Source organism: Epargyreus clarus, unplaced genomic scaffold (assembly GCF_041222505.1).
Source record: "Epargyreus clarus isolate Ecla_fem2 unplaced genomic scaffold, WU_Ecla_fem_2.2 ptg000022l, whole genome shotgun sequence".
NCBI classification, from domain to species: domain Eukaryota; kingdom Metazoa; phylum Arthropoda; class Insecta; order Lepidoptera; family Hesperiidae; genus Epargyreus; species Epargyreus clarus.
Window position 1 is genome coordinate 675,694 of NW_027332229.1, and position 58,589 is coordinate 734,282.

The following is a 58,589-nucleotide window of genomic DNA, read 5'->3' on the forward strand; positions in this document are numbered from 1 at the left end:
GTTTTTCCATGTTTAGAATTTTGGGTATTTCAGGAAATTGTATAAATAGGATTTTATTAATATTTCGACCATTGCGTCGACTGTTTGGTGGATTTTTTTACCTTTCTCTCTACCTTCATAGAAGTACGGCCGTTAATCAGGTGATAATAAATTTTAAATTAATGTGCTCACGGAACAATAAAATATGTGAAGTGAGCGTGAATATGCTTTTCTATTGATCAGAAGCTTTATTAGTAGTATATCGATGATCAGAAGACAATGTCTAACAGCTAAGCCAAGATAATGTCTGGAAATCAATATTATTATGTAGTGCGGTCGACCTTAACAACCACGCTAAAGTTAGTAAGTGTTTTTTAAATTTTTATGATTAATAGAAATTTATTAATTAAAAAAATATATATTTTATAGAATATTTTACATTTATTAATTTTATTAAATTATTTTTCAATTTTTTATAGTTTACTGATTACAAAAATAAAAGTACATGCCAACTTATATTCTAAATGCCATAAAAGAATACAGAAAAGAAGATAGCGAAATTCAAATTTAGATAATCTTCACCAGCTTTTGTTCTGACAAGACATAATATTCATCTGCCATGGCCCAAAATTTCAAGTGACCGGAAAAATATATTCTAAATTTTTAAGTGTTTTATCAGGAAAAATAAGGGAAAATTAAACGAATTTGTTGCAAAATATGGCTCTAGTTCTGAGGAAAGCGGTTTTACCCAAAAACGCTACTTTCTTAAAATGTCTGAAGGGTCGTCCATTAGCTACTGCTACGAATAAGAAGAATGCGGCTCCGATATGTAAGTAATTTATGCACTTTCAGATTAGTTTTAGATTAGTGCTTGTGTAGTAATTTGAAATTCATCCAATTTTCTGTTAGATATATTGGCAGTATAGGTATATTTCTTTTGCTTTTGGTAGTGATTTGATTAGGAATCGGTAATTTTTCGTTGTGTACGATTTTTGTATAATTATGGAAATAATTGTATTACGTAGATTCTTGAAGAGTATTGCAAAAAATCGAAGATTCGTATTTAGTGTAGCGCATACATTATATAGAATTTTCTTATTATACAGTACACACTAAAAAGTAGTGCATCGCATAAATTGTATTAAGAATTTCCGTACCTCTTAGGGCTCGAACACAAAACTGCGATGCGACGCGATGCGAATTCGCAACGCAGAAAATTGCGATGCGAATTGCTGCGATGCGATATCGTGCGGCGTAGCGTCTCTCAGGGTGACCAACAACAACAAACACTGTGCGATGCGAATCAATTCGCAAGTTCTTGCGATGCGTCGAGGGAGCTCGCAGATTTTTGCGATGCGACGTCGCATCGCAGTTTTGTGTACGAACCCTTAATCGCTAGTGTCATGCATTGTCATTTTTCTAAATGACATTTCAATTGTCGTAGTAATCTGTACCTTTAAAAATGTTTCTTTTCAAAATTTACAATCTTTGCGGCCGTCTTCACTTGTTTCGCGAGCGTGTAGTTAATTTCGCTTACGCTGGTAATTTTGTGTTATTTCGGAGAACGGCGGCCACTGCTAGAGGATGTCCCCGTTATAATACTCGACCAAGCCGTTCGTTCCTCTGAATAGCACCAGCTACCAGCCGGCGGCCATGTAGCTGAGTATTATAACAGTGGATGTCCTTTGTTCGCAGTGGGTGTCCGTGACGCGTGTACCTTCAGACATTGGTTTGAGGGACGCTATACGCCAATGTGCTGCGGCGATCAGTTTTACAATTGGCGTCATTTCTCCGATAAGAAAGATGAAGGAAAGGTAGAAAATTGTCCCACCTGCACTTGTGCAGCGACATGCGGCTGCCCATGTGGACCGTGTGGACCTTGTGGCCCATGTGGACCTTGTGGACCTTGTGGCCCATGTGGACCTTGTGGCCCATGTGGGCCATGTGGGCCATGTCCCTGTGGGCCTTGCGGTCCTTGCGGCCCTTGCGGTCCTTGTGGGCCCTGCGGGCCCTGTGGTCCTTGTAGATGCCCTGGACCCTGTGGACCTTGTGGACCTTGCGGACCTTGCGGTCCTTGTGGGCCGTGTGGACCGTGCGGGCCTTGTGGACCGTGTGGCCCTTGTGGTCCTTGCGGCCCTTGTGGTCCCTGCAGATGTCCTGGTCCCTGCGGCCCTTGCGGCCCCTGCGGCCCCTGCGGACCTTGTTGCCCTTGCCCCTGCCCTTGCCCAGCGAAAGCACCGCCAAAGAAATGTGTATGCGGCTCGTGTCCTGGATGCGAGGCACCCGCCGTAGGAGCAGGAGAAGCAGCGAATGCAGCTGCGGCAGTGGCAGGGACCGTAGCAGCTCAGCCTATATCACAGCCAGGAGTTCCGATGCCACCTGGAATACCTCATCCGCCTCCGAAGCACGAAGACAGTAAAGACAGGAAAATGTCATCTCGTGCCTCTGTTGCTGTAAAAATGAACAACCCATGAATGAAACACAATTTAACTCTTCTTAGCCAATGAAATTTGATATGAAATAAGTTTTTAATTACTTTATGTTTATTCTATGTTTTTGAAGTCGATATTTGTTCAATAAACATTGTACACAAACTCTCTCTCTCTATTTCATTTTCTCATTTCGTTCTTTCATAAATATTAATAGAAAGCTAGGTTATTTACTTGACGTTTAGGATAGAAATACAAACGATACACTTTACAGCTTCAGCCGTGCCAAGCCGCAGTTTGAAGACCAGACCTCTGCCTCTGGGACACTTGAACATCGGGAAGGCGAAGCAACTGTACTCCTTCGGGAAAAGGAGGGCCACCAGCAAGATCACCCCTGTCCGATTCTGCATGTCATGTCCAAACCTCGTTCCAGAGTCGCGAGCCCGCCTGCGTTTGAGACCTAGACACTTCAGCCCACCTAGATCTAGACCAATTTTCAATGATTTCGTCCATCTACAAGTTAGACACATTGCTACACACAACGCAATCTCACGCTTAACAACCGACCGGTTACAATCCAAACCTAGTCAGGCTACCCCCAAGCGAGCATTTTCTAAGCCTTGCGCCTGTGGCTGCCCATGTCCAGCGCCTTGTGGCCCCTACGGCTGTCCAGGTGGCTGTGGTTGCCTACCTCCTCCTTGTAATCAACCCCCTCGTTGTATTCAATACATCACCGGCTACTACTACTATCCGTATGGAACTTGGTTTTGCGGACCGTATCACGTAACAGGAACCTGTTATCCAGTCGGTGCATCAGGACCGTGCCCTTGTGGTCCTTGTGGACCGTGTGCACCTTGTGGACCCTGTGGACCTTGTGGGCCTTGCGGACCTTGTGCGAAATGCTGTCTAGCCCCATGCGTCTGTCCTGCAGCATCAGCTGTACTATCCTCCACTGCGACCCCCCCACCTGGAATGAATCAAATGCCCAAGCCTGGTCCAATCATGCCCGGTCCAATCATGCCCAATCCAATGGCTAATCCAATCAATTCTCCTATCAATAACCCTTTCAACACCCCCAAAGATCCAAATAAACAATCTAGAGTTGGTATTTCGAAGTTTTTCCCATTTAACACTACCTCCGCTGCCGTGAACCCAAATGACTCCAAACCAAAACCCCAAACATTTAGAACGATGTCATTTTGGCCGTACAGTAATCAGGCAACATGTACGCAAAGTAGTTCCAAGAAATGTAGTAGTACTCAATCGCGACCTTATTCGAAATTATCTCACCGCCCAAAGTGTGATAGCAATGATAAATGCACTATGTCTGATTTATCTGCAAAAACGGAATATGACGTAAAACAAAAGGGCAACAGGAGTCCAATTCGTCACAAACGACACCGCTATTTTTGTCAAATGTGCTCGCAATCTGAGAAACCGCAGTCTCTTCTAGCTTCTGAATTGTGGAATGGGCCAAATATCAGTTCGGGGGCTTATACTAAATTCTCCACTTCTAACGCTAGAAGTTCAGAGCCCCGACCTTATGTAGACATTGGATTCAAAGCTTACGATTTATAAATACTTGATCAAATCCCATTATCGTAGTAACTCACCCTCCCCCGTCCACCTATATTAATTCCCCAATAGTTCTATTAACTTGTAATTAAAAATAGGTCAACAAGTGTAACAATCATATCAATTTATCTAAACACTGCTCAAGACGAAATAAACTTTATTAAACGAATACCTTGTGTTATTTCTTAAATCCACTAGTATAACTCTCTTTAGTTTGTAAGTAATATAATATACACATGACATCTAAACATAAACACAAATAATTATTACTAATATTACAGTAAAAAATAATATTTCAGCGAAGGCTGCCACGTTGAGGCCCATGAGAGAGCAACCACAGAAAGTGGTCACAAATATCCAGCTAATCGGTTTGAAGACTATGACGCAGCAAGCAGAAGATCCAAGGAGGAAGCGAAATTTGGCGCGCAAGAGCTTCTCCTGTCCATGCTTTTCACAAAGGAATGATTTCGAACTATGTGTATTATCAAAAATGCGATCATCAACTTCTATCAATGAGAAAAGTATAACAAAAAATAAATTTCACATTCTTCGTCAGTTCTGCCCGCAAAGAGCGTCTAGCACTATTGCTACCCGTCCATCTCTTGAAAGTCTAAATTTATCTAATCAAATAAAAGAAGCATGTGCTGTGTGTGCATGTCCTCCACCAGGCGGCTGCTGCTTACCTCCACCTTGTAATGCACCTGCTAAGTGCCTTCAGCATATTACTGGCTATTACTACTATCCCTATGGTACATGGTTTTGTGGACCTTACCACATAAGAACTGGACCTTGTGGTCCCTGTGCCGGACCTGTCCAGCCTGGCGGACCCTGTGGCCCAGCTCCTCCGAATCCTGGAGGCCCATGTGGTCCTTCTGGTGTTGTGTTATGTGGTCCTGGTGCTAGTTGCGCTCAATGTAGATATTGCCCTTGCGCTCCTTGTGGACCATGTGGTCCAGGCTGCTGTGGATTCTGTGGTCCATGCAGTTGTGGACCTTGCACCCCATGTTGTGGACCTTGGTACGACCCATGCTCACCCTGCGGCCTTCCAGGAGCATGTGCTCCTTGTGGTGCATGCGGCACCTACAGTATCTGTAATGGACCCAGCGGCCCCTGCTTTAACGTCCCTTGTGTGCCTATTGAAGTATCTGGACCTGTTAGACCTGGTGGTCCCTGTGGTCCAACATTGTCAAGTCCTTTTGACCTTTGTGCTAGATGTTGTTTATTTGCTACTGATCCTGAAATAGACACCTATCCGTTTAAATCTTTGACATCTGTTAGTTCTTACGGCATTCCCTGTGATATTTGCTCTACTCTAGAAGAAAATAATTCCCCAATCTCTGAAGACAATCAACCAATGCTAGTGTCACCTTCCCGAATGAATATATATCCGAGTTTAAATTTGGATGTAGTGGATGAACCCTTGTCGAAGCTTCAGGTTCGTTATTTTAGTACAATGAAACTAAGGAGTGGATTGGTAAACGATCTATTAAAGCCGAAGAGTAACCAGATGGACATTTTGAAAGCGAAAATGAGTACCTACAGTAAATGCTGTCATGGATTATGTTGCAACTGCCATTTACTTTGCAACAACAAGGCTCCGGGTTGTTTTTGCCCACCGTTATGTAAACCGAGATACATACCATCTAAGGAAGAAAGAGATCAGCCCTACATCCCACCGAACTGCTTCTGCTATTCAAACACGCCAAATTACAGAAATCCAGCACCCTATCCTAACCCAGGCACGGGAATACATGATGGATATTTATATAAACGACCATGGCACCCATGTTAAAAAAAAAGAAAAATTCATAAATTCTAGTTATGGTATCTAATGTTATTGACATCTGAAAAGAACCATTGTTTGATGAGAAAATAAAAAATATGAATTACGTCTATAGTTCGTTTTACACTATAATATAATATAGGACACAATACACTTACACATCTACACATGTATACAAACTTATACGAGGCGTGGGAACTTAGGTAGCAACTCTGTGGCTGACTTCTTCAATTCCAACTGAAGTTTTACAGATGCCCTTTGCGCGATAATGGTCAATTCCTATCAGGTGGACTACATGATCGTTTTCTACTTGAATTAGGACAATTGCATGCGTCTATACGTTTATGTGGCTACTTTCAGGTAACAATAAACTATTTAAAATTCTAAGTACTTAAGTAGGGACTGACATTAAACTAGATTGCAATGAAGCAGTGGTGACGAGCGTTGACATAGTAAAGATGATGCGGGAGGAGGAGAGAAGGTTGACATTCTTCGCAGCCATCGTCTGTTTTGAAATATGGAGAAGTAATTATTGTTTGAAATATATTGTACTAGCTGTCCCGGCAAACGTTGTGTTGTCATATAAATAAAAAAAATGTCAAGGGTAAACAACCCTTATGACTTGGGGGTATGAAAAATAGATAGTAGCCCATTCTCAGACCTACTGAATATGCATATAAAATTTGGTGAAAATCGGTAAACCCGTTTCGGAGGAGTAAGGTAACTAACATTGTGACACAAGAATTTTATATGTAAGAGAGACAACTTACTCTGTTTTTTTCACTGTGATACATTCAAGTATAATATCGTTATAAAATATTATTACTACATACGGAAAAATGATAAATGTGGACCTAGCTTAACATTGTGGCAAAGTACGTTTCAATTTATTATGGGATTTTGAATTTTGCCGGTTTTTTATATTCGTAATAATAACGAAATTATGCCAGGCAAAAGTTCATTATAAAATCGAATAAATTTAATTTTTAATCCATGTTATAATCATGGAATCTAGTCGGTTAATTTATTTTTAATAGTCATTCGCGAAGAAAAAAACACAATCACAATAGTATGACCTAGTTATACGCAAAAGTCTAAAGAATAACCACATTATAATTTTGTGAATAATACCCGCCTGCGACCTGATTGAAAATCGGTAACTATTCAATATTACCGATTTTACAATTTCCATCCCTACAGCAAGCCACCATCGGCCGCCATTTTGGTTTGATCAATGTTGTTCCGCCATTGTGCCAAGGGTGTCGGTTTGTGATATAAATATTCAGGCATGAGGACATAGGTTTAGTGAATAATAAGTGACTAATAACGACATGGAAGAAGAATTTATGGACACACAAGACGTTGGTTTGAGTGACGCGAATCGTACTGAGAGTACAGAAAATGTTGATATCGTTAAGGAACTGGGCGATCCTGTAAATCTTGAAGATAATCAGGAAGACGAAGAGAGTTTGGGTAGTTTTAGGGGCAGAGGCCGAGGAGGCAACTTCAGGTGAGTATTTGCTATACTCCGCGCTGGTTAACGTGTTACTTGCATTATTGTCAAGTACTTTAGCACTTAGCGCTAACCGAACTATTCACGGAATTTTTTGTGTTATTTCACAAAAAACACGACGCAATTTCGTGTGTATTTGACCAGAAAATCTAAATACGCATGGTAGAAAGTTTGATTATAGCAAGAATATATTTAGTGTGATGATGTTTCTCAATGTATCGCTTCGTAGCTTGAAATTGAACATTTTCGAAAAGTGTATGTTATCAAAGTTTGCAATAGCTACTAGAGGAAGGGAAATTTTGTGAACGTAATAAATACTTATGTACAAAATGGAATAATGAATATTTTAAGTGCTGTAGCATTATATCACTATAATATCTATCAACCCACTAGTGTCCCACTACTGGGCACAAATATTCTTTCACCATAAACATGAGCATGCAGTCCACCTGATGGTAAGTGGCTACTGCCGCCCATAAACATATGTAATCAGCCGATAAGATTAGACTTCTACCTGAGGTCGAACCCAGTTGTGTAGCTACCACTGAGGACTATGTTGGAATGCTTTGGATCAGTATGCCTTGTACCACACCCTTCAAACCAGACTACAGGAGCGCTTAACACTGTTCTTATAACAGAAATAGGTGTGGATGTGGTCCCGCTGGACTCAAACCATAGGATTCTTATTACCATAGACTTCTTAATTTAGAAGAAAACTTTTTAGAGGTGTCGCAAGCATGCTATTTTTTGACAATGTTTTTCTTCTCTGTTTAAAATGTTATTTTTATGTTTGCATGGACTGTAAATAATTGTATTGTGATTATTGAATATGAAATGTTTTAAGTCTGCTGTGCTGCTGTGTTTTAATGGGTTTGGTAGGCAGATATGCTTTAATTATGGAATGCATTACTTATTTGATTTTGTTAAGTAGAATTATTTGATTGCGATGTATGAAAAAACAAAAAGATTTGAAAAGATTTAATAAGAATTGTATAGTCCGCGCCAAAATGGTAGTCCGCTATGAATATAGAAACGAATCGCGTCAAATAGCAAATTGTACATATTAGCGGAACAAAGACCGCAGGACCCCTCCCGGCAACAGTCCGCTGCCTGCTCTCGCCCATGGGTAATAGGTGTATTAGTATGCCCTTACGTTACTACGGAATATATGTTTGTAGTTGTACACAACAACTTCAGAGCGGACTAGCAGTTTTGCATGGACTATACTAGCTATAGTAACTATTTAAAAACAGTAAAAATGATAGAATCCTTCTTAGTTTGACTCCAGACACACAAGTACCACATCTATTTCTACCTTACATTAGCAGTGTTAAGCGCTGCTGTGTTCTGCTTTGTAGGGTGTGGTAAGGGAGAGATACTTTTCTGAGACATTCCAGCGTAGTACGCAAGGGTTGCGGCACATTTGTGGCCAAACTCAGATATAAATCCAATCTTATATGTGGGACATATAACCTAATTATACAAAAAAAAAAAATAATGCAGCCAGATTTCTTATCAGTTTTGGCACTTAAAAACATTTTCAAACCAGTAACAAATTTCAATTGTTTGCTAAATCACGTTATTATTTCACTAATGTGAGTGGGTGTTGTGCGATAAGTATATGAATGGGTAGATAGATATGTTGTGTAAACCTATTTACTGCTATATTAAAAATATTTATTGTTTAAATTAATAGTTTTAGTAACAATTTGTAATTATTATTGTTTTTAATAACACAGAATAAATTTAATTCAATGTGTCTATTACTAAGCTTTTGCTATCTGTCCATCTGTCTCAGTGCTATATCTCTGGAACCATAATAGAAAGACACTTGAAAATTTTACAGAGTTTGTACAATGGTGGTTGCTAAAACGACAAATACAAAAAAACAATATATTGCTTCAATGTTTTTGTTTTGTACGTTTTTTTATGTATGCATGTACTTTTTGTGGCTGTGTTTTATTGTTTAAAATAACCTTGTTATGAAAATGTTTACTTCAAAGAATTTTTAACATTAATTAATATTTTTACACCTTTGTGGGAGGCAATTTTTTTCATTGAATGTCTAAATTGTGAGAGAAATATGGGTTATATTTTTACACAGTCCTGTTTTTGTAACTCTAGTTAAGAAATAATTTTGTTTTTGTAGCATGGAAGCATGTAGCATGTATGATCAACTTCAATTAGAAATTAAATGCATTGTAGTTATCATTGACATCCCATTAGCCTTTTAATTTTTCATAGGTCTTATACAACCTGTGCATCTGTATAAATCTAGCCACTTGTCTCCTTAGTGAGCCGAAGAAAGTCTTATAAAAGAAATGTAACATATTTTTACCATGCTTTTATTAGCTTGACCTGTATGTATGTATGTAGGTATGTAAAGGATTTTAATAATATTATCCCATTCACCTTATCAGGATCATCAGGATTAACGATTTTCTTTGTGCAATTTTAGCGTGGTTCTTAGTTTTTAAACTATATTTGAATAATCTTTAGTACATTATGCCTGTAATTACTATGACAAAAGAATAATCTTAAAATAACATTATTAACATGTTTTTATACAGGGGTAGAGGTCGGGGCCCGCCGCCACCCGGGTGGATGAACGGCCCACCGCCTATGCGGTTTCGTGGCCGGGGGTACGGACCAGGGGGACCTCCGATGCGCGGCAGAGGGTTTTTCAGGGGGCGAGGCGGCCCCCGCTTCAACAACGGGCCAAACTTTGACAACAACTGGGGGCCCATGGGCCCGCCCCCGCCGGGGATGATGGGGGGCCCGCCGCCCTTCGGCCCCCCGCCGGGTATGATGCCCCCCGGGGGACCGATGGGCCCGCCCCCGAATATGATGGGGCAGCCGCCACCGTTCGGCGGGCCTCCGGGCATGCCGCCACCAAATATGGTAAATTTAGCTGATATTTTTTGAATAATATCATATGATTATATAAGTCAGTTTCTTAAAGGTTTCAGACCAACTAAATGTGAACAATTTGCCTTAATAAATGTGGTTTGTTTGTTTCACTACTTCGTATTCTTGTTTAATTGCATTTTTAATAAGATAACTTATTAGATTTAGACATAAGTCTGCAATGGTAACGTTACCGTAAACTTATTTGGGTCTTACAACTGCGAACAGGTAGTTAAGTACACCACATTTTGATAGACATTTAATTTTCCACAAAAAGTGTACCTTTACAATTACAGCATGTGTTGAACATTGGAAGGATTAGTAGTACCACAAAAATAGTAGATAGCCATTATATGTATAACCATGGCATTTAGAGCATTGGTATTGATGGGGCCAAAAGCAATTTACTTAAATAAAATACCATTCCAGCCAGCGCCAGAGCTATGGGTGGAGACGAAATCCGAGGAGGGCAAGTCGTACTACTACCACTCGAGGACGCGCGAGACCACGTGGACGCGGCCGCAGGAGGGGCCCACGTGCAAGGTCATCACGCAGGCCGAGATGGAGGCTATAGCTACTAGCGGTGAGTGAGGATTTGTGTGTTGTATTTATAATTGTAATGAGGCTGTGTTGTTGAAGATATTTGTTGATGTTCCATAATATCAATTATGTGGTGTAGAATTAATGTTGGTTTGTCTGATTTTTCTGCTATAATTCACTCCGGTCTGGAGTGAAGTGATACGATTTAACCTATGATCTGACATGATAAGATGAGATAGAACATGAGCATGATGTAGGGTTAAACCAACGGAATTCAATTAATTTTATCTTAAATTATGTAATTAACAATTGTTTTTTTCACTCAGTATGTTTATACTTTTCTCCTGTTGTTTTAAATCCATCTGAATCAAGATGCGGGCAAATCTAGTAAATATACTTTGCAGACTCAATCAAATATCTCTCTAGTGTATAGTTATCGCCAAACTGCTAGATCGCTCTGAAGTTGTTGCGAGCAGGTGTATTCATACAAATTTGCTATGGCGACGTGATTCATTTCTATATTCAGAGCGGACTAGCAGTATTACGCTGACTATACATAATATCTATCTTTTTTCATCCTATAGGACCGTACCCGCCATCGCAGGCGATGCCGATGGCTGGGGGACCCATGGGCGGGCCCCCGATGGGAGGGCCCCCCATGGGCATGATGCCCAACGGCATGATGGGCGCCATGATGCCGCCCGGAGTGGGGCCCCAGCCCTCGGGGCCCGCGGCGGGTGCTGTGCCCCCTTATATGTCGCAGCCGCCGCCGTGGGTTAATAAGGATGGTGAGTTTTTGAATTGCTTTTTTGTATGATTGAAGTAGGAAATGAACTCTCATCTCTCGCAGGCCACCTGATGGTAAGTGGTCATTGCTATAAACAGGTGTCACTGGCTCCATATAGAACAGGCCATTTTTCCTGACACCGATCATAGATGCGTTGCCAGTTGCCCTTCCTGAAGACAGCAAAGGCCACTTTATATTATTATGTATGTCGGTTAACATCTGTAGAAATTCCAGCAGTGTTAAGCGCTGCCGTGTTCTGGTTTGAAGGTTGTGGTAAGGGAGACATACTTTTCCGAGGCGTTGCAGCTTAGTCCTTAGGGGTAGTGGGACATTTGTAACTGAACTCGGGTAGGAATATGTTATCCTATCTGGTGCTGATTACAGATGTCCATGGGCGACAATAGCCACTTGCCATCAGATGGACTGAATGCTTGTCTGCTACTCCTATATTCTACCGCCGCTTAACTGTTTCGTTATAAAGAAGAACTCTACAATCGAAATGCTTCATGTTAGAACAATGTGTGGCAGTAGTACCTACTCGGTGTAACAGTATTGGTTTTTGCAATTTCCGTTTTGGCTGTTTATGTACTCATTTTAGTGTGTCTAATATCTGTAGTACTGACATTACGGAGAATCCTGGTGGGGGCTAATAGGCATGATATATCAAGAAGAATATAGAAGAAGAATGATTTTAATATTTCTAAAAAACAAAAAAAATTACAGCAAAATTTGAGTCACATACGATTCTACTACCTTAAACCTCATACACTCATACAATATGTATCAGAATAAATTTATAACTGAAATAATATTTTGACAATACAAATTCGTCTCATGCAAATTTTTTGCCTTGAAACACAATACTGAATGTATAAATAATAAGTGTAGAGAACAACAATATTATGATAATTTTGAAGGCTGGTTGATAATAAATCTTTTTGAAACGAAGTTTTTGCAGTTTGATGCAGTGGTTTTAGCTAAATTTTTAAGAATATTTTGCCTAGCAACATTTGACAATTTGTTGATACTAAATATTGTCAAATTTCTATCTATTGAAGGTAGAAATTGGATAGATTGAATATGAATGACCGGCATTAATCATCCTAAAACCATTCCTATATGTGTGTGTTGATCACAGGCCTCTTTTAAAAGTAAAAGTTTCTGTTTGGATTAATACATTTTATATATCGTTAATTTTCTTCATTGTTAAAGCGAGCAATAGTATTTTGAATTTTATTATGTATCTTGAGGTTTTAGTGAGCATGCAGTTCACCTGATCTGTCATTAACCCCAGATACTACCTCTAAGGACTAAGTTTGAACACTTTGGATAAGTATATATATCTCCATATCTCCCTTATCACTTTGGAAATGGGAGATCACTCTGGGGTTAGTTAATTATGAACAGGAAGGGGTGCGTGTTCCAACAATCTCAGTTTGGAACTTGTTTATATACAAGATGTTTATAAAACTCTGATAGCATGATTCAGAAACGCCATCACTTGACGAGTTACAAGAAGCTGCCATGGGATGTTTGTAAGGCCCCCGCTAGACATAGCACGAACATTTGAACACATATTTGAACATATGTCTGATCACAGTGAAGCATGGTTATTTGAATATTTGTTCAAAGCTTGCTTCAAATATTTGCACTTTGCCATTTGGTGTTGGTGTTTCGAGCACACATCGAAGCGTTCAAACTTCAAATATGTCCGGAGCCTGCTACACATGCGCAAAGTCCAGTTGCTAGGAGACCATGACATACGTGACAGTTTAAAGAATTTAAACAAGTAACTGTTCAAATGTGTGAGCAAAGTCTTTGTTCAAATATTTGTTTATGTCTAGCGCCGGGATTACGTATATGTGTTTACAGTGATCTCTAACGTAGTGTGTGTGTTTCAGGCGGGAACAAGGACGCGAAGGGCAAGAAGGACGACGAGCAGCCCGAGCGCGACACGCAGGCGGCCCGCGCCCAGCGCCTCGCCAAGAGTTAGTACAGCACCCTTGTACACTCCGCGACAAACTTCTAGTCCGCTCTGAAGTTGTTGCGCGTAGAGCCAATGCGGATGGAACACAACTACAAGCATATACTCCGTCGCACCGTAACGGCATACTAATGTACCCGCGGGTGCGAGCGGGCAGCGGAGGGTGCCGGAGGGGGGGTTTCTATATTCAGAGAGGACTGGAAGTTTGGCGTGGACTATAACCGTTTATCGCCAGTGGTTCTCAAACCTGCGCACATTGGGTTCGCTTGTCACAGCGCTTCTCAAAGTATAGCAAAAATGCAACATGCAAACATATTGCAGTCCACTGTACTTTTCATCTTATAGTTTACCCATGCCTTGCAGTGCATGTTGGCCTTTTCTATTACAAAAAAAGAACAAAAAATGTTTTAATTACGATGAGAAATAGAGGACATTTGACATTTATATTTTTACTTAGTTTACCCAACTAGCTAGTATTTGTTTTTTTCGTTTTCTAACTAATTACCCTTATTCCAGTATCAAAAGTGACCGGCATGGCCGCGGCGGCAGCAGCCGCAGCCGCTGCTCCCACTACTTTGATGGCCAATCCAGTAGTTATGGGTATGCTACTTTTTATTCATACAGATAAGACATTCAAAATAAAATATGTTTGAAACCCATTAAAGGAAAGTGGTCCAAAATAACAAAAGTTTCCCTATGACGTTCCCTCCTTGCATCCTAAATTGCAGACTGCGACTGCCTCTGGCTAGAGATTCCGGAAGTAGTTTCTTGAAAGTCAAAGTAATTGTTTGTGTTTGATTATTTATATTTTAAGATGTATAAGTGATAATTTGCTAAGAAAATCTTCCAGGTGCCCCAGTGATGACCGGCGGTCCCGCGATAGCGTCCGGGCCAACAGGCATGGGTGGCGGTCCCGGCGCGATGGGCCCCGGGCCTGGTGCGATGGGCCCCGGCCCGGGTGCGATGGGCCCCGGTGGTGGTCCGATGGGCCCCAACGGGCCGATGGGACCCGGTGGTGGTCCGATGGGGCCGGGTGGTCCGATGGGCCCTGGTGGTGGGCCGATGGGACCCGGCGGTGGTCCAATGGGGCCGGGTGCCCCGGGCATGGGTCCCTGGCCGCGGGGGCCCTGGGGCTGGGGCTGGGCGCCGCCTATAGCCGCCCAGCCGTCAGCGAGGACGGCCGCTGCTTTGCCTGATGCTGGTAAGGATTTAATATAATAAATTGTTTTATGGTGTGCTAGAATATAATACAAGGCATTTTTATTCAATACTTTAAATTGACTGAAACTTGTACTGAAAGTGACCACTAAATAGGTATATAGGTAAATTGATTAATTTAAATATATATATATTTTAAAGTAGTAGAACACTATGTGATGCAATTTGAATGCATCGGGAGGAGTTTCTACCATACCAACTTTTTCTCCCTAATAACAGTGTTGGTTCCGTTTTCTGGTTTGAAAGGTGTGGTAAAGAATAAGTACTTATAAAGAGGCATTTCAATTTAATTCTAATGTGGTAGCAACATATATGAATAACCAACTTCCAGTAAAACTCGTCCTGTCAGTAGTATTAACTCACCATCAGGTGGACTGTATGCTTTTTTCCTACTTAAAACAGAAAGGAATGTTCCCATTTGATTTGATTTCATTTTTAATTGTGATATTAAAATAATGGCTTTTTGATGCAGGTGCGGCAACACAGCAACCTGTTACGGCCAAGGAAGACCCGCGTACTGAGCAGCCGGCGTCATCCAATTCAAGCAGAGATGAAACTGTAAGTAACTATATTTATTATTCTCTAATTAAAAACATTAATTTTGATAAAAAAAAATACATTTTGTGTACAAAAAGTATTTTTTTTTTTCAAAAAGTTGTTAAATTCAAAAAAGAGAGGAGTTATAAGTTTTTTTATAAGGATGTTGCAATATTTTTGAATTAGTCAAAGCGAGATAAAATAATTCCTATGCTATTACGGATATAGTCTTCCTCTGCACAGCGACGTGTAGTGATCACGTAGTCGCATATCGTGTCAATGTAACCACTCCCCCCTCCCCCCGGTGTATTGATGGTAGTGTCGTTACGGCAGCGCGTCTCCCATCTTTCCCCTGCGTAGTGACGTGACTAACGTGTAGTGTTGTGCCACCAGCGCATCCCGCCCGAGCTGGCGATGCGAGCGGCGGAGTGGACGACACACGCGGCACCAGACGGCCGGGCGTACTACTACCACGCGGGCCGCCAGGAGAGCGTCTGGGAGAAGCCGCAGTGCGTCAGGGACCTGGAGGGTGAGTGTCGGGGCCGCTGTGACGCGGACAGGTGGAGCGTACTGCTACCACGCGGGCCGCCAGGAGAGCGTCTGGGAGAAGCCGCAGTGCGTCAGGGACCTGGAGGGTGAGTGTCGGGGCCGCTGTGATATAGAAAAATGGGCAGACAGAGGGATAGATGGAGGATAGACAGGTAGGCAGAGAGACAGATGGACAAACGAACTGAGATATAAAAGGAGGAGCTGAAAATTAGCAAACTGCTAGACATACAAGGTGAGTGTTGTGGTCACTGCCTGAGACGGGTAGGCGGACAGACGGAAATACTAGAAATAGACGGACGGATGGACAGGCAGACAGAGAGACATATGAATGTATAAAAAGCAGACAGATGGACAAACAGTCCAGAAGACATGTGAGAATACAGACAGACCGATGGAGACAAACAAGTGGATTACATATGTCCAATACCATAACGTGCTCTGGCATCATTTGCCATTACAACATTATAAATATTGTGGGTACAAATTTAATAATATAAAATTAATTGCTATTTTTTTTTTATTACAGATATAATAACAAAAATCGCAGTGAATAAAACTGACGTCAAGGAGAAAAAATTGGTGGATAAAATTAAAGTCGAAGAAAAAATTGAAGGTAATCTTCTTTTTTATAATTAGCTTAAATTACAATCTTAACTTTACCAAAGGTTTTGTAGGGTAAATGTATAAATTTGTATTCATTGGACCATTTGCAAATTAATAAAAAAATATCCCTTGGTTACATTTTAAACCTTAATTAGAGCTAGTGTCAAATAAGGTGAAAATACAAAGACAGTCATGTATTACATTACATCATCTTAAGCTAACTTAATATATATTATCTAGACTTTGAGTGAGTTTGAATATATACATATTTCATATCTCCTACCTGTACAATTTTCGATGTGAGATCAACTAAGCAATATTTCTTAGGTATTAAAGGTAATGAAAAGATCTTCCTGTTTGCCCAAACGCTATCATTTTTGACAAATTTGACAAACCATGATGACAATTGTATATTGGTCCCAAAATAACCTTAACTAAGTCGCACATAAAAATATAAATTCTTGGAGTACAAAACGTCTGCTTTCGAATTATTTTAAACATTAGGCCAAAAAAAGTTGTTAATACGCGAAATGTTTAAATTAATGAATGGCGGCAACTTAACCGCCAACTTAATATGAAAAAATATGTATTTTCTTCAAAATTTTCCTTTTCCTTTAATTTGTCACATAACATTACTTCCCAGAATTTAATCCTTATAAGCACTATCTACTATCAGATAGTGGAATAATGTAGAGGGTGTATTTTTGTTCAAAATTAACTCGTTCGATTCGTATGAAAGTATCCACTCTGTATACTATAAGCATGATCAATAAAGACATGAATTCGAGTGTATAAATCGAATATACCTCCACCCAGTGATAGATGTAGAGGCCCACGCGGAGGCCGCGGCGGCTGCGGAGGCCGCGGCGGAGGCGGCGGCGGCGGCGGCCGAGGCGGCGGCGGCGGCGGAGCGCGAGCGCGCCGAGAGGGAGAGGGCGGAGCGCGAGCGCGCCGAGAGGGAGAGGGCCGAGAAGGAGAAGGCCGAGAGGGAGAAGGAGGCGGCCGAGAAGGCGAAGGCGGACCGCTCGCGGCCGAAGACTAGTATGCCGATATCCGGGACGCCGTGGTGAGTGTGTTGTGTGTGTGGGGTAGTAGTGGAGTGTGAGGTGGCGGGGAAGGAGAGGGCGGAGCGCGAGCGCGCCGAGAAGGGGAAGGCCGAGAGGGAGAAGGAGGCGCTCGAGGAGGCGCAGGTGGACGTGGTGAGTGTGATGTTTGTGTAGTGAGTGTAAGGTAGCTGCGAAGGAGAGGGCGGACCGCTCGCGACCGAAGACGAGCATGCCGATAATTGGGACGCCGTGGTGAGTGTGATGTTGTTGTTGGTGTTTGTGTCGGGCGATGGAGTGTTAGAAAGTGGAAAAGGTAAGAAAAATATTGTATTTTTTGTCTCAATTAGCCTTTTCCTTTAGTTTTCATTTATTATTCATTTCTAGAATTTGGTCCTTATAAGTGACTATCTGATAGTCGAATAATATAGACTGCGTTTTTTTTTAAATGGTCTCGTTCTATTCGCAACTAGGGAAAAGTTTTTTTTAAGAAAGTAATATTGCAGTTTTATTTTTTATCAAAATCAGCCTCGTAACTATTTCAGCATTTTTTGCTTATCCTTATAGATTTGGATTTAGCCCTGCAAGCCCATTTGAAAATTCACCCTATATATGTACATTATTATTTAAATTTAATTCTTTTATTTGCATGTACGTCATAGGTTTATCACATCTATTTTAAATGTTTATCGTTACCAGGTGCATGGTGTGGACGGGCGACGGCCGCGTGTTCTTCTACAACCCGAAGGCGAATCTGTCCGTTTGGGAGCGTCCCGCGCAGCTGGTGGGTCGCGCGGACGTGGACAAGGCCATCTCTCAGCCGCCGGACGCGCTGCTCGAGCTGCAGGTACGCCCCGCGCCAAGCTTGTAGGCCGCTCTGAAGTTGCGCGCAGGTTTAGTTAGCGTATACTCCGTAATTACGTTACGGCACAGTAACGCAGCTATGTACCCGCGGGCGAGAGCAGCGGAGAGTGCCTTGGGTACTCTATATTCGGAGCGGACTAGCAGTTTGGCGCGTACTCTACCAACGTACGTCACCAACTTCACCGCCTGGTATGTTGCGAGGCAAGGTGGCCACCACTCAGCTGGTGGGAAAACTATGGGTGGCAGACGAAAATGCAGTCCAGCTGATGTTAAGCGGCTAGCGCCGCCCGTGGGCATCTGTAACCAACCCCAGATAAGATTAGATTCCTACCTTAGGTTGCCCACAAACGCGCCCCTACCCCGAGGACTAAGCTGGAACGCCTCGAAAAAGTTCTGTCCCTTACCACACTCTTCAAACCAGAACACAGCAGCGCGTAACACTTATAATTAGACAGAAATAGATGTGGCGGTGGTGCCGCCGGAGTCGAATCACAGAACATTCTTACCTTTACCTTTACCAACCTTACCTTTACCAACGTGTTTGACCTTACCTTACCTTTACCAACGTGTTTGATTATGAAACATGTGTTGATAAACAGACCCAGATAACATAATCCTAACATGATATTCTCACCCACAGAAGAAGGAGTCGGGTACAGCGAGCGTCGCAACAAAGAGCTCCAACGGCGAGTTGAAGCGATCCAACGACACCAACTCGGACGACTCGGACGCCGAGCCCGCCAAGAAACACAAGCCTGTCGACAGTATGTATTTTAACTACTGCTACTTAATATTAGTATTTATTTTTATTGTTTTATCGAAGCGAAAACTTTTATAGCAGCGATGTGCAGTTTTTGTGTCCTATCGAAGTTCTATCGTATCGAAAATTCGTAAGACAGCAAAGTAATCTGCAAAAGTCAAGATGTTACCATAGATTAGTAAAGATACTTCGCCGCCTTGAAATTGAATGAAGCCACAATCGGCTTATTAGTAAGTTCTTTTTTTGAATTCTTGACAAATAAAAACATTTTTAGAGAAATTTTACGAATAAATAACTAATACTGCGTAATTTGAGAAATGTTAACGGTTGTCATTTCAACCAACAGAGGACACAACAGCGGCGAGCAAGAAACCGGCGGCCGCCATCGACGCGGGCAAGGACGCGGCCATCGAGGCGGAGATCCGCGCGGCGCGGCTGCGGGCCGTGGTGCCCTTCGAGCAGCGAGTGCGGAGCTTCCTGCAGCTGCTGCACGAGAGCGACGTGTCCGCGTTCAGCCCGTGGGAGAAGGAGCTGCACAAGATCGTGTTCGACAGCTCCTACCTGCTGCTCAACACCAAGGAGCGCAAGCAGGTGAGCGGTGATTGGGAGATGGTTTGAAGGTAATGGAGTGATATGGAGGGCTGACAAGGTAACCCCGTCAGGTGTAAGCTAGCGTCGTCTGCGTTATGCTGGTGAGGTATGATGCCGGCTGACTTCAAAGGGTTCAACCACCTTTATTATATACAAATATTAGTATTACCGCGTTTTAAAAAAATGACATACATATAACTGAAAGCTTGTAACTTCATTGAGATGCCAGTGACGCCATCTGTCGAAAGTTGATTGTACCAACTCAGAAAGCTTCGTGGGCTCATGCACAACAACATTGCTAAAGATCATTGTCTACGCAAGTACCATCCTCGCGCTCCACTCCCCTCGATCCGCTTGTGCGTCAAGCAAGAAATCATCACATGATCAAATGTATAGTTTACGATTCAATGAAAAACATACAGACAAACATTGGTCTATATATTTTATAGTATGGTTATGCTTTATATTATGATAGTCTATATTTATGATCAACAAAGATGTACGCACCTGTAACTGGCATACATACCAGTCTACGTGTTTAGAATAAGTTTGTATAACATATATTTTATGTAATTCTGTTGGTGTGTCTTATAAATGAACGAGCTTTTGCCCGCGGCTCGCTCGCGTTACGAAATAATATTTTCATCCCCTATTTTATCCCCTTGGGGGTAGAATTGATCAAAATCCTTTCTTAGCGGGTGCCTACGTCATAACATCTACCTGCATGCCAAATTTCAGCCCGATCCGTCCAGTGGTTTGGGCTGTGCGTTGATAGATCACTATGTCAGTCAGTCACCTTTGAGTTATATATATTTAGATTAATAAACATTTATTTTTATATAAATAAAAGTGTTTGTGTGTCTGTCCGTCCAGGTGTTCGACCGGTACGTCCGCGAGCGCGCGGAGGAGGAGCGCAAGGAGAAGAACAACCGCCTGCAGCAGAAGAAGAACGACTTCCGAGCGCTCATGGAGGAGGCCAAGCTGCACCCCAAGTGAGTGATAATAAATAATAATAATAAATGTTTATTTGCTAAAATAAGGTATAGTCTGCGTAGAACTGCTAGTCCGCTTTAAATACAGAAATGAATCGCGTCGCCATAGCAAATTGTATGACTACACCTGCTCGCAACAACTTCAGAGCGGACTAGCAGTTTAGCGCGTACTATACTCTATTCACTATTCAAAAAAGAGCAATAAGGGCAATACATAGTCTGCGGCGTGGTGAGTCCCTGAGAGAATTTTTCACACTATTAATATATTGACGGTACATAGTCAATACATCTATGAAAATATCTATATATATAAAAATCAATTGCTGTTCGTTAATCTCGCTAAAACTCGAGAACGGCTGGACCGATTTGGCCAATTTTAATTTAGAACAATTTGTGGAAGTCCAGGGAAGGTTTAAAAGGTGAATAAATACGAAATATATTTCATAAATAGATTCTGAGGCGGTATAAAGTTTCCCGGGTCAGCTAGTTATGTATAAAAAAAAACACACTGATTTGTGCCAACAGATCGTCGTTCACGGACTTCTCGTCGAAGTACGGCCGCGACGAACGTTTCAAGGGAATAGAGAAGTTGCGCGATCGCAAGACATACTTCAACGAGTACGTGGCGGAGCTGCGCAAGCGGGAGAAGGAGGACAAGGACAGGAAGCGGGACCAGGTGAGGCGGGGGGAGGCGGCTGGCGAGCGGGGGGGGTGAAATTGCTAGATAAGGGGGAATAGGGATTATGTACGGGGAAAGATATGCTATGTGCGGGGAAACCGGGGCAAGGTGCGGGGGAAAGGGGGCTAGGTGTTGGTCTAAAAGAGGCTAGGTACGGGGGAAAAGTGGCTAGGTGCGGGGGTAAAGGAGGCTAGGTGCGGGCAAGGACGGGTTAGTTGGGGGGGGGGGGTTACTTCGGGGCACAAAAGGGGCTAGTTGCGAGGAAGAAAGGGCTAGGTGCGGACAGAAAGAGATTAGTTGGTAGCAGAAAGGGACTAGGTGGGGGCAAAACGGGGCTAGGAGCAGGAAAAAAGGGATTAGGTGGGGACCTTTGTTTTTGCCGATATTAGATGATTATGCAATCAGAGGGGTGACATTGAATATAAGTTTTCTTCGGACATTTTTATCGTGATTATAGAACAAGATTCGACGTGTTTTAGACGCATCGACGACGCACGTGTCGTGAGGTCACGTCGTCACGTGACCGTCGAATCTGAGGGTGGCTAATGTGGTTGAGGGCGCCACTTCTGCTCCCAAAATATAGTTATTTTACTACCCTCATAAAGTAATAGTTATACTACCCACAAAAATAAAGTAATGAAGTTCAGACATATTTGGAGTGGTGTTGCTTTATTGTGAAGTTTTAGGCGGTTCCCGGGTTCGATTCCACGGTGTGAACTATATTAAGAATTTAAACAATTTTTCAGAGTTCTGTGGTTATGCAGTGAAAATTGTGTGCATGTGGTATGCGCGTATCGGGTTCGATTCCCGGTCGAAATTAAATTTGGAAATCATATACTAGTGTAAAAATAATGTTATTTGAGATTTAACTTACAGGTATAAATTTAAAGTATTTATGATATTCTATTAAAATATATTGAATAAAATCTTTGTATTTTACGGTAGGGTGATAGAGTACAGTGGCGCCCTCAATACTAAGTCACGGTTTCCAAAATATTACATAACAATATAATATTATAATAAGTATGGAAGTATAAAATATTAGAAAAAAGTGAATAAATCTATGACATTGGTAGTTGATTATTAAATCCAAATATTAATAATATGTTAGGACACCGAATCGTAATGTGCAGGTTCGATTCCTGGTCACTTTTTATGTATTTGGTCGGCATTTTTGTGGTTTGTGGTTCGACTTCGGCGGCATCTCCGCCACACCTATTTCTGCCTAATAACAGCAGAGTTAGGCGCTGCTTTGTTCCGGTTTGAAGGGTGTGGTAAGGGAGACAGACTTTTCCGAGGCGTTCCAGCTTAGTCCTCAGGTAGCGGCGCATCTGTGGCCGACCTCGAGTAAGACTAATCCTATTTGGAGTTGATTACATATATCCATGGGCGGCAGTAGCCACTTACCATCAGGTGGACTGCATGCATTAATTGACATAATATTTTTAGAGGTTGGGAAGAAAATGATTTTCGTCGTATATAATGATCATAGGTCATGTCTTACTTAGGATAGGATAGGATTATTTTATGACCTTGTGGCGATTTCACGAGATGTCACATGTAACAACGATGACACTATCGATAAATGTTTAGCATTGTAATAAAACAAATCTTACAATTTACAGTTTTACAGATGTATTGCTCACATATTTCCATACTTATTATTTACCAAAGAATTAGGTATGAACGCTTGCGAAAGTCATCGTATTTACCTGGAGTTATTGTATTTGAGATCGGAGATAGATGTCCGCGGTCAGTGGTCAATGATCTTAAGATAGACCGTTATCACTTCCATACTGCGATGACTTATAGAGAGAGACCCACAAGTGATGGTTATACCATAAGTTATATGATTTAACACTTAAAATCAGTTTTGAAGTCAATTTTCAGTGACAAAATTTTACAATTTCTAATACATAAATTTTACTAGACAGTTTTGAAAATTATTGCAATTGAAAAATAATATATTGAAAAATGATTCCTTATTGGTTTAGTCAGTCTATATCTTTAACATTGTCAGGGTTCGAGTCCCGTACTACTTTCTTGGTATTTTACTGCTCACTAAATTGCTGAAAAATTTTCTAGTTCAATTATTACAATTTTACGATAATAAATAATTTTAAAATCAATAAATAATTAATGAAAACTCACATTACAGGTATCATCCTTACGCATTTTTAAGCTAATGAAATTATTAATTTTCATTACAATTACACCAGAGATCATTTTCATTGAGTAACTGATAATATAACTTTAGAATATTTACAAATAGATATTTTTTAAACAATTTTTACATAAATACCATTTTTTTCGTACTCAAATATTATTGAATTCTATGGATTTTAAGGTTGTTTTCTGAAATATATGAGATTGCTGGCAATTTTTGAAACATAGCACAGTACCCACTTACCATCGGGACTGCTAATGACATTAAAACAATTGAAATTGAAAAAGTGATGAATATTAAAATTATTTACATAAATAATTTTCAATCAACAATTTTGAAAATGTAATTGATAAGTTGAAATAGTTTGATAATTTCGTAAAATTATTTACGTAAATAATTTTCAACCAAAAATTTTAAAATGTAATTTTCTTGTGACTGCTGGTGCGAATGTTAATAATGATTAATTTTTATTGTGTTATGATAATAATAGTTATTATAGTTATGCGAATAAATTTTCATGTTTGAATTTATTGAGAATTTTTCGAATTTTTATTATCTGTAATTTGATTTTCTACAAATTTTGGATGATTTTTCTATCTCTAAACATTTTAAAATTTTCAAATAATGGTGAAATTTTTTATTAAAGTAAAGTAAAATTACATTACAGATAGATGTAATAATAATAATATTTTTTGATCTTTTTTTCGATACAATATGGTAAAATTATGTTTTGATACAATTTATTCAAATTAACATTTTAAATTTATGATTTAGATTTTACAATATATTATTTAAATGTGTATTAAAAACATTATTATACCATTTTGTTAATTAAATACGATTAATTCCAGTTTACATTTCAAGTTTTCCAATTGAATATATCAATTTCTTTTCTTATGTTTTCACGCGAGTGTGTCACATGACTGAACCGGTATTTTTAAATAAACTTTGCATTTATTTTTAATTAAGAAATTAAAGAGCATTTTCAAATGCTCTTCGTAAGTTATGTAAGGTTAGCATTTTTTTATAAAAAATATATATATTTGCGAAAAATGAAAGGAAATGATGATAAGCATATGCATATATCCACGCATATGCATGCACCGACGGTCACGTGGCACCCTCGCGCGACTAGATGCAGTATTGTTTAACCTTCCGACACTATAGCACAACGAGACATCTAGGTGTGTATCGGGCGGCTAGAGCGACGCCGTACACCGGCTAGAGCGGCCGGCTAGAGGAGCGGTGCGGCGGCGGACATCGGCCGGTGGTCACTGGATGCTCGGGATCGCGGTGACGGGTGTAACGGAATGTGACGGTCCGTAAGGGGATGTGACGGGCGTAACGGCTCGCGATAACGGAAAGCTCGATACGGGATGAAATGTTACCTTGCAATCAGTTAGGCGGATGTGAGTGTTATATCAGTTATAGTCGATTTATTGAGATTTTTTCCTAAATAGTTTTCGAACTTAAATAGTCCATATATAGTTTGTGTTCGAATTAAATATCAGAACAAGATATCGATTTCAGTAATTAATGTTATGAAGATATGTTTTGTAGTGAACATTTCAGAATGAATATTAGTAAAATTGGCATTTGGCTAATATTAGCAATTTAATTCAAGTTCATTTTGCAATTGAATACAAGTTCATAGATGGCTTACCTTTTCAAAATGATCTGTAATCATTAATATTTTTTCAGTATAATGATATAAGGAATTTTTGCTTATTACATTAAATTTTAAAATATGCAAGATAATTTTCATAAATTTTAAATATTTCGCGCTTCTTTTAAAATTTTAAAATTCAAATACAATTATAGAATTAGTTCGTGAATTAATCTTCAATGAAATAACTGATAAATATTTATATATTTATTTCAAATCATCCAGTGGCCACCGCGGTACGAGATCGATCATAAGGTTAGATATAAATTTAAGACAATAACAACATATTTACCACATAAGAGCCATGAGTGAAACCATACGGTGAGTCACCGTTGAATTATAATTACGAAATATTTATGTAATTTCCCCATTTTTTTTTTAATTGATAAGTGCATGACTTTTTACGATGTAAAAAAATTCGCTTCAAAAAAATTAATTAAATTTTTTTGGTGATGGGTTTCATTATGAATGAAAATTTAAAGATTAATGTAACGTTTGTGAATATTTTTCAAGGTTGAGTTTTGTTTAAAATTAGAATTTGCAAATTGAGATATAATTGTTTGATTAAATTTTGAATTTATGAAAGTAATTTTCAATTTAGAAATTTGTCAATTAATTAAAGCGATCAAGTAATTATGGATAAATTATATGAAGTATTTATTATAACTAATAATCATTTCTCTTTCAGGTTATTTTTATATTTTGTTTGTTCACAAATATTTTTTTTTTTATATTTCGCTCAAAATCTGCAAAATGACATGCAAAAATGTGGTTTATTAGAATATTTATTAAACAGCGCACTTTATTTATATTAAATTGCCATTATTTGGATCAATTTTTTGTTCAAATTGAAGTTATTAAAATTTGAGTGTTTTTTAAGTTTTACATATCGCCAAAAGTCGTTACAATTGCTGTTTAAAATTGGAGATTGAATAATCTACCAGGATCCATAGGGGTTTCTTTATTGTTGTTGAAAGACCCACGATTTTTGTGTGTATTGTATTATTTATAGTTATATGCTTTATATTAAAAAACACCTCAAAATGTTGTAAAAAGTTTAGGATGTCCTGAAATTTACAAAATAATACGTATTTTCCATTCTCACTTACTAATCAAAAACTACTGGACTGATTGGATTTTGGATAAATTTAATTTTCATTAAAATTAATGTTATTGAAATTAATCATAAAAAATATTTGTGGACAAAATTTTCAAAAGATACTCCAGTATCTTAGTTTTATGTGAATAATTTTAAAAATTAAATTAAAATTAATTTACACATATAATTTTCAAAATGAAATTTTACTAAATGTAGTTTCAAGTTCTGTTGTTGAATGTAGTCGATAAAAATATTACTGTTTGAAGTGAAAATGTTTAAACTTTTGGAAATTTTGGAAATCAGTAAAATTATTTTGTAAGACAATATTTTAATTGTTTTAAATGAAAATCGATTTCACGGGTAATAAAACAAAACGGGTATACAATTTATTAAGAGGAATATAATAAGTGCGAGGTGATCATAGAGCGCACCGGGTTCGATCCCCGGCGAAACATGTATTCTAATACATATTCTACTTATTGTTAATCAGAGACTGGTAACCGAGTTTTTGGTTTGGCTTGGTTTGGTTCTATCCATTTTTGAGTGTTGAATTCGTTCATTTTAATTATGTTTTATTGGAACGAAAAGTTTTTGTTTCATAGAAGTCTTTAATTTTTACGTAAACGTTGCAGCTGGACTTCTAGCTGTGATTATTATATATATATAATTTTTATATAATCATATTTAAGATCCTTGTATTACTATGTTCTAGCAAATAAATGATTTGATTTGATATACTACTAAAATGGAACCGAACTAAAAGAACCAAAAACCCGGATATATCACTTTTTGAAATGGGCATAAAATCAGGTAATCTTAATATGGAACATTTTACAGTCTGCTATATAACCTGGTTATTTTATACTCTACTCTAGCTCATGGATATAATTTATATTTATAAATTTGGAACATAGAATCCATCACAGTTGCTTTACTTGCTAATTAATAAAGTTGGTGGAACTGTTTATTTTACGACTGCGAGACACCACTATTACATTTGCCTGTGTGCGGAGGGTAATGTATTTTAAACGTTTGTATGTATGTATGTCTTCTACGTTGCATTCAATAGGGTGTGACGGAGGTGTCGTTGGTTTTCAACTAAAGGTGGTAGAACCCCATTAAGTTCGACTCCGGCGACACCACCGCCGCACCTATTTCTGTCATAACAGCAGTGTTAAGCGCTGCTGTGTTCTGGTTTGAAGTGTGTGATAAGGGAGACATACTTTTCCGAGGCGTTCCAGCTTAGTTCTCTGAGGTATCGGCGAATCTGTGACCGACCTCAGGTAGGATTCTAATCCTATCTGGGATTGATTACAGATGTCAATGGGTGGTGATAGGCACTTACTATCAGGTGGACTGCATGCTCGTCTGCTACTCCTATATAATAAATAAAAAGTAGGAGTGACTTTAGTTGTCTTTTTCATTAATTTATAAGTAGTCGACATTTTTGCTTTTATAACAGTTACAATATGTAATATAATTATTGATAAGATGTATTTGAACGAAGCATTCCATATCCATCCATTTGTGGATGATTCCATGTCTAATTAGAGTTGGTTATGCTTGCCTATGTGTTACAATATTAGCCTAAGTAAAATACCCGTTTTTTTCTAAGATATAAAATAATTTTGATAAAAAAAAATACGAAAATAATGATATGTTTACCCGTTAGGTCGGTTTTTGAGTTTAGAATCAAGTTTTAAGTTCAAGTATATATAAAGAAGGATATAATAAAGAACGGAAGTATAAGTGTTGCGAATAACTATTGTGATTTTTACACCTTTTTGCGTTTATCAAATGGCTTAGCTCACGGTTTAGTTGGTTAAGCTCAAAAGCAATATGTTGAAATAGAGCATTAGCTCAATAAAAATATAGTATTTGGGATATGGTAGTATCTTTATTTATACGAATGGAATCAAGCGTTTTTATTTTCACTTTGTATTTTTATTGTTTCTCTGTGGCTCTTGGTTTTGAATTCTACAATGGGTTAATTACAATTAAAAATCTGATATTCCTGCTCGATAAACTTGCAAACAATTAAGAACCTGTAAAACAAATTCTGTGTTAAGTATTAGCTCAATAGTAATACAACACAAGATTGCACTAGCTCAATATACATATGAGATATTTGCAATGTGAGCTCAATTTTTTTCGTAGGTCAGAAAAAAATCATTACCTACACTTTGGATCACTACCTTACCTACATTACCTACCTTACCTACATTCTTCCAGCATTTGGTAAGATTTTAAAACCGTCCTCTACGTAACTTGTTTTCTTGAGAGACTGAGAGATGAATCCGATGCAAATTATTATATTTACAACTCATCTTATCTTGTATTCTCTGTGTTCAATGTAAAGTTACAGTTTTATTTTTAATTATACTTTTGTATAGTTAACGCATTTGTGAAATTATAGATAATTTATATAATGGGGCGAGTAAGTGTAAAACAATATTTAATAAAGACCAAGAAATGTATAAAACACTTATACTACCGTATCTTTTGAAACTAATCGATATTTTCTTTCAGGGACTAATGAAAGTTTAACCTCCACAGGATCTAATCTATGCGTTTATGTTTTCAGCGTGTATTTATTGTTTGTTTGCCGGCGAAAAGCGATAGGGGGCGCTGCGGTGCGCGCGGTGGCTCAGGGGTGTTTAAAAACATATATTTTTTTGAAAAAATTGAAAAAAAATACTTTGGTTGGTTTTTTGTGCTACTGGTGTGTTACATATATATTATTAATTTTACTTTTTCTTTAATAATAAGTAAAAGAATGAATGATGATGATATTTTTAATTTCTGTTGGGTCCGTTTAATAATATAATTGATAGTTCTATTCCAATCGTAGAGACTTTTATCTAAGTTTATAAAAATGTAATTTAAATGAAATATAAAAATGTAAATATATTTATATTCTTTTATTAAAAAATTATGGTACAACGCGTTGAAAATACTCGATAAAAATAATTAAAATGATACTTAATTAATAAAAAATAACAGACATTGGCATTTAAATATCACAAAAATGTATTGGGAAACTCCTTCTTTTTTCAAGTAGGTCAAAAATACTTAACACCGAATATCATAAAAATACACTTAAAACCAACCTGCTACCAAATTATCCTTCAAACAATTTAAATATTTTTCACTTAGTTTATCCCACCCCCGAGCCACATCGCGACCGTCAACCCCCCACCCTACACGCGCCAAGCAATACCCCTCTCTGAACACCACCTCTCCTTCTAGGTGAAGACGGACTTCATAGCGCTACTCAAGGAGAAGTCGGTAGACCGTCACGCGCGCTGGGCCGACGCCAAGAAGAAAGTGGACGGTGACGCGCGATACAAGGCCGTGGAGAGTAGTACGCTGAGGGAGGACTACTTCAGGGAGTACTGCAAGTTGCTCAAGGAAGAAAGGAAGAAGGACAAGGACGGGAAGGAGAAGGGTGAGTTTGGGGGAAAGAGGGAGATTGGTTTAGTGGGATCAAAGGGGGCGGCTTTTGAGACAGTATAGTTAGTTTAAGATAGGATTACTTCAGGAAGTACTGCACGTTGCTCAAGGAGGAGAGGAAGAAGGACAAGGACGGGAAGGAGAAGGGTGAGTTTGGTGGGAAGAGTAGTAAGTTAAGATAGAACTTCTTCAGTGAGTTCTACAAGTTGCTCAAGGAGGAGAGGAAGAAGGACAAGGACGGGAAGGAGAAGGGTGAGTTTGAGAGAAAGACGGAGATTGGTGAAGGTTGGGGTTAGAGACACTGCCTTAGCGGTACAGGGCGTTGGAGAGTAGTACGCTGAGGGAGGACTACTTAAGGGATTACTGCAAGTTGCTCAAGGAGGAGAGGAAGAAGGATAAAGACGGGAAGGAGACGGGCGAGTTTGGGGGAATGGGGGAGATTTGTTTACGAGTCGTCGCTGGTTTAGTGAGTTCGAAGGGAAAGCCTTTGAGATCCCCCTCCTGCAGGAATTTGTTTTTAAGGGCAACACATACACTCGTTAATATTTATAATCAAATTATATATTATAATAAATAATAACTATAATATAATAAGTTTTAGTGGTATATAGATTAATTTATTTTAGTTAAATTAGTGAATAATTTAATGATTGATAAAAGTTTATAATGTATTTTGACAAATAGAGAAGAGTTTTAATACAGTCATTGTATTCAATATTTTGACTTTAATTACTTCATACTAGAAACTTGGTAATCAAAATTGGAATACATTGAATATCGTGCGTTAATCATGTATGCTAAATGTAATAGGAGTTGAGGGATATAAATTTGTAAACAGATGTCAAATGCATGTCAGTTTCTCGAATGATTTTCAATAATGATTACTCTAGTTTATTGATGATTTCATAAACATACTGAATGTCTTATATATCAAAATACTCTCTCTTCTAGAACGAGACCGGTCCACGAGTAAAAAGGAGAAGAAGGAGAAGGACAAAGACAAGGAAAAGGAGAAAGACAAGGATAAGGACAAGGAGAAGGAGAAGGAGGGCAAGGAGAAGAAGAAGAAGGAGAAGGGAGAGGTAAGTGTTCTATTTTTAAGCTGCTTTGTAGAATGCAGTCTTTTTATGATAGTGTATTGATGCAGATTTATAGGAGTATTTTTATAGGTGAAGATAATTTGTTTTATTACTGAAATAGAGAAGGAGAAAGAGGGAAAGAATAAGAAAATGATAATGATTGGATTAGAGTAGATAGGGTTCTTATCGACAAATGGAGATGATTTTTAAGTGAGTAGATTATCAGATATGCAGATATATAGGAGTACTTAATAGGTGCAAATACTGCGAGATAGAGAAGGAGAAAGAGAGCAAGAAGAAGAACAAGATAATTTTATTAGTCGGTAATAAATTGGGTTCTTATAGGATTTGTGAGATTTTTTGGGTAATCATTGCATTTCGAGTAAATGAAATAATCAAAGTGTAGTATAAAAATTATAAGAAATTTGTAGTGTCTATTTTTTTTTTACTCAAAATATTAATTTTATTCGGTAGTTCAGCTGCTTATAATTTTTTTTAATGGGGATTTAATGTGTATTTCTTTTTCTTAGGCATATACGATTTCTCATAATAATAGTAGGTACTTATGATGTAAAATTTTCAAAGATTTCTTGAGTGCTTTTTTACAAAGGAGTGACTAGCATACTAACAGTAACAAAAATATGTAGATTTGTTCCGATTTTTTTAATTAATTTATAACAATGGGTAGTAGTAAGGGGCACGGCAGCGCGTACGCCAAATTATGCTAGTGATGCGCTTTAATACTTTTCAGGAGTGTATTGTTTGAATGTTGTTTGTAAATTGTGTTTATTCTCAATATTATCTAGACTTGGCAACATGTTTACTAATGATAGTTGGAAGCTTTTTCAATTTAATTGCATATTTGTTAATGGAATTTGTTTAACTAGACACTAGTCTAGATTTAATATACAGGAAGAGGTTTTCAAAAACTAATGATGCAGTTTTCGTTTTTATCAAAATCGGCCTCGTAACTCCTGTTAGCATTTTTCGCTTATCCTTATAGATTCGGATTTGACTGTATATTGCTAAAGTGGTATATTTTTTTGGCTAATATTTTTCAATTTTTATTCTATTAAGATATTACAAGGTGTGTAAATATTCACCAAGTCTGGATTATATTAAGAATAAACAATAATATGTGTTTTTTTTCCGATATTTTTTTTGAAAATAACATTTTTTCTTAACGTCTTCCTTCGGATAGTGATGTACTTACATTTCATGTATTTTTGATTTACTTTTTGTATGCGGCGAGACAGTTTTACGTCGATGTCGGTTCTGTGAGCGAACCTGCGCGGACACAGATTATAAATATGTTATGTTAATGTACAAGATTTGGCAAGAATTTCCAAAAACAAATCCTACGGTAGGTACCTTACATATTTTTATTTCGCGTTATTAGGACTCACGGGGCCGATGTATTCTGAGCCTCGCTTAGAGGGCAGATATACCTATGACCAGTTATAATTAAACTGGTTATAAGAGCTCTGTGACAATATTGTAGCTACTCTACGAACGAAAGGGTTTTATTCGTGCCTTTTCTTAGTACTATAGCCATTACACGAACGAAATATCGGTGTTTATTAGTGGTTATGTCGGTATTTATTATTATAGCAATGTTATTTATTTTCGACAGCATTATAGTCACTGATCAAAACGCTTGCAAAACCTTACATACTGGAATTGTAGCGATATATGTGAATATCCGATATCGAATGTGGCGATTGATTGAAATGAGCTCGGCGCGATGAGTTTTATAAATGACATGGTGTGCTTCCGTACAACTTGGCCTTTCCACTACTGTGCACTTACGCCTGTTAGTAATAATTCATCTTTACTGATTTTAGCCTCTCAAAGTTAAAATTTGACAATTATTGTCTGGAAACTATGACCAAAGTTCATTTTTTTTTGTTTTTCTAGGCAACAAGTGTATTTTTTTAAGTTTGGTAAGCAAAAAATTATAAAAATCGATTATTACTGATGGGCGTCAGAGAATAGCACGCCATTTGCGATTATGGCAAACCCCTTTCTTGGGGATGGACTTTTAATCGATCGATAAATACTAAAAGATGGGAAAAAAATATATAGGGGAGTTTATCGAGAAACGTCCAGTGTGTAATAAGCCTAACCGGTGAATAAAACATGCGAGCGCATTGCCCTACTAATCCTTTGACTGAACGTTTAAAACGTTTTATTATTTGCGTTTTTAATAAAAGATTTATATTGGTCTGACGTGACGCATCGGAACGGCATCAATGTTATTCCGGACGCATGACGTCATTGTCGTCACGTACGAAACGGACGCCGTTCCGACGCATCACGACGCGAAACGTCAGACGAATACGAATCGAATAACGATACAATACAATACATTCGTGGGACGGCGTGTATTAACGTGACTGTCATAATCTGCGGGGGTCGTTAGCCTACCCCACGCACACGGAAGATAATAAAAAAAAGATAAAAGTTAGTACAAGAAAAAAATCGCGACGAAATTTCAGTGTGTGGTTTTGCAGTGTTTTGTTTCGTGTCACGGCGCCAAGGAGTCACGGTGAGGTATCTGTTTAGTATTTGAGACATACGTGGATAGTGTAGCGGCTGTTGCTATGTATGTCTGTTGCGTTTGTGGACCTACACCGGAACGGACAGTAGACTAGTTGACCCGCAGAATATGACAGGCGTAGGGCGCGGTCACATCGTGCGGTTGAGATGGACTCTCAGGAATTTTTTTTGGAATATAAATTTGAATTATGCTTGAAATTTCAAGGTTTTTTCCGCTACGATGTTTCTTTTATTATTAAAGTAAGAGCGTTTTCTTTCTAATGGCACATAAATAATAAAGCGCTCGTTTGGAGTGCATTAGAAAACCTATGCATTCAGCGAGCAAATTAAAATATAATATAATAAGTCGTATAAACCGTGAAGACGTTACGACGTCGCGTTTTTTAAACTGCTAGATGTGGCCGTTGCCTTATTTAGTCCTATATAACTGACAACATGTTTAAAGTTTTTAATTTTGATTATCATTACATTTCAGGGGATTAATAACATTATTTCTTGTGCCTCTCTTATCTAAAGCATTCTCACGAACCACTAGACGGCATTTTCCCTCAATGTCTTTCGCGACGATACATTGATGTCGTCTATAACAATCAATAGAAATATATATGGTTGCATAAATATTTTAGCTGCACTGTTTCCATGACGTTCCATTCCGTTCCATCAACCTCCTCCAAAAGCAACCGAATAAGTTCCTAACTAGCATCCATAAGTCGCTCATGGCTTTGAAATGTGCTCTGTGTTAAACACTACAGTAAATAGACCCCCAAGTGCCACCTATTCGTTAGCGTCAATTAGCATAAATCGATCAGTTTCGATAGTTGTCTATCAAAGTTGTAAATTGTCAATTATTGGAGATTTTTTTTTTAATTTAATTTCGAAATTTCGTCTACCTCGTCAAACTTTGAAGTTAAATTGTAGTAGTCAAAAATTCACTTAAGTTCAATTCACGGGTGTCGTGTAGTGTTCCGTGAGAAACTTTATTGACAAAAACATTCTGTCTTGCCTATGTCTATGAACAACTATTATAAAAGATATGAAAAGCTTATTACGAATATTTTTTTTTGCAAAAATTCTACTCAAAGAACGGAACGTAGTATCAAAAAATATATTTTTATTTTTTTTAATATGTTCAACCTATAATAACCTCTTTCTTATGAACTCATCTTTCGTTTAAATCTTTTTACAGGCTGCATAATTTATTTCATTTATTGTAATAATTTGATAGACTTGTTTATGTTCACAACGTATGCTCAGAATTTATAGAATATTCATAAAAATACATATTTATATTCCTATTTTTTACATACTTTAACCTGTTTTGACCCATTTATTAATAATTAATTCTTATCAATTGATATCGCTTCATATAAATTAAAAAGGTTTTATTTATTTAAAAGTTTTTTTTCCTTTAGTAGCCTTTTCAAGATTACTTTATAGCACTAACAAACAATAAAATATATTGCACGAAATACTGCGTTCTTTAAACACAGCTTAAATTTAAAAGTAAAACTTAACCAAGTAGACTAACAGTGTAGTATCACAGTTTGTTTTATTTTTCTAACAAAAACGTAATTAATATCTAACATTGTAAAAATCTCAATATGTAAAACCAAATACCTAGCTATGTTATCCCATAAATAAATGTAAACTTTACGAAAATACTGTGAGATTCGTCTTTGATTTAGGAGGAAGCTTACTTAATAAATTTTGTTCTAGTTTTTTCAAATAACATGGTTTTTAACTTATCATACATATTAATTAATCTCTGGGATGAAATAAATTTGGGTTACTAAGTTATTGAATGGCGTACATGTGCAAGAATAAAATGAAAGCTAATAAAAATGAAAGTTAATAAGACCATTAAGATTTTCCGCTTAAGAAATAACTTACCTATCACCTCCGTCACACTCATGTCTGCTTTATTAGAGAAACAACTATGTTTCAGTTTAAGAGTTATGTTAAAATGTTAAAAATATACTTCATATACTTGGGTGTGGTAAGGGACACATAGTTTCCACCTTAGTCTACTGGGATAGCGTCGCATCTGTGGTCGACCTCAGGTAGGAATGTAATCCTGTCTGGGGTTGATTGCAGATGTTCATTGGCGGCAATGGCCACTTACCATCACGTTTATTGCACGCTCGTCTGCTCCTCTTATATTATAAAAAAAAGAAAACAAACGGCACTAGCGTAAAAGTCATACAGCAAAAATAAATATAATTAAAACATTTTTTTTAACATCCTGCATAATATAGTGAAGCATTTATACTGAGATTTTGCCAAGCAAGTGCTATAAATAAATATAATGTAATACCCTTCATTATGCGTCTAATCTTGTAATGTTATATCATAGATTGTCATAAAGCAAAGCCCTTTGCTCTAGCGAAATTTACAATTCATAACCTTACCTTATTCATAAACTTATGGTACGTACTTATATCATTTATCATTATCATTCAAATAATATAAATTTACTCTACGAAGTGTCATTTTTAATATTAATAATATTTTCCTGTATATCTTGAATTTAAACGACTCATTTGCATTCGGGATAGTCGACTAGTTCCGAACTAGGAACTTTGCTAGTCAAAGTCCGTACCTAGCGCGAGTTATATAGAAAAATATCCACTAGTTAGCCGTTATAGTCAAATCCGTCATACACACATTCAATGCGAAATCCTTATTCATTTGCATTCGGGATAGTAGACTAATTTCGAATATTAGGCACTTTGCTAGTCAAGGTCCGTATCTAATCCACTAGTTAACCGTTAAAGTCAAACTAGTCATAGATATTTAGTTGCACATCAAATGCGAAAGATATATATAAATATCGCTAGCTAGTCTACGTGTGTCCGGTGCAGGTTCGCTTTCGACTTTTCAAAAACTGACATTTAATAGTAATAGTTGACTGACTATCTAGTTTTAAGGATGAGGAACGAAATGAGTAATTTTTATACATTTTTTTTTAAAAGTCCAAAGACACGTCTGCTAAAACAAACGTGAGTGAACGCTCGCGTGTTTGTATTGCAAAATATTTAGAAAACCGAAAAGCAATTAATAATTTCTGTGTTAGGGAAAAACAAATATGTTATAAATAAATCTTAAATTTTCATCATTTTTTAACAGTGGCAACAAATGCTCGGAAATTATGGAAAATATTTGTATTTAGGATTTCTTTAACAAATAATTGCTTTCGTCGGCATAGAAAAAATGATTACTTTTCGGTTTTTTTAATAGTGTGAGCAGCAAGGGCGCGCACATGCGACGGTTTTAACGCGCGCGGCGGCCCCTGCTCCTATACTGTTTCTTAAAATTTCCCTTAGTATGAGTTTTTATATTTGCTCGAGAACATTCAATGTTTACAAATTCGCTCATACAGCTCCCCCGTGGACCGTATCGGAGGTAAAATTCCGCAATATTAGTAGTTCAAAAACGGAACTATAACGCTATCAAAATAAAATTAAAAATGTAAATATAAATGAGAATTCATTTATATTTACATTTATGTCTGTAAAATTAAATGTAAGGACATTTGACGTTGACGATTCAGTTTTTTTTTAAAACTCATAATGAGAAATTTTAGTCCCGATACGGTCCACGGAGGAGCTGTATGAGCGAATTCGTAAACGTTAAACGTTTTCGAGAAAACATAAAAACTTTTACGAAGGGTACAGTTGAGCGCCACCACATACCACGTGTTGCAAGCGCACGACGCTTACCTAGCATACTGTCCCTTAAGATTGATTCTCAAAACTTGACCGGACAATTATTATTGTATTCTTCATGAAATTATTATTTAAATCGTTACTTCTATTATTTCGGACCTCATCCTTGAAAATCACATATAAAGCTACATTGCACGAAACCAGGTGTATAATTTAAAACTTTTGACTAGTCCGACAACACTAAACTTTAGCTCATGTGAAATGATCCGAAAAGTCGATCAAAACTTGGTTTCGTGCAATCCAGCAGAGAATTTCTAACACCTGATTTACATTATATTAGTGTTGTGGTAAAGTGCGTAATACGAGTTAAATATGAGTTGTGTCATAAAATCCAAAATAACGGACATGCTGAATTTTTTCTCGACTTGGCGGGGGCACTGCCATGCCCCCAGATATTAGATCATTTTCTTTAAATAATTCGCTGTGAGCAGGTCAATACACATACAAATATGTCGACATCGATGGACGTATGTTACAACCATTATAAATGGTTCAAGGTATTTCTTTTTCCTATAGTCTTTAGGTAGTAAAAAGTTATTTACGAAGAATTTTGACAAATATGAATGCTCGATAACGTATCGAAATGTAAACTAGAATTAGTATTGTGGGTTTACGAGCAACAAATAGAGAAATTGTTTCTATTTAATTTCAATAGCGGACACTGAATTGTACGCAACTCTTAACGCACTCGACCGAACACTAACATAACGTAAATCAGGTGAAAACCCACCAACATGAGCTGACCGCACCGTTTGTGCTCACAGAAGGCAGCGGAGCCGGCCGAGGACGTGAAGAAGCAGCCCACGCCGCCGCCGGACCAGTGGGCGGAGATACTTGGCATACCCGGCGAGGAGGACTCCGAGTCCAAATCGACCAAATCCTCCAAGAACAAACGAGGAGGTTCCACCGAATCGGAAACTCGTTCCTCCCACACATCTCGCTCAGCTACACCAGAGAACGTATGCTCGCCGAAACAACTCAGATCATCCAAGAAGGAACAACCGACGCCGGAAAAGAAGTCCCCGATCAAATCCCCACCGAAGAAGCGGAAGCAGGAGGACTTCAAATCGCCCGAAGTGGAGGTCGCGAAGAAGGGCAAGAAGAAAGCGGAGAAGGCGGAGAAGAAGAAACGGAAGAAGTCGGAGAAGGAATAGTGTTTGCGCTGCGTGTTCTTCACCCGCCCGCGCACGGACGTTTAATGTACTGAGTTCTGTTCAGTTCGGTTGTTTGTTTTTGTTTTTTTGTTCTGTTCAGTACCCTTAGGGCGTTTGTCTACCGCCGAAGTCACCGAGCCGTCTCCGAGAACGAGATGACGGCGCCGATGTATCGGTACATACATTTACTATAGCCGCTTGTCCACCGCACGTCCGTCATCCGAGCACCGTCATCCCGACCGCCGATATTTCGAGTAGATCGGCGTGACCGCTAGATCGGCACTCGAGATTTAGACGAGCCGATGTGCAACATAAAACACGTTTGAACTTGTCCATACACAGCCGTCACACGAGTGACAGCTGGAACAAAATAAATCGCCGATATCGGTCGCGGTGGACAAACTATCGCCGTCACGTCATTCTAAAGAGAAAATTGGCTCGAAATAATCTCGTTCTCGGTGACGGCCCGGTGACGGTAGCGGTGGACAAACGTCCTAAGGGTACTGTTCTGTTCTGTTTCGTTTTGTTCTTATCACACGCAGCCGAGGGTAGTTCGGTTTTGAATGAAGTATTGCTAGTAATCGACGACGTTTGTATATTGTTCTGTTGGTATATGTTTGTTTGGCGTTTCGTTTATATACACACTACGTTTGTACTTACGTAGTCTTAAACTTTTATTATAATTTAAGTTTACTATTTTTTTTTTAGTGAGGCTGACCGTGTATTGGTTGCTATCGTTTTAGCGGTAGTTGTGTAGGCTATTTGGTCGGTTAAGGAAGCATCTATTAATTAATGAGATCCAATAATTATTTCGTAATTACGTTGAGACGCTTTTAATGGTTTTTCGAGATCGTGAGATGTCGTAAGATATGGCTCAACCCTCCTCCCCCATACCCAAATCTCATGTGAGACTTTTTGTGTGTGTTTCTATTGTAAATACTTTATTCTAAAGAGAAAAAAATAACTTGATTAATGTTTTTATTTAATTTTATTAAGATGTGATCAAGTTGTAATGAAGAAACATGCTGTATTTAATTTAACACATTTATTTCGGCGGTTTACTTTGTTTCTTGTGACGAAAAAAGTACGTGATATTTGCCTAGGCCTCCCCCCTGTCTAATGTAAGATTAAGCGAGATTTCAGATGGTATTTGCCCAATTCCCCACTTCACGTAATTAAATAGTCGTCGTGCTCCTTTGACAGTTGCGCTAACCACTACGTAGTCACTAATACCCGTTGTTAATAATCGATCTATCCAATGTTTACCAAAGATAGACATTTACAGATTCTGTATACTAGAAATTGACAAATTTCGATCTTTGGTAGACGACATATGGATAGATTGAGTATGGAAAACGGGCGTCTAACTACTAGTTGCTCAAACGATAGTAGCCAATGGGAGGGTCAGCCTAAATACATATGAATTGCAATAATCCAATTCATATGGGTGATTACCCAATTTGGACTAATTTCAAAAACTTTTAGTCCGATACCTCCGTTCGTGCCACGCACAAAACTTATTAGAACGAACAGAACGAACACGAACTTATTAATCTGGTTCAAACCGGTTTTAATCGAATATGACACCGAAACCGTTCGAATTCACGGGACAAATAAAAAAATAAAAATACTATTTACATACATAATCAGTCAACATGCGTATAAATTGTTTCAATGAAGATTGTATTTCAAAATGGCGGTTTTTCTATTCACGTCTCGCTCAATCTGAAAAAGTGTAAGCTAGAAAGATATACAAACGCCGCCATTTTGTTTTACATTTTGTATTGAAACAAATTACACAGTAAACTTGTAGTAATAAATTTCTTGTAATATATTAATTATTCACTTACTATAGGAACATCCGAATTACGGCTGAAACATACACACGGTATGACTTCATTTATATCTCCAGGCATGAAGCGTGTCAGACACGTGTCGTGACAGACAAAAAGTATTCTTTATAATGCGTAATGATTTATTTATATGTACCTTAATACAGCCGTCAAAATATTGTATGGAAAAGATGATTTCAAACATAAGCGCTTTCTACACTCAGGGCCACACCACCTGTATCGTGGGTGCCATGAACACACAGAGACAAATACATAAACACCCAGACCCAGAAAACTCATCATTAAGAAATTTGTCTGGCCGGGGATCGAACTCTGGACCCTTTGCGCGTCAGACCGGCGTGGTGACCGCTCCGGGGATGACACGGGGTGGTTTTGTCTGACACGACCTCTGTCTGACACTCTCAATGCCTGTAGATATTGTGATAGTGGTACGTTGTGACGTCGTGTAGCGTTGCGCTGTCGCATCGTAGGAATCCACGACGTACGTCGTACGACACGCGTCGTGGACGAATTATGTCGTCTAATTTCTATTGTAATATATTAATTTCATTATTGTTGCACTTTGACATCACATTTTCCCTTTTAAAGTGATTATTTTGAAGCTTAAGGATTTTCTATTTTTATAATAATATATTATTTTAAAAGATCACATACATTATCCATAAAACAATAGTTCATTCAATTCTTATCACGAAAGTAACCAAAAAATTACAGGATTGCATCACCAATTTTCCCGATGCACGATCGTGTATTTCCACGACGCGACATCGCGATATTACACGACGTCGTAACGTGCCACGACACGACATGTCGTGTATATGTTTTAGCCCTTAGGAGACGTACACAAATAAAATCGTGCCTTAATTCTTATAACAAGGCCATAGTGTATACTACTGTATATAGGGTGGTATTTTATTGAAAATCTAACTACTCGTAAATTTACATCAAAGTATGGAATACACGTGCTGTACGGTTTTATACATGCTGTATATGAAACATTCAGTAAAACAATTCGTGGTTATATTTTATAGGTTTTATCCAATAGTAATGGCGTTACGTAATTTTTTTAATATTTAACGTAATCAATGTTTTGTCTTACAAATTTCGTAAAATATTCAAAGTGTAATTATGTAAAAGTGCGGTCCCCCAAACTGTCGAGTCCGACTCGCACTTGTTTAGTTTTTTAAGGGGGTAACCCTGCATGGATTCCTCTTTGGATGGACTTTACAATAAATATTAAAATATACATTTCTAACACGTTAGCTATTTTAACCCAATATACTCCCCATATATATGTGACCCAGAAATCGTATAACTCGAATATAGAAAAACGTAGTACTGGGAGGCATATAAGCAGATATCTATTTGACGAATTCAGAAATCATTTCAGGGTGTTTAAGCAATACAACATCCACTGTATACATTATATTATTATTTACTTCTATCAGACGTAACATGTGTATTCCAAACCTTGGTTTTCGCATGGATCGAGAGATCGATTATAGACGACGATAAATAATATAGATTATAGTAATATACAATATAGATTCATAGTAATATACTTATGTATTTATGATTTATAACTGGTGTAAACCGAAGTAGGCTAGATCTTTTGTTCTAGTTGGATAAGTAAGCTGTTTTTTTTTGTATATATAAAAATTCGATCTCTCCATCCGCGCGTCCTAAAATATAATGCTGTTTCGCACATTTGGCAAACTTTAACAAAATCAACACAAATAGTCTAGCCACACGTTTGAATTCGTGGCGGTTTGTTGAAGTTTGGCGAGCGTGTGGACGCGGCATAAGATATACACATCAAAGGCACGTGTCAGTTTATGCTAAGGCTGTCTGTAAATTACGTCACACCTCAGGGAAGTGGAGTGGGGGGGGGGGGTTGTCATGAGACTCGTGACGTCACGTCTAAGTCAAAATACTATTAAATAAAACAATGAGACAATTGTAATTTAAAGTTTGGTTGTCTATCAATGAAATAATGATTAAAATAAGAATGTGTGTTTGTGACGTCACAAGCAGTGTTATACGAAATTGACAATATGTGACATGATTATTTAAATTTTTGTGACGTAATTTATAAATGTACTAAGAGCGAAAATTTTGAACTCTTTCGTTTTTTTATTTATCCACACGATTTTAGATATCTACTGTTGGAGACGAATGGTCACTATAAAGTATAGTGTGCCATTGACGACCCGCGTGGCGGAGCGGTCACCATACCGGTCTGACGCGCAAGGAGTCCCGGGTTCGATCCCCGGCCAGACAGATGTTTGATGATGAATTTAGATTTCTGTTCTGGTCTGGGTGTTAATGTTTTTGTCTCTGTGTGTGTACACAGGGAATCCTAGTGTGGGGCTGTGCGTGTAGAAAGCGTATTTAACTTATCCGAGGCCTTCCAGCTTAGACCTCAGCGGTAGCGGCGCATCTGTGTCCGACCTCAGTTAGGATTATCTTATCCTATCTGGGGTTGATTACAGATGTCCATAGGCAGCAGTAGTTTACCATCAGGTGGACTGCATGCTCGTCTGCTACTCCTATAGCTTCAACAGTGAGACTATTTTAATTACATATTTCAATTCGAAATAATTTTAAAATTTTCGCTTATACAAAATATTTTTTCATATAATGACATAATCAACTTATATTAAGTAATGTAATAATAATCTCTACTAAAAGTAGAATATGTTTGTACCGACCTGTAGGTATAATTTCGCAATACGAAACTTGTAAATATTAATTATAACTTTAATATATAATAATTAAGGTAAATATGTAAATTGTTTTCGCGATACAATTAGTATTAGGATAATGTTTTTATGTAATTATTAATTATAACTACTATTGTAACGTTTAATGATAATAAATGTAATTGTGTCCACTTATTTGTCTATATTTACTTAATTTTTCGATTATGTTCAGAAAGTAACATTTACATGGGGTCATTCCGTGATACCCACCATCCAGGGGTCAAGTGTGTTAGAAAAAATATATAAATCACGTTTAAAATCAATGCTTAACTTGATATACTCCGCGCCAAACATCTAGTCCGCTCTGAAGTTATTGTGCACAAGTTTATTTAGCATATAGGGCTCGTACACAAAACTGCGATTCGACGCGATGCGAATTCGCAACGCAGAAAATTGCGACACGAATTGCTGAGATGCGATATCGTGCGGCGTAGCGTCACCCAGGGTGACCAACAACAACAACCACTGCGTGATGCGAATCAATTCGCAAGTTCTTGCGATGCGTTGAGGGAGCTCGCAGATTTTTACGATGCGACGTCGCAGTTTTGTGTACGAGCACATACTCCGTAACGTGCGGGCACACTAGCTGCGCGATGTGCCCGCGGGCGAGAGAATGGAAATGGAAGAAATATCCAGTCCCTCTGATATCTACAATTTTCTATTGCGACGCGACGCGTTTCTATATTCGAAGCGGATTAGCAGTTTGGAGCGGACTCTACTTTGACTCAAATATTTTTTGGGTGTCCGCCGAGTATGTATGGAGTTCCACCTTATCTATGGATATTTAAATTAATAAATGAATGACAACAAGTCTCTTATGTAAAACAAATACAGTAATAATTTACAATTAGAGTCCTATTTGAGATTATACGAAACGTATTTATTTGTTAGGCGAATATATATAATGATAATAAATATGTCTTCGGATTACATCCCTCAAATAAATATCCAGTTATCTTGTAGAAGAATGTTGCCCTTTTATATGGGTATAATCCTCGACCGACTGATTGATAACAGAAATAATTTTAAATAGCAACAGACAAAAAGTTACTATGCAATTTTTTTTCTACCACATTTTGTAAATTTTTGCCTAATTAAATTATCAATTTTTTAAAGCGTGGTAGACAAAGCTTGGTTAGGACTGATTATTATACCCTTTTATAGTATACCCATTGCAATCGGGCTCCACTCGACGCCTGCTCATTGCCAAACCCTAGCTTACATTCATAGAAACTACATCAATATTTTAAAGGATAAGTCAAGTAAAACCTTAAAAAATTCTAGATATTGTCATTACTAATACTTTAGTTATGTTAGAACAAAAATTATTAAATCAGTTCAATCAAGATAAATAACTGCCAAAGAAAGAGGCATCATGTAATATCCGCTGATAGTGCTTTAAAAGCGCACATACGTACATAATTATTATAAAAATGTGTCCTAAATATTGAAGGGTGTAAATTTATACTTATAGTCGTGTGTGGCATGTGTCAAAATGGGCCTTTTAGGGCTCGAACACAAAACTGCGATGCGACGCGATACGAATTCGCAACGCAGAAAATTGCGATGCGAATTGCTGCGATGCGATATCGTGCGGCGTAGCGTCTCTCAGGGTGACCAACAACAACAACCACTGTGCGATGCGAATCAATTCGCAAGTTCTTGCGATGCGTCGAGAGAGCTCGCAGATTTTTGCGATGCGACGTCGCATCGCAGTTTTGTGTACGAACCCTTAAATTGTGACGACTATAAGTTTATATATCTTTGAATATTCGTATTAGTATACATAATATCTTTTAGTATATTTACGAATCTTTCTTCACAACTTACTCTTCTGGGCTCGACCCTAGCAACCAAAGGCAAAAGAGGCGGCGAACTCGGGCATTGAGAATGCCAGTGAGTGCTCGGGCTTTGGTTATAATTAAAAATTCGAACAGACATTGACTTTGTTCGGGACGTGTTACATAAAATCACTTTTTATATATAAACCACGTGACTAAATTGGAAAGTAAAAAAATAATTAGTCTTTCAATGTCTAGATATAAACAGGGCCTTAAAAGTGTACACACATACAGACAGACTGAAAACGTATTTTATAATCATCCACCAGCAACCGGAGCCAATGGAGACAGAAGTAGTAGCGAACTCGGGCGTCGAGAACTCTGACGTGAAGTCGGGCGATGACTCTGGCCTTGAGAATGCTAGCGAGCGCTCAAGCTTCGGTTATAATTAAAGATTCGAACAGACATTTACTGTTGATAAATAACATCACTATTTATATACAAACCACGTGACTAAATTGGATATAAAAAAAATAATTAGTCTTTCAATGTCTAGACATAAACAGGGCCTTAAAAGTGTACACACATACAGACAGACTGAAAACGTGTTTTATAACCTATCACCCCATCCACCAGCAACCGGAGCCAATGGAGACAGAAGAAGTAGCGAACTCGGGCGTCGAGAACTCGGACGGCGAGGCGAACTCGGGCGCGGAGTCGGGCGACTCCGCCGCGGACGAGGCCCGGGCGCGCGAGCGGTCCGCCCGAGCGGCCGCATCGATCAAACAGCGCGAGAAGCAAGTGCAGTTGGCGTTGGCGAGCAGCCTGCGCGACAGGGACAAGGAGAGGGAGTACCATAAGCGGGATGAGGCGGTGCAGGTAATTATTGTTATTATTATTAACACTGTCATTATCATCATCATTATTAAAATCTTTGTCAAGGCTGTTATCATCATTACTATTAATATCAATATCATAAACGTCAGAATTATTTTAGTAGGTAGTAGAATAAGAAAAAAAATATAACTGGCAATTTGTAAGTGCCTTTGCAGGTCTATACAAAATAAAAATATTTAATTTAATTTCTTTGTTACCATCATCACTATCATCATTTGTTAGGTGTTACTGTAGTCTTCACTACATGCGTTTGAAGCTTAAACGAAGATAACGCGTCTACTCGATTAATTCGTTAATTAATTTCGAATGAAAATTACTAGCCAATTCGGATACTTCATTAATTCAGTTGTGAATATTCGAGAGTGTCACATTAGTTTGAATAGAGATGACGAATTCTTCAATTGTCAGTTGAAGTACAAAACATAAGCAGTCTACTCGGTTAATTCGTTCCATAATTTTAAATGAATATTACGTGCCTACTTACGTACGTTACGTCAATTGTCGATGTCAAATTGCTAACAAACAAACGTAGTTGATGCGTCAGTTCGGTTAATTCCTTAATTCAAACAGAAGTTTACGCGTCTATTCGATTAATTCAGAAGAAATTTACGCGTCAATTCGGTTAATTCGTTAATTAATTAACGAGCATTACCGTTGCAGCACTTCAACGCGTTACTCGCAGACCTGGTGCGCAACCCGGATCTGACGTGGCGCGAGGCGAAGAAGCAGCTCAAGAAGGACCATCGGTACGCGCTCGCGAAACCTCTCAGTAAAGATGATATGGTATGATTTTTAATATTATTCAAGGTTTAACGAAGTTTACTTTGTCTTTTTAACTGACATATGATGTATATATAATAGTGATCTGTCTTGTGGAAAAAAACTAATGTTGTTGTTCTGTAATATAGAGAAACGACATTTAAAGTTTTTTATTCCACTAAAACATTTTTCTATTTCAATTTATGTGACATTGAATCAAACGTCACAAATAATAGACAATAGTAAAATAGTTCATAGAGAAAAAGAATCAATTAAAATAGACTTTTTCTTTACATATATTTGTAACATTGTAATATACCTTTATTTTAAATGAGATTTAAAAAAAAAATATTGTATTTGAAAACGGCCATGCAGTCGACCTAATGGTAAGTGGCTACTGCCGCCCATGGATATCTGTAATCAATTCCGAATAAGATAACGAGTTCTACCTGAGATATGCCACAGATGTGTGTTGATACCTTCATTGGTATTGCAGTTATGAGACAGAATCTGAGGTATCAGGGTGAAACCAGAATGTGTCACAACTGTTTAACTTAACACAATTTAATATTATTTCCGTGTCTATTTTCTCAGGAGCGACTATTCGTCCAGCACACCGGCTTGCTCGCTTGCAAGCGTCGCGAGAAGCTAAGAGCATTGCTGGCGGAGCTCGGTGTCAGCTGCACGGCCGCCTGGCGCGACGTGAAGCGGCAGCTGGACGGCCACGCCGCCGCGCCCGCGTACGCCAACGTGGTGCAGGTGACGTCACGCTCACACACACACACACACGCACACACACACACGCACACACACGCACGCACACACACGCACGCACACACACACACCGACACACACACACACACACCGACACACACACACACACACGCACCGACACACACACACCCACACTCACGCACCGACACACACACACACACTCACGCACCGACACACACACACACACACACACACACAGCCGCACTGGCCGCCTGGCGCGACGTGAAGCGGCAGCTGGGTATACACTCACACAATACAAACAGGCATATACACTCACAGATATGGACTGATACGTATAGTCCGTGCCAAATTGCTAGTCTCCTCTGAAGTTGTTGCATGCGGGTTTAGTTTAGTAAGCATATACCCCGTAACGTAAGGCCACACTAACACAACTATCTGTGGGCGAGAGCGGGCAGCAGACGGGTGCCCGGAAGAACCCGCGCTGTTTTCATCCCGCTAAAATCTGCAATTTTCTATTGCGACGCGACTCGTTTTTATATTCGGAGCGAACCAGCAGTTTGGCGGAGACTATACCTAGGAAAAGAATCACTAATACACTTTTTTTATTTTTTTTTATTTTTGATGTGAAACATCTATAGCCGCACGTAAAACCGATTTCTGGCGTGGCGACGCATGCCGTGGTATACAACGCATACGCTATACGATGGTATATATATACAGTCTATATGCAGTAGTGTGTACGGTGTGGCGACGCGTCGCCATGCGACGCCATTTATTGCCATTTTATTTTATCATTATGACATATTTAGTTCCTATCACAATATGTTATTTTCTGCATATTACTTTTACAAAATAATGTCGATGTTTCACATCTGCCAGGCGTCCCGTGACGGCTCACATTTTTTTTTTATTTAGACATACCAACAGCAAAACATATAAACACATTAACATTAAACATACAACCACACAGATAATACTTATATGTAAACCAATTATAGGCATGGACAGCATCTCTTAAATCTAGTATTAGTGTTAAAGCAGTTAAAATTTATTTAGTTCTTATATACTTTGCGTCGGTAACATTACATTCAGACACTTTCAATCAAACGAGGTCTAACAAATGAAACGTGTTTCTGTTCAGATGGAGCGCGAGTTCCGCGACTACCAGCGCGACAAGCTGACCGCCGCCAAGGGGGCGCTACGACACCTGTTACAGGAGACGCGAACACTGACGCACCGCTCGCTGGCCGCCGCGAAGGCGCAGCCGCAGGGGATGGCGCAGCTGCACGAGGCGCTCGCACACGACGCCAGGTACGCCACGACACACGACACACGATACGACACGACACTGGGGTCACGACATGGCATGCCATGCGGCATGCGATACGAGATATGACATAATACGTGTTACAATACGACGCGTGTCACGAGATGACATGCATATTACGAAATGACATGCGAATTTGACACGATGCAACACAACGCCGGGTGTCCCGATATTTTAGTTAACGACATGACACTACACCATACGACTTCTGTTGATGATACGATGCCAAATGATGTCATACACAACTTGCTTTACGACGCAAGGTGTATAAGTGATACGTGACACAGCGCGGCACGATAATAGGTAATGATGTGACTGTCCCTGTTGTCCCGGAAATATTACGGTATCCCCTGCGTGTCGTAAGAGGAGACTAAAAGGGGTTGTTGTGGGAGCTCGAACCGTCCAGCAAGCGACCCCGGGAAGGACGGTGGTATGTGTGGTCGCATACCGTCGTAAACACCAGGTACACGGGAGGGGTGTAAACTGCTCGCCCCAGGGCAGAGTCCGACCTAGGAATCGCGCTCGGAGGACTCCGGTCGCTTTCCTTTGGAGATCCCGGCGTCCAGCGCAGCGCCGAGGACGGCCACCGGGGGGGTTTAGTGCGGTAAAAGTCCCACATAACCCCCTTTAGAAGATTACCCCTCGAAAAAAAGAAAAAAAATAGTCCTTAACTTAGTTAACATCCTCAAATTCGGTACGCGACATTTCAAAGTTTACTCATGTGTTATGTGATGTTCAGGTACACGGCGCTGGAGCACCTGCCGGAGCAGCGGCAGGCGATCATCACGGCGTACCTGGAGGAGCTGCAGGCGAAGGGCCCGCCGCCGCCGCCCACCGCCAGCGAGCCCGCGCGCCGCGCCAAGCCATGAGCGGTGCGTAACACATATGTAACACACATGTAACACATACGTAACACACGTAACACACATGTAACACATACATACAGATGTAACGCACTAACGTGGGGGCACATGTAACACGCGTAACACTAGTACAATATACGTAACACATGTAACACACGTAACACGTTCCCATGCAATCACGCACATGTAACACACTATGCAATTAACTCACGTGACACACATACCCATGAAATGAAGATACACACACACAATGCATGTAACACACGTAACACATGGCCCCATGTAAAAACACACATGTAGCATACCCACCGTACACGTGTAACACACGGATACACATCTTACACATGTCTAACATATATGTAACACATACAAACACGTTACACATGTAACACACGTATACATGCATACTCTGTGTAAAACTGCTAGTCCGCTCTGAAGTCGTTCCCAACAAGTCATAAAATTTGTTATGGCGACGCAATTCATTTCTATATTCAGAGCGGACTAGCAGTTTTACGCGAACTATACACATGTAACTCACGCGTATATCACGAGCACGTATAAAACACACATATACGTGGAAACATCTGTAACACATGCTAAACACACATGTAACGCACGTAACCACATGTTATTATACGTAACATGTGTAAACATCTGTAACACATGTAAAACACACATGTAACGCACGTAACACATGTTATTACACGTAACACGTGTAATACACGTACACATGTTTTTTTTATATTTATACCTAACAATAAGACAGACAGGCTACCTGGTAGAAAGCAGTCACCGTCACCTATAGTCGCCAATGCATCGCCGTTTATTATTATAATAACGCAATATAAATAAATATTTAGTTTTATTTCAATTTTGTTTCAGTTGGATGCAGATGACGAGAGCGCCAAGAACGAGGCGCGACGTGTTAAATAGTGTGTTAACTTGTGAATAAACTATTGTGATTATTTCTATGAAATAAATGGACGTTTGAATAATTTGGTGTGTATTTTTAATGTAGACTAGTTTTTGCGTTAATCGAAGTGGTCAAAGTGTTACAGTAAGTTACAGAAATGAAGTGTCGATTATGATAATTTCATACTGTATCAACATTATTAAAGTTATATTTTAAGGAATTATAAAGAAAAATCTATCTAAAGGAAGACATGTATTAATATAGTGAAATAAACGATACAGAGTAACGTATTACAATTATATGTAAGTAAGTGATTAGTATTATAACTATATCTCCATTATTCGTCTGCTCTCGCAGAAGTCTCCGACTTGAATGCCGCTCTCTACAAACTCGAGCACCGCCATGAAACCACCCCTATATCACATATCCTCTGTTACTGCAAAAATGTGATATCGTTAATATCAAGCTTCTTATTAACGACGATAACATAATAGTACATGATCCCTAGTATAGTTTTCATCATTTATTAATAACAAGCTGATTTTTCGTGAGTAGCTTCGTTTCGACAAGACGCCCAACATTTTTCCTTACAGCAATGTTGGTAAATGGTAGCTTGATGGGGCAGCAAGGATAAAATATGTTGACCGGACGAATTCTAAAAATTTATTACTAACCAAATTTTTCTTTGTTAATTATCAAGATAATTATTTAAATAACGTGAAAAAATATTTGTCCTACAAAATATAAGGTTTTTATTAAGGCGTCCCCCCTCTCCAACATGTATCATAAACAAGGCCATGAAAAATAATTACTAACCAGCTGATTTTTTTTTTATTGGCTGTCTACCATTTACATAGTCTACCATGCACATTGTCCTACAAATTACATGGTATGTCATCTCGGACCTACACTTAAAAGTTGTAGTACTAATACTTAATGTAAAAATAATTAGTATCAAGCTGAGTGTTCCAGAATAGCTTCGTTTCAATGAGACGCCCAACAAATTCTCGTACGAAAGTTCTCGATTGTGGTTTATAACTAAAATAATAGGGATGAAATATGTTGATTTGACGAATCAAAAAAAAAATATTACTAACCGAATTTTTTTTTATTAATTATCGAGACAATTATCTAAATAACGTGAAAAAATATTTGTCCTACAAAATATAAGGTTTTTTTTAAGGCGTCCCCCCTCTCCAACATGTATCATAAACAAGGTCATGAAAAATAATTACTAACCAGCTGATTTTTTTTTTATTAGCTGTCTAACATTTACACAGCTTACTACCCACATTGTCCTACAAATTGCGAAGTACGTTATTCCAGTCCGCCAGTTTTATAGTTTATTTATATTATATTATAGTTAAATTACAAATCTTGTAGGATTAATAAAAGTTACCCTTTTTTTTGTAGGACATTGTTTTATTTAGATAAAAATTATATTATCCTATCACATGATACCTTTGTCCTACAGTTACTAATAAAAAAAAAAATCCTGCGGAATTAACATCTTTTCAGCGTAGGTCCGAGATGACATACCATGCAATTTGTAGGACAATGTGCATGGTAGACTATGTAAATGGTAGACAGCCAATAAAAAAAAAATCAGCTGGTTAGTAATTATTTTTCATGGCCTTGTTTATGATACATGTTGGAGAGGGGGGACGCCTTAATAAAAACCTTATATTTTGTAGGACAAATATTTTTTCACGTTATTTAAATAATTATCTTGATAATTAACAAAGAAAAATTTGGTTAGTAATAAATTTTTAGAATTCGTCCGGTCAACATATTTTATCCTTGCTGCCCCATCAAGCTACCATTTACCAACATTGCTGTAAGGAAAAATGTTGGGCGTCTTGTCAAAACGAAGCTACTCACGAAAAATCAGCTTGTTATTAATAAATGATGAAAACTATACTAGGGATCCTGTACCATAATATAAATCAACAAACAAAATTAATGAAGTTGACGGACGTCATAAAAATTGTGATATCGTCTTAGTATAGGTATGTAGTTTCGTAGATGTGATTTTCTACCACTACTCTTTTTAACGAATATCGAACCATTATGACGTCATGATGTAACACGAGCAATGGAGGGACGGCTAGTTTTACTGGCAGTTCGATCGCAACCGACCCATGCGCACGCGTCTCACGCTCGATGCAACGTTCGGGTGCTTTAATAGTAAAGTCAATTATAAAGTAAAGATCAAGTGCGAGTGCGTAGTGTTTTTTTTCCACGGAATAATGTAACTCTTCGGCCTTGTACCCATGAACCGCGTGCCTTCATAAGAGATGCTAAATCTGAAGAGACTAGCGGTATTGTTTACACTCTTTTAGCTGAGTAGTGAGAACATTAGTAAATAAGACAGAAGTGCGATTTTCACCAATTTTTTTACAAAGGATCAATAATTGACAATTTCATAAAAAAACATTTTCAAATTACAATCTGCTCTTTTGCCTGGCATTTACTAATTATTACTAGCGGGCGTAAAACTTTAATCTACGGTAGTGGCATACAAAAAGGTTAACATTAGCTTTTATTAGCTCAGCTTTAGCTCTACGACTACTTTAGGTAGCGAGATGTGGCGGGTAGATGGTGAAGGATCGTTGATATAGCAACTTGACATCAATTGACTGACTGGCTCGGGTCGTTTTCTTTGGAACTAAAAAGATCGTTTCCATGAATTTAAAATTGACGACTTTATTTATGATTGCTGATTTAGAAAGGTTTATTAAATAACAAGACAGACATAAATGTACCACATTTAATTAAAACAAGTTACATAAATATATACTCTCTCTAATTATTCCTATATTTGTTTTTTATTGCATGAACTTAGTTCATAAATATCTTTATTCAGTCAACTTAATTCATTCGTTCCAATATTAAAGCGACATTCGCTTCGTTCTAAAAACCCAAGTAAAATAAGGCTAAGTTGGGAAAATACTATTGAAACGCCACAAAACGACGCCGCATTGCACTCACGCTGGGCTTGCAACCCGCAAAACAAAGCCGGGAGGCTTTTTTATGTATTATATCATTTTTTATTTATAGTCCGCTACCGTACGTCCTACTGTTGCTACGTGGATTATCTACCAAAGCGGCAAAATCTAGGCGTTGTAGCGTCCTACCGCTTCGTGTTCATCAGCTGTAGCAAATGAAACGCAACGCTTGGGGGCCGTTCAAGTATTACGTAACGCAATTTTTGAAGATTTTTGAACCCCCCTCCCCCCCTTGTAACGCACCGTAACGTTTTTCTATACCCCCCCCCCCCCCTAACGTTACGTAACACTCAAGTGTCATTTTTTCCCTAAACTCTCTAAAAAGTTATGTTATAGATTTTATCCTTGGGATACTTTTACTTACATATTTACTTTATAATACTAAGAAATAAAACAAGAGATTTTTAATGCGAATAAGAGTAAAAACTAATAAAACATAAACTCATGGGCAGGCAAAAATATACTTGTCCTTTTTAACTACACCTAGTCGCTGTCGGATCAAACAGATACTCGATGCGAATTAAGTATGAAATGTCAAATGTGTCACTCAGAATACTCAGGACTTAGTTCGGCTGAACCAGCTCATTCAAGGGATTTCCCGAAAAACGTAATTGAAAAGGGTTGCCAATTTAGGAGTTTTAATTCCCTATTTTTAAAAAAAAAAATGTTACGTAACGTGTATTACGGAAGACCCCCTCCCGCCCCTGTAACGCATCGTAACGTTTCACAAGACCCCCCTTCCCCCCCAAATTGCGTTACGTAATACTTGAACGACCCCTTGTTAGATTAATCCAAATCTATATATCTTTCTATGATTACAATTACGTTAATATTCGGCGCGACACGGTCATAATGTCATCATAGAAAATATAAAGAGTGTGGCGATTCGATAGTATTTTACCGCTTTTAAAGTAAAAACAATCCTAAATAAAACAAACAACAACAACAACATATCTAAGCAACATAAGTGTCATCTACGGCCGCGTGTCTCCGCGCCGGCAGCGCCCACACGCGCAGCGCGCCGCCCGCCGCGCCGCCCGCCACGCGACACCAGCTGACGATGAAAATTATTGCAATATGCTAGAACTATAGGTTATACTATAGGTTGCTAGAACTAGAGTGGTCTAACTGCATTTTAATGATTTTTGACCTATCTGTATTTTCGTAATTTAAAAATGTTGTATAGTCTGCGTAAAACTGCTAGTCCGCTCTGAATATAGAAATGAATCACCTCGCCATAATTTGTATGACTACACCTCCTCGCAATAACTTCAGAGCGGACTATATACTTTTACTTTTCTCTATATTCTAAATCGTATTTTGTATAGTCTGATTCATAATTAGGTGTCCAAAATGTAAACAAAGAAATGTCACTGTCAAAATTAACAAGAAACACAAACTTTAACAAACTCAACAAAAACGAAAATTTAACCAATATACACAATTTAACAAATACGTTATGTAAACGAGAAAACATTCAAATTCGATCACAATCACGAAAATGAATAATATCAGTTACGAAACTTAAAAATGACAGCACAAGAAATGTCTTGGATTCCGATTGTGTTACCATTATCACATTTTAATTTTCTACCATAAACTTTGTTTTTTATTATTATTACTGTATGGGATGAAATTGAGGTGATATAAATATTAGAAAATGTGAATTAATCTTAATTTATTTAGATTATTATTTTATTATTGTTGTATTACTTTAATATCGACAAAAATAAGAAACTACCATTTCTAACGTATTTTCTTGATAGGTCAACACCTTTGTTTACATTTTGGACACCTAATTATGAATCAGACTATAGTTAGGCTACTCTGGTTCTAACAGCCTCATATTAGGTAAACCGTAAAGTCACGTAAAATACCTACCTACTCTAAATTTTGTTTCTTGACTAAAAGAAACAATATTTCTTACAATATTAGGTAAACCATAAAGTACTCATAATCATAATTTTGTTTGCTGACAAAAACAGTCATTTAATAAAGAAATCTTAAATGCTTACCAACAAAATAATTAATTTGCCACATTTTTTAACACTTTTTGGCACTGTCAGAGGAAAACTCCGACTAGGTACGCCGAGACATACATACCTCAAAGTAAAGTTAAATAAAATGGCAACTACTTATTTTCATCTCTCACTGTTGGTATGGCTCTATTAAAACTGGTGGAGGACAGGAACATTTTGCAACACGCTGTTACAACACGAAACAGTAGAGGAACGTATTATTGATGGTCAACCCGAGCATGCAAGGCCACCAGAGATGATCACGTAGTTCCTAGTTCCTTTCCTTGAATTTAGTAAATGTTAAGATTACCTAAGTAATTGTAGTTTCTTACATAATCCATCAAGTGAATGCGGTCGCTTTTTATACCACTATTATTTTTGTTTATGTAGTAAATAAATTATTTCGCCATTTTATATCTCTATAAGAAATGATGCCACACAATAACGAATCACACTATTGCTCCGAAATGTACTAAATTGCAATACTGCCGCTCACCTAGTAAAATTACTTATCCGGGCAGTATAACCGCAACATTGCCGCTCATCTAGTAGAATCACTTACCCGAGCGGGAGATATCCTTTTGTCAATAAATAAACTAACCCGCTATGGTTGACGGCAAGGCAAGTAATGGTCCCGTCACCATCGAACCCATCCGCGGGCACCTCGCGACCGCTCGCCACGTTGTACACCTTCAGCAGCTGGCGCTCCGCCCGCGCCAGACCCACCACCACGCAGGGGTACTGCAGCCAGCCCAGGCACGATATAGGTATGTCCAAGCATATCACCTGGAAATATGTAGGGGACATAAATTAGTTTAAATCCAACCATACGAATAGTTAAATGTTATTTTTATGTAATTTCTGAAGTCTGAATACGCCACGGCACCTATACAAGCTCAGATGTATGCAAATATTTTTGTTACACAAATATTATGTTTATTACAAATTGTAGGTATTTGTGTAGAAATTGTATTTTAAAATCTTTAAATATTGGTAGAGTTTAGACACCTTGAGAACTTTTTATAGAACTCTCAGGCGTATAGGTTTCCTCACTATATTTTCCTTAGTTATGTGGTAATTAATTTCTAATAATGTTTGCTTTGCATAAGCATACGTGCCTGGTGCGTTTGAACCTCGGACCCGCCGATTGAGACGCATAGTTTCAACCACTATCACTACTTTATATCTATTCGATTAAGAAAATGGTGAGTGAAATGAAAAAATAAACAAATGCCACCCGCCTTTAAGGGTCCAGACTGTTTAATATCATAAACACGTAGTTCCGAGTCCATAGAGATGGACACGAAGATACTAGGCTTCTGGAAGCCGAAAGCCACGTCCAAAACACAAGTGGAATGCCCTTCCAGTACTTCATACACTGGATCCATATCATGATCGTAATCTTTAATTTTACACAAATACAATTTGCCGGACTTTGTCCCAACGACAAATATTTCTTCGTTAAAAAGCTTCTCATCTGCCGGGCGGAGAGGATGGTTCTTGACAAAGTCAAAACAGCTTAAATCTGGGGGCGGTACTTTCTTGGAACCGTTAATATTATACGAAATTACATTCTCAAAAACTTTCAAATTAGCATTAACTTGCCACACGTTGAGCGTGCCGTCGCTGCCAGCAGAGCAGAGGATTTGGTCTGAAGCACCACGCCGTTTCCCTTTATTATTGATTTGCATTAGAAGAAATATGTTAGCAAGACGAGAATCAGCCCATTGGAGAGCAGAGACACGGCGGGAGCCGTGGCAATCTGACGGCGAAGCTAGCTGCATTCCTTCTTCCAAACCATTGCGAAGGTCGCAAAGAACGACCTCACCAGACGTTGTACCATACGCTAATAAAGCTGACACGGTAGGATGGTACTTCAGAACCGTTATACAGTTCTTCTCAGAAATGTCCATCTCATGGACGAACTTGTCTCCTTCGCTGCGTTTCAGCGTAAACACCTGGATGAGTCCAGGGTTGTCGCACCAAGTCTCGTGTTGCGACTGCCCGATAGATACGGCAAAAGAGTTGCCGGCGCTGCTCCATGTTATCCCCAGAATCGAAGTGTGATGGTCGCCAGCCCCTAAGCCATCACTCTTCAGCTTAATTTCTTGTAATAGCTTCGCTGAGAGGATCTCTTCTTCATCAGAATCAGACGAATTATAAAGTAACTCTTTGTCGTTTTGATCTAACTGCTCCATCATAGACGGGACCACTTTTCTGAGGAATTCATTCAAACCTGGTGGTGGGTACTCTCTTAAAATGTCATCCTCTGCGTTTAAGTCCTCAGCATTGACCATGCAACCGATATCCTTAGATGAGTTGGTCTGAGAAGCTACTCCGCATTCGCTGAACTCAGTTGTTTGGGTCGAAGAACATGCTTCAGACCTTTTGTTCTGCGCAATACTGTCGAATCCTGCTACCTCGCTATCATAACCGCTTAATGAAGACATTTCTATTCGTTAGTTTATCTAAAACCTTAGCTAAGAATGTTAACGGAATACCTTTTATATAGCTAGTCTCTTGACATTTGACAATATAAATATTTTGTTTACGATTGTCAGTTGTTTGACTACGTAACCATGGTTACCAATTATGTTTCCTTGAAATTCCAAAAATAGCTCGAATAATCCATAGACTATAAATTCTTAATATGAACTTTACAGCCTACTTTTATCGTGTTGGTTTTAACCACAGACCTGTATTTTGTGTTTTAACGCTATTCAATCGTAGATGAATGTAGATTTTCGAAACAAATATTTTCATATTATTATATTTTTTTGTGTCAATAACTTATTTTTAGAACGAGCAATTATATTAATAAATTAAATATAACAAAATTAGGGCTGGCTATTATTAGAATGGTTGCAGTCGACAATATTTTACTTTTACTCGGCGCTCGTTATGCAAAACTGTTTTCCATTGACTATAAAAAGAGATCGATAAGTACATTACGATACGCGTGGCCAAAGTAGCCTATTTTTGCACGGCGTGAAGTTAGTGCCTGAGCGCAGCGAGGGTGCTAAACGCCGTGCAGATAATAGGTCAGCTAGTTTTAACTGTATAATTGTATAACTACTTCGTCAGGGAAACCAAGAAAAATAAAACACAATACAACGTTTCATATATTTATTACAATTTGATTTAAAATCAACATCAATACAAAATAACATAAAAATGGCATAATATATCTTTGCTTAATTATATAATTTATAATATAATAAACATAATTAATTTGATTTGTAATTACAAAAATCTAAATATAAAATTTAGCATCTATATGTCTGTGTCAGCAAAACTCAGAAAGTACTTGAAGTATTAACTTGAAAATTTTACACAAAATTGCATTTCTTTATAAGACTGTTTTATATACTATTTATCCCAAAAATCCCACGGAAACAACAGAACCACAGCAAAGCGTGACAAAGTTAGTGAGTCATT

The 58,589-nt window shown here is 38.3% G+C and overlaps 3 protein-coding genes across 5 annotated transcripts; 2 read left to right on the plus strand and 1 right to left on the minus strand.

The window, feature by feature from the left end:
* The first annotated feature begins 534 nt into the window (after window positions 1-534).
* On the plus strand, window positions 535-5,876 carry LOC140751208 (uncharacterized). Its single transcript, XM_073085069.1, has 4 exons — window positions 535-808; window positions 1,675-2,451; window positions 2,683-3,984; window positions 4,283-5,876. Exons 1-4 carry the CDS (start codon window positions 697-699, stop codon window positions 5,773-5,775), a joined length of 3,684 nt encoding a protein of 1,227 aa, XP_072941170.1. The 5' UTR covers window positions 535-696; the 3' UTR covers window positions 5,776-5,876.
* Window positions 5,877-6,972: 1,096 nt separating this feature from the next.
* On the plus strand, window positions 6,973-50,207 carry LOC140751234 (uncharacterized). 3 transcript variants are annotated; one of them, XM_073085105.1, is made up of 24 exons: window positions 6,973-7,276; window positions 9,850-10,180; window positions 10,616-10,769; window positions 11,311-11,514; window positions 13,415-13,501; window positions 14,014-14,097; window positions 14,348-14,698; window positions 15,188-15,273; window positions 15,646-15,781; window positions 16,328-16,414; window positions 17,221-17,470; window positions 18,147-18,294; window positions 18,952-19,075; window positions 19,418-19,662; window positions 20,536-20,654; window positions 21,180-21,330; window positions 29,515-29,713; window positions 30,670-30,800; window positions 45,268-45,510; window positions 46,189-46,311; window positions 46,882-47,046; window positions 48,164-48,333; window positions 49,089-49,221; window positions 50,095-50,207. In XM_073085105.1, exons 1-23 carry the CDS (start codon window positions 7,098-7,100, stop codon window positions 49,216-49,218), a joined length of 3,897 nt encoding a protein of 1,298 aa, XP_072941206.1. In that variant the 5' UTR covers window positions 6,973-7,097; the 3' UTR covers window positions 49,219-49,221; window positions 50,095-50,207. The 3 variants fall into 3 exon arrangements, with proteins under 3 accessions (XP_072941206.1, XP_072941208.1, XP_072941207.1); XM_073085107.1 differs by lacking the exons at window positions 45,268-45,510; window positions 46,189-46,311; window positions 46,882-47,046; ... (1 more) ...; window positions 49,089-49,221; window positions 50,095-50,207 and adding an exon at window positions 44,961-45,098; XM_073085106.1 differs by lacking the exons at window positions 45,268-45,510; window positions 46,189-46,311; window positions 46,882-47,046; ... (1 more) ...; window positions 49,089-49,221; window positions 50,095-50,207 and adding an exon at window positions 37,846-39,279.
* A 3,709-nt stretch (window positions 50,208-53,916) lies between these two features.
* LOC140751383 (uncharacterized) lies at window positions 53,917-57,716 on the minus strand. The gene is made up of 3 exons (XM_073085289.1): window positions 56,393-57,716; window positions 55,753-55,937; window positions 53,917-54,187 (listed from the first exon to the last, which is right to left on the minus strand). The coding sequence occupies exons 1-3, from the start codon at window positions 57,599-57,601 to the stop codon at window positions 54,088-54,090; spliced, it is 1,494 nt and encodes a 497-aa protein (XP_072941390.1). The 5' UTR covers window positions 57,602-57,716; the 3' UTR covers window positions 53,917-54,087.
* Between the last annotated feature and the right edge of the window lie 873 nt (window positions 57,717-58,589).

Excerpts from the sequence above, each read along its gene's own strand:
- LOC140751234 (XM_073085105.1), top strand. The coding sequence starts at position 7,098 with ATGGAAGAAGAATTTATGGACACACAAGACGTTGGTTTGAGTGACGCG. Across the intron at positions 19,663-20,535 it reads ACACCAAGGAGCGCAAGCAG|GTGTTCGACCGGTACGTCCG; the intron begins GTGAGCGGTGAT and ends CTGTCCGTCCAG. Across the intron at positions 29,714-30,669 it reads CAAGGACGGGAAGGAGAAGG|AACGAGACCGGTCCACGAGT; the intron begins GTGAGTTTGGGG and ends TCTCTCTTCTAG.
- LOC140751383 (XM_073085289.1), bottom strand. The coding sequence starts at position 57,601 with ATGTCTTCATTAAGCGGTTATGATAGCGAGGTAGCAGGATTCGACAGT. Across the intron at positions 55,938-56,392 it reads AACAGTCTGGACCCTTAAAG|GTGATATGCTTGGACATACC; the intron begins GCGGGTGGCATT and ends ACATATTTCCAG. Across the intron at positions 54,188-55,752 it reads CTTGCCGTCAACCATAGCGG|CTGGTGTCGCGTGGCGGGCG; the intron begins GTTAGTTTATTT and ends TTTCATCGTCAG.
- LOC140751208 (XM_073085069.1), top strand. The coding sequence starts at position 697 with ATGGCTCTAGTTCTGAGGAAAGCGGTTTTACCCAAAAACGCTACTTTC. Across the intron at positions 809-1,674 it reads GAAGAATGCGGCTCCGATAT|TGGGTGTCCGTGACGCGTGT; the intron begins GTAAGTAATTTA and ends CTTTGTTCGCAG. Across the intron at positions 2,452-2,682 it reads TGTAAAAATGAACAACCCAT|CTTCAGCCGTGCCAAGCCGC; the intron begins GAATGAAACACA and ends TACACTTTACAG.